This window comes from Dermacentor silvarum, chromosome 1 (genome assembly GCF_013339745.2).
Source record: "Dermacentor silvarum isolate Dsil-2018 chromosome 1, BIME_Dsil_1.4, whole genome shotgun sequence".
NCBI classification, from domain to species: Eukaryota; Metazoa; Arthropoda; class Arachnida; order Ixodida; family Ixodidae; genus Dermacentor; species Dermacentor silvarum.
The window spans coordinates 251987522-252059610 of record NC_051154.1 but is presented as its reverse complement, the minus strand read 5'-3'; the positions used below and the strand labels follow the sequence as shown (position 1 = coordinate 252059610).

The 72089-nt window shown below is 46.9% G+C and overlaps 2 protein-coding genes and 1 non-coding gene across 3 annotated transcripts; all 3 read right to left on the bottom strand.

The window, feature by feature from the left end:
- Nucleotides 1–48807: 48807 nt before the first annotated feature.
- Nucleotides 48808–48990, bottom strand: LOC119437847 (U2 spliceosomal RNA). Its single transcript, XR_005189556.1, has one exon. It is a non-coding gene; the product is annotated as a U2 spliceosomal RNA (small nuclear RNA).
- Nucleotides 48991–53958: 4968 nt separating this feature from the next.
- On the bottom strand, nt 53959–55822 carry LOC125939735 (uncharacterized). Its single transcript, XM_049660247.1, has 2 exons — nt 55630–55822; nt 53959–55264 (listed from the first exon to the last, which is right to left on the bottom strand). The coding sequence occupies exons 1-2, from the start codon at nt 55747–55749 to the stop codon at nt 54722–54724; spliced, it is 663 nt and encodes a 220-aa protein (XP_049516204.1). The 5' UTR covers nt 55750–55822; the 3' UTR covers nt 53959–54721.
- A 109-nt stretch (nt 55823–55931) lies between these two features.
- Nucleotides 55932–59400, bottom strand: LOC119439223 (uncharacterized). Its single transcript, XM_049660759.1, has 4 exons — nt 58944–59400; nt 58489–58774; nt 56695–57066; nt 55932–56341 (listed from the first exon to the last, which is right to left on the bottom strand). The coding sequence occupies exons 1-3, from the start codon at nt 59398–59400 to the stop codon at nt 57015–57017; spliced, it is 795 nt and encodes a 264-aa protein (XP_049516716.1). The 3' UTR covers nt 55932–56341; nt 56695–57014.
- Between the last annotated feature and the right edge of the window lie 12689 nt (nt 59401–72089).

Genomic DNA, 72089 nt, shown 5'->3' with positions numbered 1-72089 from the left:
TATATATATATATATACAGGGTGTTTAAGCGAACACTTTCAAAAATTCTTAAAGGTTGCCTGTGGCAGATAGCACAATTCTAATTAGTGAGATGGTCTACTCGAAGAGGCGGACATTCTTGCACAAGAAATTCAAATGCATATTCGACTAATCAACAAAAATTGACTAATTGAGTTATTACCTAATGGACCATATTGCAATTTACAAATTGTAGCCGTCGAGTTTGCAGGTCGGATCGACTTGGAACGAATTCTCCGGATGACACTTGTTTCGAGATATTAATTCCCGAACTTTGCGGAGAAATGCATTGGCGTTCCAGTTAGTTTCTTAAAAAAACGTCGCTTTATGCATTGACGCACAAAATTAACTGGAACGCCAATGCATTTCTCCGCAAAGTTCGGTGATAAATATCTCGAAACTGGTGTCACCCCGAGTGCTAATTCCAAGTGGATCGGCCTTGCGAACTCCACGACTACAATTTGTAAATTGCAATATGGGCCATCAGGTAATTAGTTAAAACTTAATTAATGAATTTTTGTTGATTAGTCGAATATGCATTTCAATGTTTTGTGGAAGTAATGTCCGCCTCTTCTAATAGACCAGCTCATTAACTAGAATTGGGCTATTTGCCACAGACAAAACTTCAATAAATTTTGAAATTGTTCGCTGAAACACCCTATATATATATATATATATATATATATATATATATATATTTGCAAGGAAGAATAATGACACTGGGAAGTGCCATCGCCATATCGCGTGTCTCGGAGCCAGAAGGAGATCGGGACGCTATTGAAAGCGCTGTCGCCATCGCGTGTCGCGCGGCCTGTTCGCCGATCTTGCTGAGCTATCGTTGCTGCCGCTGTGTTTCTGGCTGCCGCTTGACGAGACCAATAAACCTCGTCACAATACCCTTCACCGATCGATATATACTGTCACGTTTAATGGACAGGCGACTTGTAAGAGAGGCCGTCAAATTCTGAGTCGTCAAATGGGCAGCGCAGCACCGACAAAAGACCAAGGCGCTAGCGCGTGAACTATGGACCGTCCTCGTCTTCTACCGGGAGCAAGTGGCAAAAGCGCGTTGCAATATGATATAGGAGATGAACGCATCCTGAGGTGCTGCGTCGATAAATGCGGAATTTTGACATTATGGCCTTCACAGCACCATACTGCTGCGTGATTTAAAGATACCAGATTGTGTGACAAATTGACTGTACTCTGTGTGACGTATAATGTATTAGTGGGACGTTGACACTGTGTAACACTATGCAGTGCATTCGCAGACTGTGTGACAGCGCCCACAGAAACAGTTATGTATTGTGTATGTGTGTGTGTGTTTCTTTTCTTTTCGTATTCTATTTGTCATAGATCGCATCCCTTTCCCCCTCCCCCGGTACAAGGTAGCCAACCGGAGATAATCTCTGATTAACCTCCCTGCCTTTCTTTTGACTTTCTCTCTCTTGACGTTATGGAATCATCTTGTGTAAGGGGACAAAAACAACGTCCGGCAGACATGTTCTTGAACGTGCTTGCATAAATATCCTTCGATAAACGCTGTGTTCGATGGTGCAAAGCTTTAACAATTTTGATTTATTCTTTATTCGCATGTAACGCTTTGCGTAATTCTTGGTTCGAATAGTTTGAGGAATCGTACATTGTGGCCATTGATTCAGTCACAACCGCTGGGGCAAATCGGTTCGGACAGGTTATTTAGTGGTCTACCGTATAGCGGTTATGCACCGTTCCGCCGTTCTGCTTCAGTTCAGGTTCATATTCAAGATGGCACTAAACACTTGTGCACGGCAATAATAAGCGGTTGAGCTCCGCTCGCGGTTACACAGCCTGCTTTTGTGATAAGACAGATTGTTGGCTGGTACACGAATGGCTCCGTCTAGTGGTGTGAAACGTTTCGGTATTTTCTCTGGCTGGCGAATTGCCGCCGCGCAGAGGTAAGACCGTTTTTTCATGGAATCAACAACGCTTTGAGTATACTGCCTAATATGAGAATGGAAGTTGCTTTTTAAGGACTTGCTGGCGTTCTAACGATCCATACATACATCGACCTGTCTGTTGACGTACTATAGTACCCGGGGTCGCCCCAAAAGAGGCAAAGGGCAAGTACAAAAGTTTTATGGCCACAAAGCGATGAGAATCACTGGATATTTATTAGCCCTGGTTGAGAGCCTTATACCTTATAAAAGTTAAGTTCATTATTTGTTTAAACTAAGTTTACTTAGCTTATTAGGTACCGGAGAAAACAATTCTAACCAATATGGGTTAGTCGTTCTTTTGAATGATGCATCACATTCTTTTTTTGACCGTCTGATACTGAGGCATTGCCTTTCGCCCGCGTAATCTTGATGAATTCTGCTTTGCACATCGATGTCTTCATAGCGCGCTTCAAGCAGCTTTGGGACCTATAATATTAACTGCACTTCGCATTTCTTGTTTCACGCTTTGCGCCACAATAGAAACTCGGAGGAGGTGGAGGAAGAGGAGGCGGAGGAAAAACTTTATTTTCGTCAGATGTTAGATTTCTTTGAATTACTGGGTTCTTTCTTCTGCCAGGCGGCTACGAAAAAATATTGTGACGGGACGTGAAATAGATGAAAAGAGAAGCACGGTATATAAACAGGTTATTTACAGAGATGTTCAAGATGGCTGAACATGCGCAACGTCCCGGCGATCGTCGTCTTCTTCATTAATCCAAGGAGGTGGCTCGAAACTTCTAACCTCCCCGGTGGGCGGAGCGCCGTCTCGGTGCAGACCGTAATTAGATGAGGAGGCGGCGTAAAAGTACGGTTTCAACCGGGATACGTGCACGACGTCACGAGATAACAGGGTAGATGGTGAAGAACTGTCCAGTGGGGTGATCTCATAGGTCACGTCTCTAAGTTGCCGTAAAACCTTGTAAGGTCAGGTGTAACGGGACAAAAGATTTTCGGTAAGATCGACGCGACGAGATGGAGTCCAGAGAAGTACAAGAGATCCCGGAGAAAACGCAGAGGTGTCGGTGGCTGCGGTTAAAGTCCCTAGATATTTTTTTTTGCTTTCTTTAAGTAGCGACAAGCTTTGAATTACCGCCCACGAATCTCATTGGTCGGCGCTCATTCCGGCGGCCATGTTCTTCCTACCGCAGTTCACCCGCATTCACTTGCACGCTGCTGCGAACAGCGTAGATTGCAGCGGTCGTTGAAGATCGCATGCTATCTAGGAAGATAATGGCGGCCCACGGAGTAGATGTCGCTACTTAAAAAAGAGCAGGAAATCTAGGGACTTTAGCTGCGGTCATAATGGTCCTTTTGGCATAATTGCGAGTCGGATAGCCGCTCATGAGCGATCTGACGTGCCAGATGGGCTCGCGCGGCAGCATCGCGGGCATCCTCCGTGCTATGTTGTACAACAGCAGGTAGTAGGGTGTCGAAAGGCAATGCAGGGTGGTGGCCAAACAGGAGGTAAAATGGCGAACAACCGGCGGTGTCGTGACGCGATAAGTTGTACGCGAACGTGACGTATGGCAAAGCGCTCTCCCAATGATCATCAGTCACGTGCATCGCCTACATATCGGTTAAGGTGGGGTTCAGCCTCTAGGTGAGCCCGTTGGTCTGCGGGTGCTTTCGAAAAGGCGGAAAGTTTTCATTTTTCCGGAGGGGGCTGGGGCCCGATTAGCTTTCCTAAACGTATACCCATATATATATATATATATATATATATATATATATATATATATATATATTATAATCATCATCATTTTGTCGGGTTGGTATTCGTGGGCTGTCTCGCACTGTGTAACAATACAAAAGCTCTGCCTTCGTCTCGGGCGTCGTCTCACAATATATATATATATATATACCCTCTGCTTACAATTTTCTATTTCTAGCTTTATGGCGAAAGCCATTAAATCGACTGTTCAGGCAAATTGTCGCGGTTGTCGTCGCCGTGATGTTGCGCATTAAATCCAAAAGTCATATACATGAGCGACCCATACCCTCTGGGTGCGGGAAAAATCACGTAACAGTGAGCAGAAAAGGTTGGCGGCTTGATGGGCATTATTTCCCACGCGCTCAATATTCGGGTTAGTTGTAGGTCACGTAATCATACGCGAATGGGAAGGAGAGCACGAGTCTTCTCCTCTAGCCCTGCCGTAGCTGTGAATGACTGTGCGCGGCTGACGCTTATGCGGCCCGGGTGCCCTATCTAATTCTTGGTAACCATTGGTGGGTGCAATGATAAAGGGCGAGCAAGGATGGCTGCTAACTTCATGCGCGCTGTCTTCCTTGCAGGGCTGTCTTTCTGCGCCCCTAATGTTGCAGAGTTAAGAGACACAGGGCATCGCAGATCACTCACAGAGGCCGTCAGTAGTGAACATAAAAATAGGCAGATTGTGATGATGAATCTAATTTTCAGAGTTGCGGTGAATCGCGCGGCTGTACGAACCGTTCGCCTCCGCTGCAGGCGTTCTTCACAATGCTTGCGTTGTGAAAGCGAGTGCTCGAGGTCATCCAGTGAGGTATTTACAGGTTTACATGGTCCGTGCTTAGTATGTCCACTATGTCCACTATGCTTACTATTTTACTTTTAGGTGAATGTTTACTACAATTTATATGGCCACTATAACTCACGTGGGGGCCACACTTCTGTGTCGCGGTTTTGACGAGCCTTTCATGGGACAGGGCTATTTGACCTCATTTTCCAACTACGAGTATGAAATCCGCCGTAAACCTCCGCGATCGCCTCCTCTCGACATCCAGTAGCGACGCGCGAAAGTACGCTGCGCTCGACAATTCGCTGTTGAGCCCGATCAGAATCAGCGCACGGAACGCGATTGCTCCTCGGTTGGATGTCTTTTTTTTAATATTGGCTGTCAAGTTATGGGTGCGGCCCTTACACGGGTGCGATCCTTACACGGATTTACACGGTAAGAATCTTCCTTCGTGTAATTGTCTTCTACTTCGCTATCACTAATACTGCTTCGCCTTCCCGGCCAAACTGCACTATTTAATTTTTTTAGTACTTTGAGTCCGAGTATAAGCGCTGCTGCGCATGACATCTAGACTTTTATTTATTCTGATTTTGAGTGAATCCGGCTTGGCATAATTTCGGACACAGAGTGACTTCTATATACAAGGTGTTTCAGCGAACAGTTTCCAAAATTTTTAAAGGTGGCCTGTGGCAGATAGTACAATTCTAGTTCATGAGCTCGTCTACTCGAAGATGCGGGCATTACTTGCACAAAAAACTGAAATGCATAATAGACAAATTAACAAAATTAACCAATTACATTTTTAGCTAATTACCTTATGGCCCATGTTGTAATTTAGAAATTCTAGCCGTGGTGTGCGGATCCACTTTGAACTAAACCTCAGGCTGACACCAGTGTCGAGATATTAATTCTCTAACTTTGCGGAGAAATACATTGGCGTGCCAGTCACTTTCTCAACAAAACGTCGTTTTATGCATCAAAGCACAAAAGTATGAAAAGAACAAATTATGGGATTTTACGTGCCAAAACCACGATCTGATTATGAGGCACACCGTAGTGGAGGACTCTGGAATAATTTAGACCACTTGGGGTTCTTTAACGTGCACATAAATCTAAGTATACGGGTGTTCTAGCAAATGCAGCCGCCATGGCAGGGATTTGATCCCGCGACCTCATGCTCAGCAGTCCCACACCATAGCTACTAAACAACCATGGCGGGTAAGCGCAAGAGTAACTGGAACGCCAATGCATTTCTCCGCAATGTTCGGGAATTAATATCTCAAAACTGGTGCCATCCTGAGAATTAATACCTTGTGCATCCGCCTTGCGAATTCCACGGCTATAATTTGTAAATTGCAACACGGGTCATAAGTTAAATGTTAAAAACCTAATTGGTGATTTTTTAATTAGTCGATTATGCATTTCAATTTTTTGTGCAAGTAATGTCCACCTCTTCGAGTAGACCAGCTCATGAACTAGAATTGTGCTATCTGCCACAGGCAACCTTTAAAAATTTTTTGAATGTGTTTGCTGAAACACACCGTATTTATGGCCTCTGCATGCAAGAGGCGATGTTTCCATCCCTAATGCGTAAATGTTGTAAATAATTAGAAGAGCTTTTTTTCTTTTATTTTATCGCCAGTCGTTAGCATTGCCTACTGGAAAGAGAATCAATATTGAGACACATATCACTTACGTGCTTTTCACACGCCGTTGATAGAAGAATCTGCCGAAGGGGTCACTGAAGTCTGCAGGTTTTTTTTCAGGGTCAAAAAAGCACGCAAAGTAATTTGAAGTGAGGTAGTGAGGTGAACATACATCAACATATTCATTTTCTAGGTGTAGGCTATCCATTTAGTTGGCTACCTCGTTCTCTTTAAAAAATATAATAAACTTTGTCCTTTGTATATATTTAAATATATTGTGTCTTCCTCAGTGGAATTTTTTTTTATGTTAAAGTGAGAAAACACGGATGAGGTAGCCGCCGCTGGTGCTTCTAATGCGCTTGTCCTCCTATTGTCAGGATTTGCCGATGTAAAGCGAAAGTATAAATTAGAAGCCGTGCACGTCCGTGCAAACAATGGTGCCGTAAGCTTTTAGCCACAACAAAAGTGAAAATGTGGAGGCGCCGGAAAGGAATCCTCACATTATATGTGGGTAACAGAACTCCGGTAATGAAATTTTAGGGGCGGGGCGTTGGCTACGGATCTCCGGGGGGGGGGGGGGGGGCTGAGCCCCCCCCCCCTCCCCCCCGGGAAAATTCCGGAGAGCCCCCCCCCTGTAGTCGGCGCCTATGTACTGCATACCACCCGAAACATAAACGAAGCAGGGGTGCGATCGCGCAAACAGCTCGCTTTTCCGTTCCTTCGCCTGCCCTCTCTGGATTGATCAGAATTGTGATTGCGTCAGCGCCGTCAGAGACAGCGGGGCGGTACCGCAGATTTACCACTTTGTGACGTAGCAGTCAAACGGAACGTGTGGAAAGCGAACTGTTTGCGCGATCGCAGTCCTGGGCTGCGATCGCGCCAGGTAATCGACAACTTTGGACTAGAAGTAGCGGCCTCGGTCTGTGAGCAGTTGCCTATGCAGTGCTCCCACTCCTGCGCAAGATGCGCCAGATTGCGCCATACAAGATTTCCTGCGCCATCCTGATAAAAATACACGATTTTGCACCGAAGTTCACCAAAATTAGCGACTGCGCATTACGTGTGTGGCCGCAGTGGCCCGCAGACGTGCATAGTGCGCAAGACTAAAGCGGCTTCATAAATCGATCTTCACGTTATCTATTGACCCTTTTCGCGGAGTAGTACGCGCCATACGTTGCCTCAGCGAATGCGCACGAATACGAAACGAATACGAATTCTGCCCTGCTACTGTGCCATCAGCTGTCGGAAATGCAACTGGGTGTTCGCTAATGCACTGCGCCCAATTTGTGCTGCAAAATGTGTAACGATAAAGGGAAGACGTGTGCGGTAGTTTGCTGCAAAAATAGTGATTCACATATTAAGAAATGGAATCAACCTGTGTCGCCGCTGCTACATAAGGACTGCCTGTGTTGCCGCCCTTCGCGATGCACGGCTTTCCTCGAGGATAAAAAAAAAAATAATTCATCCGCCAGTGCTGTATAGCTAACCTCCAAAGAAAGGACTTCTACGGAACGTCGGCACCTAAGAGTGAGTACCGCTCGTTATAAAAGGAAGTAGTGCCACTTATTGGCATAGTAAGTTTCTCGCACGCTATGTACACACATCCATCCCTACTCGCACGCAAACTTACGCCCACCCTATCGCCAACGTATCAATAATAAGTGAATGGGCGCACACTTGAATCAATGTGCCGAAGCATGAGTGACGGCTACTACACCGACAAGACACGAATGTTGCAAGCTGAATGTTTCGTGACGGTCCACAGAGTAAGCGAGGGACTAGCGATAATACGTCTTTGCAACAAGCTACCGCAAAGTACAGAAAATTTACCTTCCAAGCTTTGTGCGCAGCAAGAACAAATCTATCGCAGCAGAGCACACCCGCGAGCGATTAGGCTGAAAATAAACAATCAGATAATGGCCGCACCGAGGATTAACCGAGGAACTTTACAGAGCCAGAAACATAACAAGCGCTGCTGCTTCAAAATGTTTGCCAAATAAAGAACGAAGAGCACACTAATCCCGATTTAATTCATAAGCGAAAGGTTTGGACAGCTTGGAATACATTTCTAGCCCCGCTTTTAGTACAAGCACCGTATACGCTGCTCGCGCCATTTGGACAAGGCGTAATGTGCTCTGAAAACAGTGAAGAACTTACATGTCTTCTAAAGCTGTGGCCAAAGCTTCGTGTCGTGCGCACAGTCACCGTCTACGATATGCGTCGAAACGGAGGTTTGCTGCGCCGCACCGGCGTCACGCGCTTGCATTGTAAACGCGGAGGAGGCAGATGAGGCAAGGAATGGACGCGTCACCACGTGATCAAACATGACAGCGCCCACGGTAGCGCCGCGAAAAAGGTCAGTATGTCGGCGACCGATAATTCGGGCTCGATGGGGACGGCCTAAAAGTCCAAATAATTCGGAGTTGGAAATATCCCAATTCGCCAGAAAAGAACTGAATTTATTTCGTCAGTGGCTAAAAAAGACATTATTCTCGGTTGACCACTTTCGGGGATACGTAAACTTTGGCGGGATTTCGCGTCACTAGCGTCAGCGTCGGCAGACTTGGTAGCATAGAGTTAATATAACTTATGCTTGGTAGTGTGCCAGGAGCGCTACCATCCATCGACGTGTCAAGTGCTAGTCGCGCGAAATGTCGCGAAAGTGAAAGTATCCCGGGAAGGGATCGTTCAAAATAAAGCTGAAGTTTGTCAACGCGCTCCTGCGCGCACGTACGCTTTCCTACGATCTGGTCAGTCCGTATCTCTACCATTGTTATTATCGCCACAAATAGACGAAAGTAGAATTAATGCATGCACCGAATCTTTAACCTTTGTCTACAGGACCATGATTTTGTAGCGATGCCTTTTCCGCTGCCACTCCTTGCGCTTCGTCACTCGTATGAGAGCGGCGCTCCGCCTGCTTTATATGCATGGTATCAGCCGGCAGAGAACGGTGGACGATAAGGGCGACATATAAAATCGAGCGGAATGCATCGCTACAAAATTGCCGCGGAAGACTCGACCGCGCTATCATAGCCGAATGACGGCGGGTTTTTTTTTTTTTGAAACAGTCACTGTCCTCGTCGGCGGAGACATCGAGGGCGTAGTCGGTGCCGCTTAAACTTAAGTCGCCGCGACCGTGTCGCTAGTTAACACGGGAATGAATAAACGCTGGACGCGCGCGGAGCCAACCCGAATGCACTCCTAAATGGCTTGCCGGAGTTCACTTGCCCGACGGTTTGGGAGCGGTCGCTGCTGGATTAACTAGACTTCGCTTGTTTCGGTTTCCAGGAGGTGTCGGCAACATGGCCGACCACCATGCTGCGGCGATGCCAGTGACGTATCAACGCCAAAATATTGCTATTCCCGCTCAACTTGGCGGTGAAATTAGCACGCAGTCGTGCAGGCGGAGTCCGAATTATATGGAATGGCGTACCTAAGGTGTCCGAAATTTCGGTCGTACTTATACTTTAAATTTATGGGCCAGTCATGGTGCCTCAAAGTAGTCCGAATAATCGAGCTTGTTTGAATTGCCGGTGTCGAAATAATCGGTAGACGCCAGTTATGAATCAGCCAGTTAGTGAACAGAGGCTTCAGCTTTACGAGGAAAAACAGACCATTGAAAAGTACCTAGTGTTGTCTGAAGCAATGACTGAGCATTACGAGGTGCTCATCAAGGCTGGCCTGGCTCAGAAAAGCATTGATGACATTGAGTCTGGCCAGGTGTTTCTGACTGATGCTATAGAGCCTTGCTGAAAACACACAAAGTGTTAGCTGTCAATGAAAAAATCATACGATGTAAAAGGTAACATCTGAGCAGCTTCACTCAACTTGAAATAAACTAATTACAGCACACTGTGTGAACAGGTTTGTTGTCTTCATTTAAATTAAAGGGAAACTCGTGTATTTAGAGGAAGAGCAACATTGTTTTACAGCAAGCAAATACTTTCTGGAATAACGCTTGTCAATTTTAAGTTTTTGAAATAGCTTAGGACGTGTCAAGCAGCTGGCAATTATTAGCTACAAAATGCTCCGAAATCTGTATCTGGATGCTCTAAACTGCTCCAAAGTTAAGATTTTGATACTCCAAAAGTTTCTCCAAGTCTCAGCTTGTCAATGGCACCACTGCTATTGGCACCATTATGAAGGATGGCGTCATGAAGGAGGAAATCGGCGACATCATTGGCGCAACTAGTTGGCAAAGCTCGCGTGATGACATACCGCGTAACTGCGGTATGTCATCAAGTCGGTCGCAACTGCGACCCACTTGTTCCCAGAAGCAGACGTAGGGAATTGACCGAGGAGGTCAAGACCGATGCGGTATAATGGCTCCTTGAGTATGTCAATAGGCTGCAGAAGGCCTACAGGCAAAGCCGAGGGCCATTTCCGTCACTGGCAAAGGTCACACACAGCAACGTAGCGGCGAACAGATTGGTACAGACCAGGCCAGAAAAACCGGCACCGCACGCGGTCGTATGTGCGGGATACGCCAATATGGCCAACTGTTGAGGCATCGTGGAGTCCTTTGAGAACAGTAGCGTTCAGCGCGTATGTTGGCCAGATCTGCAATAGCGGTGACGAAGTCGCCAGTATTACGCTCGGCGGTGTCGGGAGGGTCGACAGGGTAGCGTGATAAACAGTCAGTATCTTGGTGCATCCGGCCAGACTTGTACAGAACGTGAAAGGTGTACTCCTGTAGCCGTAACGCCCAGCGACCAAGCCTTCTTGTAGGACCAAGCCTTCCTTCAGTGACGAGAGCCAGCAAAGGTCATGGTGCTCCGTGACGACAGAAAACGTGCGGCCGTATAAGTAACTAAACAAGTAACTTAGCGCAATAAAAAACGCAGACTCAAGAAAGGGAGACAAAGACAAGCTTTTGTCTCCCTTTCTTGAGTTTGCGTTTTTTATTGCGCTAAGTTACTTGTTTAGTTAAGAAAACCAACAAGCCCAACAATTACCTATTCCAGAACGTATAAGGGCGGAATTTTGGCACAGCCCAGACTAAAGCGAGGCATTCGCGCTCAGTGATAGAAAAATTCCACTCCGACGACGACAGAAGGCGGCAACGACACGGTCCTCGTCGTTCTGGCGTTGGGCGACGACTGCACCTGTGCCGTGGCCACTAGCGTCGGTGCGAACTTCTGTAGGGGCTTATAATGCACGAAAATGGGCGGTGGTGAAGTAAGTAAACTGACCAAGGTGGTGAATGCGGTAGCTTCTTCATGACCCCAAGAAAAAGAGCTGTCCTTCTTGAGTAGGCCAGTAAGCGGCCGGGCAATGTCGGCAAATTTCCTGACAAAGCGGCGGAAGTAAGAGCACAAGCCGACAAAGCTCCAGACATGTCTGACTGAGCGAGTAAAATAGAACAGAAGTTGGGTGACCGGCGATGGTGATGCGGGCGATGCATATTCCAAGGACGGTGGGAGTTCCCCCATCGGCCACTCTTACAACGCGGGATACAGCAGGTATGACCACCTTCTTTAGGCGACGCCGATGACCAGAACTCATGATAGGAATAAGCCCGGTGTGGACAAGTGCAGAGGTCGTCACGCCATCAACGTCAACGTCTAACATACATCGTCGAGTCGCCAGAGTAACTAGAGGGTTTTGGGGCGGAGTCGTGGATGCAGCGTTACCTCCGGGTGCTGCACCGTCTATAGTTTTCCGGAGGAAAATAGCCTCGGTAATAACGCGACGTCGCGCGGCGAGGTGGCGGGGAGCGGGAGGACGGACGGCGGGACGGTTACGAACGCGACTGGTGAACTCTAGGGGATGGCGAGCGGCTGGACCATGTCGTGGCAGCGTCAGGATTTTAGGGGTGTGCCGCAGATAGTTGCTTAAAAGAGCTGCGATCAAGGCCGCGTGTATGGCCAAAAGATGGAGTATACGTTGCGGGAACGACCAGCTGTTGTTACAGTAGCGAGCAACGTGTCCGACACGGCGGCAGTTAAACAGATAGGCCGATCGTCTTCAGTTCGCCAATTAGCACGGTTCCGAGATCGTGGAGCGAACCTTGGATAATGAGGGAACGATGTCGGGGCCCCAGAAGTAGACGTAGGACTGACCACGGCGCAAGCAGCGTGAACCCCGAGATTCGCGAGTTCGTTTCTCACGATGGATTGGACGAGTGAAACCGCTGGTGCGCTCGAGTCGCCGGCGTTAGAGCTGGTAAAGAGGCTTGCTGGAGCCATTGCTTCGATTTCGCGGCGGACAATCCCCTTCAATTCGGCCGAAGGCGGTGAAAGGTGAGATTACGGCTGCTCTTCACACGAAGACGTAGCAGCGGTGTTGGGAAGCCGGGAGAATGCACGGTCGTTCAATACGGCGGCTCTTGGCCTGCTGGAAGCGCTGGCACTCCTCGATCATGGCATCGACGGTAGCACAATTTCTGCACATGAGCAAGTTGAACGCGTCGTCCGCTATCCCCTTCAGGACGTGGCCAACTTTGTGAGATTCTGGCATGTCACTGCAGGGACTCCGGAACGTTTTTGGAGGGGGGGGGGGGCAAGTATTGTCGTCTTTGTATGTTGTGTTTATTATTTTTTTCTCAGTGTTTGTCAATTCTTGTTTATATACATTACATTTTATTATTTTAATAATGATTATGATTTTAACGATATCAATTAATAATGTTTTAATTTATTTTAGCCGTATTAAATTTCACATATTTGCATCCTCGCTTACTCTGCATTGGTAGACATGCACTTTAAAAATGGTTGGAAATTTCAGAATCACTGAAAACCTGCGCAGACCGCGCTAATGACAAAACGGGTTGAAAGCCGCGGAAAATCATTTTTAATATTTCTTCATTCCCTCCCGCAATGAAGCAAATGTGAACTGACACAGGTACACAAATGTGATACAAGTAGGCAAGAAAGTAGGCACTAGGTACAAAGCTATTATCGCAGATTGACGAGCTTCATGGCTGGCAGGACAAGAGGGCGATGGGCAGGAGAGGTTGTCAAAGGAGGCTGAAGGTCGCTGTTCGTTCTGCCGTTCTAGACACGAACTCTTTCATAACGGAATGCAAGTGCAGTTCCGGGGCTCTCTTCTTGTGCACGTGGAGGAGGAAAAGGTGTGTCAGCCTCCTCTGCGTCATTCGATTGCACAAAAATTGCACTCGCCTCAGAGCACTGAAAGATCGCTCTTCTGAAGCAGCTGACGCAGGTACAGAAAACACGAGTTCCAGGTACGGAGAACCTCGTCCATCATCTTACGCACATCTGCAGACTTCCCCTGTAGAATTTGTAAAATGCGTTCACTTGCAGCCGGACCCTCGTCACGCAGGAGCGTTGGGAGAAGCACGAGTTGAGCTGAAAGCCTGCTGATGTCAAAATCTACAGCGTGTGCTCCTAAAAGCCCATTTAGGTCGTTTGCCGCGAAGTTTCAACCTTCAGATACGTCAGTCAAAATGCACTCAAGGCTAATCAGCTGCTCCTTGCCAGGCTGTTCAAATCGCCGTCGGATCTCGCTGGTAATACGATCGATAGCGGCAAAATACTTTTTTCTCTGTGACGACTTGCCGTGAAGCGCTGCAGGCTCCTCAGGCTTGTATGTGAATTGAAGCCTTCTGGGCGGCTGCGACACTTAACTCTGTTGCTCTTGAGTTCGTCCGCTGCCATAGGACGTCAAACGAGGCGTCAGACTGTAGCCTCGACAAGCGGTCGCAAAGAGCCTCTGCTGATTCTTTTGCTCCTGCAGCGCGGTAAACTGGGCGTTGAAGCATCCTCGCCAATTCCTCGCATGGGACAAGCAGCGCTACAGAAAGGTTGATACCCAATAAAGTTTCGAACGTCTTTAATACTTTCTCATATCATTTTATGGCTGTCTTGCTGTTGCCACTGAGAGGACTTTGAACAAAGGATATACTATTGTACCTGACTGATAGTAGTAGTAGTAGTAACAACTTTATCCTTTTTACAAGGATAGGGGCAGCGGGGTAGAGGGGGGAAGGGGTCTACTCGAGGTAGTCCTCCGCTCCCCTCTCAGCCCACCCCAGGATGGCCTCCTGAACGTCGGGCCTGGAGCTGCGCAAGGCAGCCCCCCACTGCTCCTCACTAGTAATTAAATAGGTTTCCGTTCAGTATAGCGTTACCGAATGCTGGCTGTCGTGGAGCCAAGATTGGGGCAGGTAGGCTTGGTCAATGATCGTGGTTAATTTTTTTACGAGTTCTTCAAGCGCTTGGTAGGTACCCTGGTGTTCGATTATTTCAGGTTCGTATTCTAAATTAATAAAACACTATAACAGTTACTAGTCAGCGCTTGTCCTCTTTGAATCATCCCCCTTGTTTTCTTTTTTCTCTCTGCGTGCTTGTCAGGAGTAAACCATTACTATAATGCCCAATTTATTTTGTAAGCCGGAACATGGTGTAGTTTTTAGTTCGTTTCCAGAAAATACGTTTGTCTGTGGAAATTTAAGCATTTACGAAGTTCTTGCAAAAAAAAAAGTTCAGCAGACGATCACCCTGATTGACGAAAAAAAAACTAAGGAAAGAGCGGGCATTTTACACCATTTCTAAACTGAAAAACGTACGAAACTGCAGCGAGCGAAACTGCAGCGAAACTGCAGGCTGACGATGGGTGACAAGGTTTTTTCTGCCTGCGTGATAAGTCATTTGAGACGTTGTTGCTCTTGTTGCTCTAGAAGAGCAACAACGCACTCAACATGGCACTAAAAACATCCGGCAAATGCCTAGCAATTACAGTTCACGAAAAGTTAGGAATGTAGAAGTTGTCAGGTAAATGAGTACCAGAGCCCTTAAGGTCAAGTGAGGAGCGATGTCTAACAATGTTCATTTAGGAGTATTTCAAATGAATTTGCAATTTATTTCTTGAAAAACTGGTGATTTCAGAAAATACATGGTGACATCGCATAATCTGCTAACCAAACAGCAGTCGCTACGCTATTTACAATCTGGTTATCCAGTAACAAAGGTAACCAGCCACACGACGGCGATGATGATGCGTATCTTCTAGTCGGCGCTCCCCTTCATCTCTTCGGTCTGGAAAACAGGAACGGGGCGTATGCCTTTCAGTGACCTCACACTACAATAGATAAACGAGGCAAGAGTGGTTGCTTTTCCTATAGAAGGCCGAGATCTCACGAAATCAGATTGAGATTCATTGTGTCCATAGTTTCGTCACTACGCTGTTTGCCATGGAATGGAATGGAATCAAAAAACTTTATTGAGGTCCTTCGGAACGTGCACTAACATGTAGTGGGCCACTCCCACGTCGATACAGAAAGTCCTAGCCTCTCCCCGGGCCCGTTGGACTGCCCATAGTTGTGCTTCAAAATCCGGACTGCCTAGAGCAGCCTTCCACTTGGACGACGTAACGTCTTCGTCACCCCGTAACGCGGGCCACCGCCAGAGCATGTGTTCTAAGTTGGCAAAGTCTGAGTAAAGCGCGCAAGTGTTTGACGTTTGAATTTCGAGATAGATCCTGTGTAAGAGTGCGGGGCTAGGGTATGCCCCGACCTGCAAGAGTCTGAGTGTCAATGCTTGAGGCCTGTTCAGTTTACTGTGCGGCGGCGGAAACTTCCGCCGCCCCAGATAAAAGTACTTAGTGAGTTCGTTGTACGAGGCAGGGGAATCCCTGTTGTCCGGAACCTCATCGCCGCGCCATCCGGTAGCAACGCGGTCGACGACTCCTCGCGCAGCTCTGTGGGCCAGGGGCGTACCCAGAGGGGGGGGATCAGCAACCTCAGCACCGCGCCATCCGGTAGCTACGCGGTCGACGACTCCTCGCGCAGCTCTGTGGGCCAGGGGCGTACCCAGAGGGGGGGGATCAGCAACCTCAGCACCGCGCCATCCGGTAGCTACGCGGTCGACGACTCCTCGCGCAGCTCTGTGGGCCAGGGGGCGTACCCAGAGGGGGGGGATCAGCAACCTCAGCACCGCGCCATCCGGTAGCTACGCGGTCGACGACTCCTCGCGCAGCTCTGTGGGCCAGGGGCGTACCCAGAGGGGGGGGGATCAGCAACCTCAGCACCGCGCCATCCGGTAGCTACGCGGTCGACGACTCCTCGCGCAGCTCTGTGGGCCAGGGGCGTACCCAGAGGGGGGGGGGATCAGCAACCTCAGCACCGCGCCATCCGGTAGCTACGCGGTCGACGACTCCTCGCGCAGCTCTGTGGGCCAGGGGCGTACCCAGAGGGGGGGGATCAGCAACCTCATCGCCACGCCATCCGGTAGCTACGCGATCGACGACTCCTCGCGCAGCTCTGTGGGCCAGGGGCGTACCCAGAGGGGGGGATCAGCAATCTCAGCGCCGCGCCATCCGGTAGCTACGCGATCGACGACTCCTCGCGCAGCTCTGTGGGCCAGGGGCGTACCCAGAGGGGGGGGGATCAGCAACCTCAGCACCGCGCCATCCGGTAGCTACGCGGTCGACGACTCCTTCGCGCAGCTCTGTGGGCCAGGGGCGTACCCAGAGGGGGGGGGGATCAGCAACCTCAGCACCGCGCCATCCGGTAGCTACGCGGTCGACGACTCCTCGCGCAGCTCTGTGGGCCAGGGGCGTACCCAGAGGGGGGGGGATCAGCAATCTCAGCGCCGCGCCATCCGGTAGCTACGCGATCGACGACTCCTCGCGCAGCTCTGTGGGCCAGGGGCGTACCCAGAGGGGGGGGGATCAGCAACCTCAGCACCGCGCCATCCGGTAGCTACGCGATCGACGACTCCTCGCGCAGCTCTGTGGGCCAGGGGCGTACCCTTGGGGGGGGGATCAGCAATCTCAGCGCCGCGCCATCCGGTAGCTACGCGATCGACGACTCCTCGCGCAGCTCTGTGGGCCAGGGGCGTACCAAGAGGGGGGGGGGGGATCAGCAACCTCAGCACCGCGCCATCCGGTAGCTACGCGGTCGACGACTCCTCGCGCAGCTCTGTGGGCCAGGGGCGTACCCAGAGGGGGGGGGGATCAGCAACCTCAGCACCGCGCCATCCGGTAGCTACGCGGTCGACGACTCCTCGCGCAGCTCTGTGGGCCAGGGGCGTACCCAGAGGGGGGGGGGGATCAGCAACCTCATCGCCGCGCCATCCGGTAGCTACGCGATCGACGACTCCTCGCGCAGCTCTGTGGGCCAGGGGCGTACCCAGAGGGGGGGGGGATCAGCAACCTCATCGCCGCGCCATCCGGTAGCTACGCGATCGACGACTCCTCGCGCAGCTCTGTGGGCCAGGGGCGTACCCAGAGGGGGGTGGATCAGCAATCTCAGCGCCGCGCCATCCGGTAGCTACGCGATCGACGACTCCTCGCGCAGCTCTGTGGGCCAGGGGCGTACCCAGGGGGGGAGGGATCAGCCCCCTGGGTACGACCGCGTAGCTACCGGATGGCACGGCGCTGAGGTTCCGGCATCAGCCCCCCTCGAAATTTTTTCGTGCCGGCATGCACCGCCTACCAAAACTACCTCCGACGCCGGGAATCATTCTGGATTCTGTCTACAATGTCTTTCACGCTCGAAAAGGCATTTCGGCACAAACATTGCGAACTCCGGCTGGATTTCGTGGCAACATCCTTGCACCTGGAGTCACATAACGCAAGGAGCCCAATCCGAGCACAAACTTTCATCGGCTTTTCGATAGCGAGCGGGGGCGTTGCGGCATCTCGCAGCGGTCGCGGAATATACGGAGCGCATGGATTTCAATTACGAAACTTTATGGGTATAAAGTTCTCATAAACTTTTGACGCGAAAGGTGCGCTGACATTTCCAAAGGCATGCTTTAAAAGATTTTCAATTCTAGAACTCTATGGGGTTAATGTTCTTATAAACTTGGGCCAACATGCGCGCACGAAAACGCTCGTGTCCAAGCCGTTCCAGAAATGAAAGCACGCGCTCGCAATCTTCCACACACACGAAAATACTAAATATCACCATGACTGTGAGCTGGCAGCTGATAACTTTTTCCAAACATTTTCAGGAGGCGTGCCCAATGTGATCGATCAGCTGAACCAGGGCAGACAAAGTAAAATACGAGAAAACAGAAGAAAGTAAATGGCCTATTATTGAGGAAATTCTTTTTGCGGGCGACAAGGTTTGGCTCTCCGTGGCCACAGGGACAGTGGCCCTATGGATATAAACGAAGCCCCGCTGAAAATACTGGTATTTTCAGGGCGCTTCTTCGCATGCGAGCTGATTGCGGAGATATATATCTCAAGAACTATTTGGAAAGTTGTCCCAGTAATGCCTCGTATTTAAGCCCAGATGTACAAAACCAAATTATAGAAATTTGTGGTGAAATTGTCAAAGAAAGGCTAGATGCAAAAGCAAACGCTGCAGGCTCCATACTTGCTGACGAAACGACGGATATTGCTGGAATCGAACAGCTTACTGTTTGTGCAAGGTACATAAACAAGGATTCCAACGACATCGAGGGAGTGTTTTAGGTTTTAGCACCGGAATAGATGCCCTCTCTCATTGCGACTGCAGGTTCTATGTAAATGTGTACAAACTGCTGCAGATTCTAGTCACCCTTCAAGTGACCACTGCCAGCGCAGAGAGAATATCTTTTAACAAGAGTTTACTAAAAACTACTTGCGCTCTACAATGTCTGTGGAACGCATGATTAGTACTGGCGCTTCTATACACCAACAGAGACGTCGGCATCAACGTGTCCGAAGTCATTGACGGCTTCGCTCAACTTCCCCACCGAGAGAAGTTTGTCCTTTAGATAGCGAAGCAGCAAAATCAATGCAAGTAAAAAGCTCTGTTCCTTCATGTCCATAAGCTCGTAGTTATGAAAACGTATGACTGTTCGTTAGCTTTTAAAACCGCAGAAATTTTAGCCGTTTAGTCTAGCAGTTAGCATCATGATCCAAATTATCATGCGAATACGAAAATTACGAGGACACCAATAACCAATTTTGACCGACCTTGCTCATTGAAAGCCCGGCCCACGCGGCGTTTGCCAAAAACACTCGCATATTGGGTAGTTCCACTTGCCGCGTCATCTGTGGCTTTCGTTTGTCCTTTTCTTTCCTTTTTAGCTACCTGCTCTTATTTCTTTTTTGAAACGAAGCAACACCCTCCTTTAATTTTAGGTGCAGAATAATTGTTGCCTCTGTGCAGGCAGTTAAATTACACATTTTCGTACTGATTTCAGCATTATTCCTCTATTATTCTACCCACATGGCGCTGTCGCGACCGCTGCATGGCCCAAGTACATATCACGATTTCTGCGATCATAGTTTTTGTTTTTGCCTAGATCATCTGTCTTTCTGTGCGCAAAGGTTACTATCTGTGACTGCACAACATGTTTATTTGTCTTATTTGACGCATTATATACAGTGAGGTTTGCTTAAATACGTAGATTTATTGGAGACTTAGACGTATATATAAATATCTTGTAGCGAGGTATTGTGTATACAAGCAGTGAACTTTGTTTCCAGCGACTATTTTTTTTTGCCCTTTAGCGAGTTGTATCTTTGCATTTGTAAATTCCATTTTATCTTCGCATTTCTAATGTATATTTTGCAGAACTCCTACTTTTTATTTGTACTCACTGTTGCGAGTACAATCTCGGTGTAATTACAATACACGACCGGTAACAACTGCTCCTGCGCAATCTATTGCAACGAGGGACAGCGTCATTGAGTTTTTTTCCTGGCCGTTGCATATGTGCAAAAATGCATAAGGTTCTTGAATGACAAAGGTTCATCAAAATATTTGTCCTCAACTTATTCATTTCATGGCCTTTACGTTTTTCATATCAGCTGCATGCACTGCTTTGCTGGTTTCGAACTGATCTAGTTCTAAAGTTCGTGTGATATTTGATATGAAAAAAAAACGCGGCAGCATTGATATCAGTTATTTCTGCCACAATTTTTGGGACATACGAATATATTCTTTTATGAAAAAATACATACATTACTTGACAGTGCGTAGCGTTCAATAATTCGTTTGCAGCATATAATATACAATGGCATTGGCAATGCAGTTATTATTCATGTATTTGATCACTCGACAAATTCTATAAGGAGGAGGCCGCGCTGCAACCTGAGCCCCCCCTCCCCGAACAACATTTCTGGCTACGCCACTGCTGTGAGCCGACTCGTTGAGGTTGGACGGGGCGCCCTCGATATGTCCCATGTGAGCGGGGAACCAGACGATGCCATGTCAAAAATATTCTTTTCCTCTTCCAGCGACATTGCGGTAGCTAGGTGTTAACAGTTAAGACTGCTTAGTGAAATAAATAAATAAATAAATAAATAAATAAATAAATAAATAAATAAATAAATAAATATATAAATAAATAAATAAATGTCCCACGGAACAGGCTTAATGTTTTTTTCGTCGGAGCGCATAAATCAGCTGAGTACATCAACTTAAACATGACATAGTCCATGATGCATCACCGTGTCCAAGATAATCGAAATCTAAAATTGGGAAGATAAGTATACCTTAGTAGAACCAGTCTCCTATTCGCTGTTACAGGCACTAAGTATATATGGGGTGCCAAATTTCCCTACAAAACGTCGGAACATCTAGTCGTAACAATGGTCACAACAGAAAATATGTACAGACCTTAGATCTGTAAATTACAAAGAGCGAGCGCGTGGCCGGAGTTACTAGACAGTTTTAGTTTAGCGTGGTTACCGGAATAGCGGGCGTACCGGAATAGCGGGATCAAAGTGCGCATGCGCAGAACGCTAACCGACCCATACCGTTTACCGTGCGCACGCTATTTCTCAGAGTTAACGTTACCGTGTTAGCGTGGTGCAACGTTGGCGTGGTGTACGTAGTGTACGTAAAACATGGCGGCGGTCCCGGCCGCCCGCTTCGAACTGAATTTGGCGTTGTTTTTGTAGAATTCACTTCGTTTGTACCAAATGACTGCGTAAACGGCTTTTGCTTAGTCTCATGCCGCTTCGCCGAGAGAGTGTTATGGCTAATCTCGAGGAATTTTCGAGATCGCTTCTCGTTTCGAACGCGCCTAAGCCTAACGAGAGAAATTTTTTTTGAGATTCGAGCGCCATCTCTCGCTAAAGTCGGGAGATAGGCGCGACGACGGCATATGGCCTCTGAGATGGGTGGAATTCGGAGGCTATGGTAGACAGCATGTGCTGCTTGTCTGTTTCGTTGCAGATCGACGGACATGTGAAGTAAAAATACAACGCGCTCCTGGCTTCCATTGCGCTGCCAGGCAATCGCACTTTCCGGACGCACACACACATAGAATTAGGTGCCCTGTGTATGCGAAGTTCAAAGCGTAATGGAATAGCCTCCCGCACGTAAACTACGCTATCACGCTATACTAAAACTCTCTTTCTGCAAAGTTCGTTTGCGGAACGGTAACGCTATTTCCCGTAACCCCGCTAATACGCTAACGCTAAACTAAAACTGTCTACTACCCGCGCTTTCTAGTGGCACGCTGGCGTTGTCAACGAGATTACCCGCCGCGCGCGTAATCTCACTGATAACGCCAGTGTGCCAGAAGAAGGCGCGGATGGTATCTCCGGCCACGCGCTCGCTCTTTGTAATTTACAGATCTAAGGTATGTACAACCTTAATTCATCGTGCCATCATGTGCCTCAACAAAGTTACATCATGTCATCGTACGTACGAATATTGCACAACTGCCGCATTAACACACATACTCATCACGATCTGTTCTGCGTAATTTATGGAGAACTTGTATTTAAACGCTTCGCATAACATTTATTTTGGCAGTGTGTGGGATCAGCATATATAATTTTTCATATTGGTTTAGATATACTACTTTAAATGGTTATCTAGTTCGTTCACATACTTTGGCAACCGTATCATGTGATATCAGTGATTCTGAAGGCATTTTGATGTCGAATTTGCTGAACGGAGAGATTGCGACGCGGAAGACTTTTCACTCAAGCTCGCTAACCTTGTTTGAGGTTATGCCACTGCTGCAGCAAAGTGGTTTTACGGTTACTGTATACACGTGTACTGTAGACTGTATCGGCCATAAAGTTTCCAAACATATAAATACTATGTACTGTATGGGGCCTGTTCAAACAGTGGCGCAAAGAACGACGACATGAAAGCGGGAGCTTCACTGAAGTGGAGAAAGAGGTGAGAATTGACCCACTGATGTGACCTGGACCGGGTGAGTTGGGTCTTCACCACAGGAATCTTCCTCTTTCTGGGGTTTTACGTGCCAAAACCAGTTCTGGTTATGAGGCACGCACCACAGGAATTGAGAGATTTACTGTGTTAAACCACTAGCCCAGCGTTACACGCTTCTACTGGTAATTTGCGCGAAGCACTGTTCATGGTTTGACTCCTCTACATTGGTTTAAAGCGACAGATTTAAGGGCCTCGTGTCGCAGAAAATCCGGTGTCGGCGGCCGGTTCCGTAACCGGCGTTTGCGTCCCGTGAGCGAAAATTTCCGTATATATTCTATACGGCACTAAAGTTTTTCTTCTATCACTAAAGTTGCTCATTCCTTGTCTTACATTCTTTACAAAGTTATACTTTGGGATTTTGAGAATGACAGCCCACAAACAAATGTCATGAAACAAAACACCGACAGCGCATGTCTTCTATGTTAAGTCTTCTCAGACTGAAATATTAAAAGTGCGAAACAATAACAGAATAACAGAAGTCACCTTTTGTATACACAGTAACAACAAGACCGACTTGCACTCCGTTATGGGCGCTTAAGGTAGGGCCTTCTGCATATTGATCATTGTAAGCAGCGCAAAAACAGACGAGGATGATTTAGCGAGAATACAGGACGAGCGCTGTCTGTGAACTGAAAGTTTATTCAGGATTATGCGTTAATATGAATATGAAAAACTTCGAACAAAGAAAAAAAAACATGAGCAAGAAAGATCAAGAACCATCAATGAAATCTGTTTCTTCTTTTAACAGCATCATTGTATCCTAGCTGATGCACTTGCCTTCGATCATAGGAGTATATTTTTCAATGCCTCGTGTTGCTTGTTTTGCTGGGAAGGGATAGTAAGCAATCACACTAGCGACAACGACTCGAAAGGTGAGACCCTGGTAAACTTTTAGAGGAATTCGTATGTTAACGTAAACGAACATTAATGCAGCGTCCCGTCTTCTCGGTGTATAGACGTTTTCACGAGGGCGCTCCCGACGGTCTGGCGTGGAGAGTATGTGTCAGTGTTGCCTGTTCGGTCTGGACTGTGAGCTTGCCTTGCGCTTGCATTGCGGAGTGGTAGCTTTCCTTCGATGTTTCCGTTTATTTTTGTCACGAATGACTTACGCTCGTAAATAATGGCATATATACTAATCAAAAGGCTGCAGGCCAGCACTGTGCAGTTTATGGGTGCACAAACAACCAGCGGAAAATAACGATTTTAGGGACTAAGTGTGTCCACAACACAGCACTCCGCGAGACCACTGCCGCGATGTGGTATGTTCACGCTTCGCCGGTTGCCTGCTTCACCTGAGGACTTGGCATTTCAGTCTAATGTGAACCAATGCACACATCAGTAAAATAACGCATTTTGGTAAACTCTTTTCGGCACATTTCCCAACAGGTTGCGAGAATTGTCAGCTGTTCGATGCAATATTTTCTCGTATTTAGTGGCAGAGGCTACATTTGTTATTCTTTCAAACACGACTTCATTCCAGTGCCTAATACGGGGGTCACACGGCTTACTTTTGATCGTGATCGAGCCCGATATGGGTCGAATTTCTTGGTCGCCATTGGATTCTTTGCTCAATCTGCGGAAGGGAGCCAATCGCGGTCGAACATTCCGATCCAGGTCGGTCTCGATCGCTAGCAAAAGTGGCCGTGTGACACCGGTATAAGACAAATTGGAGCATTCTGCGAGAGAACTAGTCGGTAAATACACTTCGCAACGATCTGGAAAAATCGTGTCCTATGGAAGATGTATGCAGACCCTGCGTCCACCAAAACATTGTCTCTGCGTTCACACACACCCTACGCGGCCCTGCCGATAAAGGTAATTAACTTCAATAGTGTGGTGCTGCATCGAGCTCACCCATCTTTGAGCGTTGTCTATGTGCTTGGGCAGCAAGAGAATGCAAAAACGAACTTGTCAACCTCATCAGTGCGGCCTAGCGCCAGTGTTAGAGTTCGGGAACCGTAATGCGCTAACTGTGCGTGGCGTAGAAATGCGCTAAATGAGCCCGCGCAAGTAAGAACGTAAAAAAACGGTATTCGCATGGGTACGCGGACATCATGCTTGAAAGAATAACAGTAACAAAAAAAATTCGCACAGTCGATCAAGTGAAATACTTACGTGCGTGCAGCGACTGCTTCGCTGACCACTAAGCGCTTTTCAGTCACGGTCAGTAGTGGTCTACAGTCATATGCATATGTATTTATTCGACAATTGTTAAGACTCGACATTATTTTATTATGAACCTAGCACAGTGAGACGGTGTAAGGGAAACAAGAGAAAGAGCAGAGATGGCCCTAACGCTGCAATATTAATGGCTTATTTCGCTTCAAAGATAGTGCATACGAACAATTCTTGCCGTACGCGATATCTTCAATACAAACTTCGCGCACGATCTACGTTAAGGTTCACCGTGAGCGAAGCTTGTTCCAAATTCAGACATTCGAAAGAAAAGCCATCGCAGGTCAACAAACGTAAAATATATGTAAACAAATGTATCTTTATAACAAGTCCGTGTTATAATCCCTATTGGGATTGACAGTATGTATAAATAAATAAATACTAAAAATAAAAATCTAGCACCTGGGCTGTATCAGTCGCGCTGGAATCTGTGATCACTGCCGCGCGTCGGTCGCCACGCTTTATGCTTTGACATTTGGTTATAAGCACCCTTCACCGCACCAGATCCAATAAATTTTGCATGATTGAGCTCTTCACTTGCGTCGGAAGCGTATGGAGTAACCACCGCATATCTACCAACCACTGACACGCGTCGTCGGGCTGCTGGCGCCTGGTTCTATAAGCATTGCCCGACAGCTACGTACGCGCCTGCTTTCGCTAAATGAGGCAACCCTCAATCGCGACACGTAATGGTGATCAGATTCAATTCGACGATACGGTCATATGTGCCCAGCAATAACAATGAAATATACCGCTGATTAGCACGCCAGGTCTCGACGAAGCAGACGCGGCTGCCGCCGCTACCGACGAAGAAACACCACATCCACTGGCTGGGCTTGCTCTTGCCATGACACACTACACTGAGCGCTCACGCGAGCACGTGAAACATGTAACAAGTCAAGCGGCACAAGACAAGCGAAGCGGAGAAACAATCGAAATAATGCGCGGCGAAGATCACACAACCGAAGTGCGGCCGGCCTGCTCTCAGCAAGGCGCACAGTCCAAAATGGCGGCGACGCTAGACGTCGCTCGTGTCGGCCAATGGCGCTGCTCAAACGTCGGTTTGTGAAAAGGTCTATACTCGGCTACAGGTTAATGGCAGGTTGTACACAACCTCCGAGTCACAGTTAATGCACCTATTGACGTGGTTGATTGACCAACCTCAAACGATTACGCATGCTAGTGTTTTCAACCCATTCTCTACACCTACACAATACCTGTCATGTATTTTTCCCACAGAAAAATATAATATCGATGTCGTGGCACCCTGCAATTTTCTCTAAAAGGCGCGAGATTCAATGGACGCGCGGAATAATCGGGAACGTTTTGCGCGCGCTAGACGAAGACGCACAAGGCCCGCGGGTCAGACACTTCTCCGGCCAATTTCTTGTTCGGCTTTTCTGAAGCAGCGGCAAGGATCATCACAGAGAAGCCAGCTGACTTCAGGCGATCAATTACAGATGTTCCTGTGCAGCATGGATGCAGGACTTCGACTGTAGTGAACTGAAGTCCCTGACCGCTTTCCCTAACTCACTTTAGCACATTGACCATACTTTGGGTGGTTGTAGTTGGCGATGAAGTTAGAAGGGCCTTGGAAGACATGATGGAATAACAGTCGATTTAATCAAAGATAGAGGAGATATCATGCTTGCGGTCCTTTATACGAATGCCTCACTATTTCAAGTGTACCAGAGAGCTGGAAGAACGCCAACATTATACTAATCCATAAGAAGGGAGACGTTAAAGAATTGAATAATTATCGACCCATTAGCTTGCTTTCAGTATTGTATAACGTATTTACAAAGATAACTTCCAATAGAATTCAGGGCAACACTTGACTTCAGCCAACTAAGAGAACAGGCTGGCTTCGGGAAGGGATATTCTACGATGGATCATATCCATGTCATAAATCAGCTAATCGAGAAATCTGCGGAGCTACAATTAACCTCTCTACATGGCTTTCATAGATTATGAAAAGGCATTTGATTCAGTAGAGATACCAGCAGTCATAGAGGCATTGCGTAATCAGGGAGTACAGGAGGCATACGTGAATATCTTAGCAAACATCTACAAGGATTCTACAGCTACCTTGGTTCTCCACAAGAAAAGCAGAAAGTTACCTATCAAGAAAGGGGTCAGGCAAGGAGACACAATCTTTTAAATGCTATTCGCTGCATGCTTAGAACAAGTATTCAAGCTCTTAGACCGGGATTAAGGCTTAGGAGTGAGAATCAATGGCGAATATCTCAGCAACTTCCGGTTTGTAGATGACATTGTCCTTTTCGGAAACAATGGGGACGAATTGCAATGAATGGTTGAAGACCTTAACTGAGAAAGTGAAAGAGTGGGGTTGAAGATTAATGTGCAGAAAATAAAGATAGTGTTCAATAGCCTGGCAAGGGAACAAGAATTCAGAACCGCCAGTCAGCCTCTAAGGTATGTAAAGGAGTACGTTTGTCTAAGTCAATTACTCACTGATCATGAGAAGTAAATTTCCAGAAGAATAAAATTGGGTTGCAGTGCATACGGCAGACATTGCCAAGTCCTGACTGGGACCGTACCGTGCACTGTCGTTGAAAAGAAAAGTGTACAATCACTGCATTTTACCGGTGCTAACATATGGGGCAGAAACTTGGAGGCTAAGAAAGGAACTCGAGAACAAGTTAAGGACCGCACGAAGAGCGATGGAACGATCAATGTTACGCCTAACATTAGGAGACGGGATGAGAGCGCTGTGGATGAGAGAACAAACGGGGATAGCCGATATTCTAGTTGACATTAAGAAAAAAAAAATGGAGCTGGGCCGGCCGTGTAATGCGTAAGATGGATAAGCGGTGCGGCATTAGAGTTACAGAATGGATACCAAGAGAAGGGAAGCGCACTCGAGGACGGAAGAAAACTAAGTAGGGTGATGAGGTTAGAAAATTTGCAAGCGCAAGTTGGAATCAGCTAGCGCAAGACAGGAGTAATTGGAGATCTCAGGGAGGAGGCCTTCGTCCTGCAGTGGACATAAATATAGGCTGATGATGATGATGACTTGGCACAGGCTGCAAATATTAAAGGAAATATCGACATACGGGATACTTATGTCGTCAGACCATCAAAACCTGCTGTGGTGGCGTAGTAGCCATGGCGTTGCAATGGTAAGCCCGAGAGGCACAGGATCAAATTCAGGCCGCGCCGCATTTCGACGGGGCGAAGTGCAAAAACGCCCGTGTATCATGCATTAGGTGCACGTTAAGGACCACAAGGTGGTCAAAATTAATCTTGACTCTCCCACTACGGCATGCCTGATAATCGTATCGCGGGTTTGACACGTAAAGCCCCAGAACTTCATCTCAAGTAAACCACCAATGTTGCGCTCGGCACGGCCCACTTTGCTTAGAAAGAGATCATATAGTAGAAGAGTCACCCTACTCTCCCAAAACACTATAGATCGGTTTAGGGTGCAGCTTTGTCCCAAAACTATATAAAACCTTCATTTGACTTGGTTGTGTTTCCTTTCTTCAAAACTCTTCGCTGGCTATACTTTCCTGTCAAGAATGCTGCGCATGCCGTTCATGACCTGCAAGTGCCGGGCGCGCAGCATAAAAGAAAGGAGAAACACGCAAGGTAGATAGCGAGACTTGTCGGACAAACATGCGCCCCATAGAGTTTAAAGCGTATTTGCAGTGCAGACCCTAAACACACAAAATAATTGAACATACACGTCATTTTGCGAGGCTACGACGACAGAATCAAATATTAAAACGTAGAAAAAATACTTTGGACATACTGCACGACTCTATGCATGAAGGTGGTCTTATCTTTAAAATAAGGTATAGTTTCCGTCCCATACTGCAATAAGAACTCATGCTGTAAACTATAAAACAGATCCCGAATGTCAGCACTAGATCACTTGTAATACGCTCATGATTACTATCGCTATGAGACCAAAGAATTTGTTCCGAGTTACTAACAAGGAAACGATCCACAATTTCTAAAGCACTCACATGCCTCTGCATGTAATCTGAAACAACGTATGGCCATGAATCGCGCTCAGACACTGTTGCCCCGGAAAGGTACTAAGGGTTACTGTGTCTTCGCATTGAAAAAATCATAAGCTCAAGGCTCTCGGAATTCTTCACAGCGGAGTGCAGGCGCTCGCGTTTAAGGCACATCAACATTGCCTGCTTCTTTACAAAGGCATTCTTGCGGTTGACAGGCTTAATAATTTTTCGAACTGCAGTCAAGGGCTTTTCAGCATATAGTCCCTCATGTATGAACACAAACGAACCCTCTTTGCCTGCCACATCGAGACTCTCTATCGGAAGTGTTGATGTGCATCAGCGAAAAATCTGCTGCACCACGTGTATGCAGAGAGACAAGACAGGTCAGTCCTTTTTGAAAAGAGAGTCGGTACGTGTGTCATGCAGCGCAGAACGAAAAAAAAGATGCACGAAGCACAATTTTGCCAGAGAAGCCATAGCCTCAAGCACACGAGCGCGCCGTGGGCACGACGCATGATAAGGCTGGAGGCAGACGTCAGCGATACAAAAAGTGCCGCGTAGCGTCTCGTCGAAGCGGACAAGATGCGTTCGCAGTGTATAAATAAGGGGAACACTCGCTCCATCCTTGTTGGAAAGTAGCCATCATGCAGCTGAAGGTTCTGGTACTGTTGGCAGGCGTCATTGCACTTGCTTGTGGTAAGATGACATTTCTTCTGGTGTTTTTGAGTGTTTCTTAAGCTGCCTCTGTATTCTTTTAAATTCATATTTCAGCCTTGTCTTTTAATGGTTGTTGTTGCTGAGGCTCACGCTAATTTTTTCACTAAATGTCAAGATTAGTGTGAATGACTGACAAATAGTTAATGAAGTAGCGCGAATTGTGAATTACCCTTGATGTAGCTTCCTCCTTTGTGATTTTGCAACCGCAACGCGTAACTGGAATGTACTAATGTAAATGCACTGATAAAACTACATCTGGGCTCCTCACATATTCTCAGAAAAAGAGCTTGCAATGTATGTGCAATAAAAGAAAAAAGAACTAGTGGGATTGGCGATGAGGACGCGAAAATCCTCATCTCAAGCAGCGGCTGACAGTGCGTTCCAGTGTGCGGCTCTCACTTTGCTGGCACTCTAGTGTCAAGTGCGAGCTGAAACGAAGTCAATAGCCTGCGCAGGTGTGCAGAAATATACCAGCGCCAACCACGACGAGTAATCTGCCGCGAAGCAGCGCTGTCTGTACACTTATCAGAGGAAAAAACTGGAAGTCTGAATCCATGGCTCCCGACTCAGACTTCTCTCATTCAAGCCTGTGGACCTTAGTCTCTTTGGACCCCTGAGCTGTAGGCCATTGTAAGCAATAGAAGGAACTAAATAATTGAACAAACGTCATCACCAAAAGTTCGATGAGCCGTTGCGGGCCTCGGTAAATTCGGGGGACATTGGTGGTCAATGGCTCGCCCGGAGCCCAGATAGCAACTGTTTTTCATTTCCATGCACACGCGACCTCGACGGGGATTTTCGTGTTCCTTCTCTTCGCGTACGATTCACTATGAAATACGCGAAGAGAGCGTCGTCTTCTCTCGCGGGTGACATCAAGCAAGTTTCGTTGGCGATGGTATAGCTAAAGAGAGGCAGTGCCTGCAACCAAGGCAGTCATTGCGGTCGCGCTCCAAAGAAGTTTTGACGAATGTGGCAGAGCAAGGACTAATGACGAAAAAAAAAAGGTATGCGGATTCCATGCGCTGCGGCAGTCGGGGGACGGGAAGCTTCTTTGATGTAAATGCTAGTGTTATTGCTAGTTATGAAATTCTAAATTCATACATATACTTTGTTACGTTATGCAAATGCAATGTTGACGTGGTGGATGTGACGACGTTGCTTGTGTTGACGTAATGAACTAATTTGACTTCTTTACTCCTTGAACAATATGAAAGATCGTCACTGCTTCACGCTCGTTGATTAATTGCACCTCCCAACAGATACTTTGATAAATGTCTTTTAGGGTCACATCTAACTATATGAATGGCATTCGTGGCGTATGAGCCTGCGTCCCTACACAAGTGTTTCCTCTCCAAACTCGGCGATACATTGACGCGAAACCGGGCAAATGAGGTAAAGAAGCTAGGAGAGTCGATAACCATGGCTAGTTAGTTTAGATTCATGTTTGTTCAGTTTACATTCATGTGTGTTCATGCATGGATCATTCATTCGTTGTGTGTGTTCGCGCTCTGACCCGCCGGGGTGGCTCAGTCAGCTAAGGCGTTCCGCTGCTGAGCACGAGGTCGCGGGATCGAATCCCGGCCCCGGCGGCCGCATTTCTATGGAGGCGAAATGCAAAAACGCCCGTGCGCTTGCGTTGTAGTGCATGTTAAAGACCCCAGGTGGTCAAAATTAATACGGATCCCTCCACTACGGCGTGCCTCATAATCAGAACTGGTTTTGGCACGTAAAACTCCAGAAAGAAGAAGCACAAACCAACCATGAAAGAAGCTAGGTTCACATGCTGCAGCTGAGTGACTATTACAGTCACCCAGCTGTGGCATGTCAACCTAGCTTTTAGCTGACGCTGATAACAGAGTTATCAGCATCAGCCTTCCCCGGCATTCAATTGTGGGTGTTTAAAGGACCGAACCTGCATTATAGGCTGTGAGAGCCTCCTTAATGGACCGTTCCTGCTTAATTTTGACCAGATATATAGTGTCCGTTCTTTCACCTGTGATTACTTCTAGATGAGCCCGCGTTAGTTGAAGGTCCCGGACAGAAGCCGAGGTTTTCGTAATCTCTGCTGTACGTTAAAGAGTTATGAGCTCGGGTTTCCGGCTGCCTCTGTAAAGTAACGTAACGTCACGTAACATCACGCTCAGATGCCTAGGCAACGTAAAATAATAATGAAAAAAAAATATCACCATTACTTTGAACCCCATGGTTGTGATACGGGCGCTCTACCAGAACTTCATAGCCACACTCAATTGCCCCCCGTCCCGTTTCGAAAAAAAAAAGATTGCATCATAATTAACTTTATTCTCCTTGTTTACAAAATTATCTTTACGGGTCAGCAAAGTCAGCATGACCAATTATCCCTTCTTTCGTGATTGAAACAAAGCCCGTGAAGTACTGTTAAATGAACAAGTGATGCTGGACTTCTTGTGTGTACGAGCGGCCTCAAGGAGGGTGTGCAGATGAGTGCTAGTCAATTCCATGGCTGCAGAGATTTCGAACACCCCGCTGTAAGATGCCTCAATGCGCGGCGCGCCTGGACCCCCCTTCCGCGCATACCTGAAACGTACACACACACAGATGCACCCGTTAGTCGAAGGTCCCGGACAAAAGCCGAGATTTTCGTAGTCCCTGCTGTACGTTCCGTTGTCGAGGCTTTGGGATAACTGTGCGTCTGATGTATCTAATCTGACACGTGGCGCTGCTTAGCAATGTCATTGACTCGGGGCCATGCAGTCTGCGCGAATTCTGTAAAAAAATAATTCATTCTTTCGGTACATTCCCATCGTAATGCGGTCACGGTAGCCGGTATTTTATCTCGAGACCCTGTCGGTGTTCAAGGGTGAGTTTATGCCGCTGTCTGTTTTGCTTCCTTTTCCAAAGCACAAACGACGCCCCAGTCCTGCGGGGAGAACGAGATATGGAAGGAGTGCGTGAGCAGCAGCTGCGCTGAAGGCACTTGCGAAAAGCCCGTCCCGGGACCCGCGTGCACTGCTGACTGCAGATATGGCTGCTACTGCGCCGACAGCTTCTACCGCCACCAAGGGCGTTGCATCTCTCTGGAGGAGTGCCCCGGTCACTAGGTATCTGAATCGACGAGTGCTGACAACATCCTATTGCGCGAACAGCCGCCTTTCTTCAACTTCTTTTTCATGCCCACATGAAGTAGTACGTTCACTCTGCTTGGGAATTCCCGTTCTCTGTGGTGGAGCGTGAGGATATCTCGAGAGCAGAGACAAAATATGAATCGAACAGCTAATGTGGCCTGTTGCGGCTTTGGGAGGTGAGAGACTGTGTTTTGAAGATGGCGAAAGAGAAGCGAAAAACTTTATTCGCCACTTTCCTAGGCGGTGGCGGCGCTACGCGGTTTGTTCGTGAACCAGGGACGCGATGATGGGCCTTGGTAAAACGGGCGACGACTTCGTTTTCAGGCACAGAAAGCAGCGTGGGGAACATGCCTATTGACGTCTTTGCAAGGTAGGAGAAGGGAGGGATATTTAGAGAAAGCAGATATTGATTTGCGCATTAAATCATCGAAAAAGAAGAGAGTTCTCAATGGCATAGTGAGAGAGAAAAAGCCGCACGTGGTTGCTAGACGCTGCGTGGCTCGTTGCATCCCGAAAGGTCCGCGTTCAAGGTACCCGTCGCATTATTCTGGGTCTCTAGCGCTTGGAAACCACCTTTTATATAATCCACGAACTTTACATCTCCGGCAGTCACTGCATCTCTATATTTTTCTCGAGTTTCGTTTGCTGATTGAGCTCCTTTTGTCCTCCCTGTCTATTATTTTCTTTTTCCTTGCGTTGCTTTAATACCGAAAGCGTAGAATTAATTGAAAAAGAGGTAATATATCTCAAAAATTACTATAGTGGCCATCCGATGGTTTATTTACTGCTGACCGACTTCTTGTCCGAGTCTTTCGCTGTTTCGTGATCAAGGGAACCCAATAAAAGCAGAGTTGCCTTCACAATTTCTCTTCTTGTTCAGTCGCAAAGTGCAAAACACAATTATTTGACTACTTTGCTTACACAAGCGCCATCTACACTTCGCCCTTTTCATCTTCCCTTCGTAGCTCGGAATACCACACATGCCGAATTCGACAGCCTTCGACCAGTACTGAAGTGAACTAAACTCTAGGCTGTGGAGTACAGTGCAAGAAAGAGACATAGAGAAACGCATAATGGAGAACTGTTTTCACATTACTGAGCCGTATGCGAATCATTTCATGCTTTGTCAGAAACTCCCATCAATGGTTTCGTGCTAGCAACGCGACAGGCTGCTGTATTTGCAGCATTTACAATTTGATGCACTTTGAGTGCTTCATGTGGGTGCAATATATGTACCGAAGATTTCTTCAGTATGACAAAATCTTATCGCTTCCCTGCTTACGTAATAACATACATCGGGTGTGTGTGTGGGGGGGGGGGGACTCCAGCGCATGGAACTGCACTCTTCTAACGCACACGTTCCACCAGCGTCGCGATCGTCTCAATGACCGCCATAGGTTAGATACACAGCCGCACCACCTATGGGGAACCAGCGCTCAAGTTTTGAACGGACACGCAACGCCCCCCCCCCCCCCCCCTCCTTGCGGGCATCGCGCGCATTGCTTAGTCATGCAAATAGAAGGAAATGACCAGTGGCGGTATACGGCAGAGGACGCGCAGAAGCCGCGAAAAACAGTTTGGAGCCTGTCGTTATTGCTATGTGGTTAATAACAGCAACCAGGAAATCCGTAATAGGGCCCTATCATCCCAATATGTTCTTTTTTTGTCAGAATGCTACGATCATTGGTTCAGGTAGGCTAGGCGAGCCGGGTCAGCGCAGTTGCAGCATCTTCGTGCCACGGTGGCGCGCCGTTTTAATTATTTCGACAGCTTCTCAGACGAAATGGCCACGTGAATTTATTGAAAGTGCAATTGGGAATAACTGGGAACGTATTTGGAATAGAAGAATATAAAGCCGCAATTTTCTCGAGAATCATAAGAGCAATGTCAGTACCATCCCGGGCTTGTGTTTGCTAACATGTATTAGGCCCTCAAGAAAAGCGTCGTCATGTTTATTACGATCTTCTCTATAGCACGTGCAATCGAGATATATTTCATTTCCTTCTTCGTCAGGCCGCAGGCGCCAACTACCGAAAGCGGGGGCGCCTTAAATTGCATTTCAGTTCCTCCGTGCACGACAGTTCTCTTCCACCTTATGCGGATGCGAGGTGATGGTCTTGAGTGCGACGAATACGTCGTGTCCTTGGCTCTGGAGGCACGGTTATGCTTGCCCCCGGCTGCTGCTGTTCTTCCGGGCTTGGCAAAGAGACACTGGGCACCGGTTCCGCAATCTCGGGTTGATTGTCATTCAATGCCATGTCAATTGTGCACGGTGCCGGTAGCGTGTTGCTGCGGTCACCTTGTTTCTCACCGATTAGGGACGCGTTGCTTCTGGCAGGTTCCATGACACCAGCTTTGAAATTTGGAGAAGTTCTGTTTCATTCCTGACACCAGGAATGAAATGGGCAAGTTTATAGCATTTCATTAAGCGCTTCACGAGAGGTTTGCCTTCACATAGATTCCAAGAAGTGCGTGTCATCCGCATAATTTTTACAGCGAAGCTGTATGTTTTTATGGTATGTCGTCTTCGTAGGCAAACACTCGGGATGCGCGCGCCGCTTGCCCTGCAGGGTTCCTTGCAGCACCAGCAGATGGCGCTCGCCTCCGCGCATCCATAGCAGCGGCGGCGCCCACCGTGCGGCGGAAAGAAAACAAAAGAACCAGAAAGCTCGCCTTCGCGCATAGGGTTCCCCACAAGCGTTTCCCCGTTAACCTTACGGTTGCATGAGCTGCAGTTGCCGGGAAGTGGCAGCTATAGCATACGAGCAGGGAGTATATAGCGTAACTACACTTTGGTATGTAAAAGAAGAACCCGCCTAGCAACTGATTTGTGTTGTGACAGTGCTATGGGAAGGCCACATGTAGTGAGGACTCCTGAGGAGCAGCGTGCATACGAGGCGCGGCGCAAGAGGGGTTAAGTGCATTTCTCTTCTCACTGGTCCACTCTTTGTAGGTGCACGGAGTAGCGGCGCAAACCAAGTCGCAAGCCGTTGAAACGTCTTAGGCTAATAATTAGGTAAAGTGCATGTAAATGTCGCCACGTGAATAATTTCGAGCTACGTCGCAAGGGGTAATTGTTCTAGTTGTGGTTTACAGCTTCGCTGTCCAACCACTTTCATAGCGTGGATTTGAGACCACTTTTTTGTCCTCTGTTTTCTTTTGCGCCTTACCAACTGCAGCTGTTGCACCAATGCCTTAAAGTTGCAACTTGGCACTTTGCACGTCACCCAAACCTGCGGTATCTCATGGAATACATGATAGGTCTTGTGACTGTGAGGAACTTTCGAGGTATCATTGTCAAATGCGAAAACGAGAAAACGTGCACGCATAGGCTATATGCACTATCGGCGTCAAATGAAACGCGAACAGCGGAGCGCGTGGCCGAAGCATAACTGAAGGTATAGTGGGCACCGTCCAGTCATCACCATTGACAGGCGCGTACATCCGGTTTGACCGCACTGCGTGGTTATGCTCTCCCCTTTGCGTTTCTGTTCTGGTTCTCTTTTAGTTCAAAGCAAGAAGAGATACTGGCGCAGTTATGATGATGGCGCGAAGCGTACCACGCGCACCGCTGTTCGCGTTTCACTTGAAACCGATAGCACTTACGGTTTCAGCACACTGCGCAATAATACTCGCCCTATGTTCCGATATTTTAGTATTCTTCGATTTTTATTTTCTCTCTTTGAACTAAAACAGAACTAGAACAGAAACGAAATGAGGCAGCATCACCTCGCAGTGCGGTCAAGCCGGATGTGCGCGCCTGTCAATGGTGAGGACAGGACGGCGCGCACTATACCTTCAGTTATGCTTCGGCCACGCGCTCCTCTGTTCGCGTTTTATTTGACGCCGATAGTACGGGCGGTGACATAAATGTTAGGAGCGCAGTAATCGAAGGTAGTCCGAGATTTCGCTCCTTGTTGAGCCGGGAGATATTTGCGACGTTCCTTCTCAAAGGCAATGCGCAAAAATAATAAAGCATGAAGCATTCACAGTGACATTTTACTTGCTTCTCACTCCTTTCTGTAATGTTGTGGTCCCCCCTCCCTTTTCTTTACCTCCCTCTTAGTTGTGCACATTCTTAAAATTTTATTGCTGCATAAAAAATGACAGGTATCAATAAATGAAATTGGGGTGCAATGATGCAATACGCGCAATCGCTTATAGTAACCTTTGTCATCCGATGAACAGAAACAATACAGCTATTTCAACACTTCATAGGTACTGTGTCAGTGGTATTGTATGGGGGCATGGCGAGTTCAGTTTAAAATTCAGAAATGCGGCAGGTTTAACAGAAATAAGTTTTGCTATTGTTAGAAGTGCTGATTTGTGAGAGACCAACGTTATTCTGGGCGGATCATCTCCTGTGTTTAGTGAAGGGGCTTGGAGAAACGTTTAATACACGATCGATATAGTAGCGTGGTTAGGCGTTGTGCATACACTAAATTATCCAATATGCCTCAGAGTTTGTGGTCTAGTGAAGTTGTACTTTCGAGTGTGGTTTAGACGAGTTACGGGTAAAATATTTCTCAGTAGCCTGCGCACGTGAATTTTATGTATCGTTGACGAATTTCATCGGTTGGTAATAAGAGTTCAGTAACTTCAGATTATTTTTTATAATTATAATAAAGGCCGTTTGTCCCTTACGTGGAAGACAAGTGTATAATAGCTGACGCACTTTTTGTTTTATTGAAATGGATTTAGTCACCTGTAAAACGGTGACTTCTTTTCACATAATCATAATAATAACAATAACATAAAAAAACATATTGTGGAATAACAAATAACGGCACTATTAGGAAAAACCAGAGCAGAGTTAGAGAAGAAAGTAAATGAAGTCCACATAAATTCCTAGAGACAGTGAATGCGCAGATACAAAAGGCCGAGGACAGGTTTCACCACACACTGTACTGAGTCCGTACACATGCGCGTATATTGAGTTGCGAATATGTACGCGAGGTTGCGACTTGGTCCAAGATGAACATTTGTACAGATGTAAGAAAATTCACAGATGGCATAATACGCACATAGTTAATCAGGACTACGACACGTACAGGAGCCTTGGAACGACTATGCTCTCAGCGTATAGGGGCACACCATAAATTCCTCAACTCGCACAAGGTACCAGAAACAAATCGTCTGCATTAATTGCATATAGTGAAACTTGTGAAGGTGAGCGATGCGAGTTCTGGCCTTTCACATTACGCTCATTGTTCTCTTCGCAGGCACCAGAGGTCAACAATCGCGGGCGACGGTGGATGTTAAGGAGCAAAGGAAGCAAAGAGGACTACGAGAAGAAATAGTATGCCGAAGCCTCTAGAACTGCAATTGGCTATTGATAAACGAAAAATGTTTTTCTTTTCGAAATAAATTGAGCCTTCAAATAAATAAATGGAAATGGAGTATTTACTTTTACATTACAGACAATCAATGAAACACTGGGGAAAGTTCTGGGCTTAAATATCCAGTACCTGTGGGGGGGGGTGAGATAAAAACAGGCGCTGCAGCGTTAAATTCACCTTGAGTTTACGCTAAGCTTAAGAAACGGGAGGACTATTGGCGCAAAACATTAGCAGCCGTGCTCTATGGTGCTGCCTTGCCCTTGGAATCAAGTCTACTTGGCCTGTATGAGAGAGTTTGTGGTGATGATGAAGGTGGCATCCGCTTCATAGATACTGTGGTAGTGCTTGATGAACGTCGGCTACGGGGAGTGGCGTCGGCGCCGTTTCTTACTATATAGACAGTTTCTCGGTGAAATGAGTGATCCCTCAGTGTCTGCTTCGAGATGACCATTTAATTCTTAATGCGGGAGCGTTCCTTGGATGAGACATTGTGGGACCCGAGACGGAGCACTAACAGAGCAGTGGCCTTGAAGGCGTCAGGGCAGCGCGGATCAGTGCAGCGGGAGCATGCGGTCGTATTTATGCACAGACTGGTCACATGTTTTAGCTCCATGTATTTTCGGTGCTGGAGCGGTCTTGACATGGAAAAACAAACTACGCGTCCAAAATGACCCACACTGAGATACGACAGAAGCTATTGGCTGTTTAAGACGTAACTTTCCGACAATGAGTTGCCGACAAAAGAAGCTTGTATACATGTGCATTAAGAGCTCCATATGTTGCTAGATTTTCAAGTCTTTCAAAATTAGCATCCTAATAGCCTTGTCGATGCCGTAAGTAACACTAGTGGTGACCTCTTTGACCCACGCAACATTGGAGCAGACTTGCCTACCAGTGAGGTCTGAAATCTTGAACAAGGTGCGTAACGCGGCCGCGTGTTAGACTTCTATGGCCAGGCCATTCTCCCATGTGTTGTCTTTAATACCCTTCAAAGTAAGCTGAAATGGTCTAGCTTTGTTCTTACCCACAGATGCTAGGCAGATCTTAAAGCATCAACATGGGAAAAAGGATGTACGCGGCAGCTATACGCTTATGTCACTGCGTTGTCTTCTAAAACTTTATTTCTCAGTTAAATTACTGAATTGCGCGTAAAACAAGCCAAAGAAAATTACAGAAATTTTGAGAATTGGCTGTGCTGTTAATTTCAAGTTGGCCCTAAATTTCACATTGGCCCACCCCTCTCTATGCATTTTCTATGGATCCCAATGTATTCCTATGGGCAAGTTGTCACGCTTTTCGCGCTAACATAATTGCCCGAGTACTCGCCGAGGTATGCTTACGCATTAAAGACAGAAATGACAAAGTATTCTGGATCGTCCACGGCTCAATTGTATAGATGAAACGGCTATCGGAATTCGTGCGGAAATTAGGCTTTTATAAGTTGGCCAAACAAGCCCACGGGCCCGTCGATAATACATTGAGCTTATGGCTGTGAATGGCACTCGCCAACACTCCCAGATCATGCACAAATTCCGGAGAAAGTGTGTGGAAGGACGATTGCCATGGAACCGCAAATGGGTGATGCGGAACAGGTGACGTGCACATTCATTTACTCTTTCCTTATTAATGTGATTAGCATTCTTGCTTATATACTTGAATCTATCTATCTATCTAATTCTATCTATCTATCTATCTACGCCGACCCAGTGGCCCAAGGACACTAATAATTTGGGCCACTATGCATGTGCTCGTGGTCGTCGATGCCGTCGTGGCTGTTGCGTCGTCGTCCTTCCAGCTTTGTCATCTGACTCTCGTCATGCCGTCGCCGTCACGCTATGGTCGTCACACAGGCTTCGTGCTACAGACGTCGTAACGCTATTGTCGTAATACACTCGTCGTCATCCAATTGCCCTCATGTCGTCGTAGCCACGCTGTCGTCGGTATACCATCGTCATCGTTTAAGAATCGTCATCTCATTGTTGTGCAGCTGCCGTCGTCGTCATACCTAGCCTTTGTCGTTCCATCGACGTCATTCGTTCTTCGTCATTCCATCGGCGTCACTGCGTTGGCGCCGTACAGTCGTTTTCATGCCGCCATGCTCACAGTGGGTGATCTGGGCGAGCGAGTGCCACTGCAAAGTGGGACGATACCGGAGTGTGTCGCACATAGTCGAAGCAACGGAATTCTCAGAATGACCATGATCGGTGTTAAACAAACGTGACTTCAAAATATGGTGGGTCGCTACATTGCTCGAATGCTAATCGCATTGTTCTCGCAAGTCATCGGGAGATGGGCTCTACCGTAATCTCTTGCTTCATTAAAACTAGATTTCAAGTGCATGGGTTGTTATGGAAGGTTTACGGGGAATTGGTAAAACCAATTCTGTTGTAAGGAGGTTTGACTGTACTTGCGTCCAATGCCTTCGCAGCTTTTCACATTTTTTTTGATATAATGCGGATGAGTGGGAACATAAAATAGTGATCGCGGGAAGTTGCTATTGAAGCTGAACACTGGGAAAACACGGAGTGGTACAAATAAAAAGATTATTTCTCGCAGCTTTTTAGTCTTCGGAAGGAGCGAGGGCGCGTACCTTCTGCGGTGGTCTACCAGAGCCAGAGTTCGTCATAAGTTGCTGTGGCAGAACCTCGACGTGGGTGCTAAGCGTTTATTTATTTATTTATTTATTTATTTATTTATTTATTTATTTATTTATTTATTTATTCAAGTTACACCTAAAGGATCTTTCCTTGTTTTTTTTTTGTTTCTTTCAGGGTTATCAATGGGCTTCTCGTGGTAAGAGTGGTGTTTTCGGTATTGTTGAAGGGTAATCTACTGGTACAGAAGAAATCATTTTCCCCTGTAGTGTCCCTTTAAGCTTCGTCTCCCAATGGCGTTTTGTTTGCGTAACGATCACGATAGCAATCGTAAAACTTTTATTTTGTGTTTATTTCAATACTCTGAATTCCACGTAGTGCGTTGCCGAGAGGAGTGGGATTCTATACAATTCGTAAAAATCGCGGTTTTGAAGGATGATGGAACAGCCGGTCGCTGTCCTTGAAAAGAATGAATAAGCGTGCAGGTTCGAACGCGAACTTGGGACGTGGAATGCAGATGTATTCATCTGTATCACGGTCGGGGCACTTGCTGCACGTGATGGTTATTTGGCCGGACGTGCTGCTGAAATTTACCGCGCTTGTCTTCACAGCTGCTATATTCGTGCTAAACAGTGCCATGCATGTTTCTCGGAATAACGAAAGTGTTGGCCCACTTGTTAAACTACTGCCTATTTACATGTGGTCGGATGCATGCTATTATGATGGTAATAAGATCAAGCTTAGGTGTCAGCTTCCTGTAGCCATCGAAACATTTACGCGCTATTGCTTGTTCGCAGGCGGTCGTATTGTTCGCTTTTAATAATGGGGAACCTTTGTCTTTGTGGGCTGCTAAATTTGTGTCACGCGCCCGCCGTCACTGATTAACCGTGTCGCTGAAGCTTCGTCTGCTGGTTTGAGTTTTATTTGCCTAACCGCGATCACGAGAGCAATCGTAAAACAACCTAAGGTTGGAATAAGTAAACGTTTGTTGGCATTCCTATCACGATCGGAGCACTTGCTGCGTGTAATGGTTGGTCGGCCGCGAATTCCCACGCGTTTCTTTTAGGCAGGTATATTGCTCGTGCCAAAAAATGCTGTACCACGGTGCGTTTCTGGGAATAACGAAACTTTTGGGCGATTTCTTCTGAAACTGCTGCTTATTTACACGTCGGGTGCATGCTATAGTATGATGGTGAGGTCAAGCTTACGTCTCATCTCAGCTTTCTGTAACGATCGAAACGTTTACGCCACTTATTAGACCATTGCTCGTTCGCACGTTGTCGTATTTTTCGTAATGGAGAACGTTTGTCTCTGTTGACTGTTAAATGTCTGGCACGTGCCCTCGGTGATTAACCGTGTTGCTGAAGCTCCGTCTGCCGTTTGCATTTTCTTTGCGTAACCATGATTGCAAGAGCAATCGTAAAACCGCGTAAGGCTCCAATAACGGAATCTTTGTAGCCATTTGTATCTCAGTGGCAACACTTCTCACTCATGGCGGTTGTCCAACCGCGCTGTTTCAGTTTTCTATCCTCTCGCATTTGCTATCATTGGGGCCATCAGACATGCGTGCGCGACATGCTGTACAAGACGAAATTCACACCACACTGTCACTTTCGAACTACGAAACTGTTGCATCCCCGATACTGTCATTACATTTTTTGTGAAGCTATAGTCGACGTTCGACTGATTTTTAAAATTATTATTACTTCGATAGCAATTATAGGGACACTCCAGGCAAAATTCAGCTGATGCGGCGTACGCAGAGTACGTGCACCGCCGTGGGTTGTGGCTTCAGTAAAGCCCGCGTAGATTTACTGTCCAAGGTCGCGTAAACTTAGCTCTGCAAGATCTGGCAACGCGTAGCTCTAGCAGCAATGACGCGATCGCTTGTCGCTGCAGCCTCGCTTCATCACGCCAGCGTTCCGACAGCGAGTTCCCCTGCCATCGAGTGAGATGTGCTCATGTTTGCCTTTGCTCACGACACCAATGTTGTTAATTTAATAAGTAAGAGCAGGTTTAATTTACACTGGCGATACCACGTGAGCTGCTTAATTTACTTATTATAGCTCTCTGGCAATTTGTTATATCGCAATCACTGCTTCGCGTTTCGGCCGAAACTGCGACACTTTTACTGTTGTCAGCTCGTTTGACAACGCCATGCAGATGTAGAGATGTTTGGTGAATTCCCTTTATCCTTGCGCAGAGTTGAGGTGATGACAACTTTTCTGTTGACTGTTAGCTCAGCTTGTTTGTATAAACCCACAAGCAAGCAAAGATTGCTATCAGAAACTGCTGTTAGAAATGCAGGTTCTTAACATGCACATGGTGGACAGTAATTTTTGCACATATTTCTAACACGTGTTTCTTGCATACTTTAGAGCCCCGCTGAGTGCCTTCCATCAGCCTGGTCCACTGAAGCAGGCCGCAGAAAACCTCCGCGAACTTTCCTAGTACCTGTGATCTGAACAGTTCATTTTCGTGCCTGCGACCCTGAAATGAGCCTGCCGCATGACAAGTAAATTGTGTAGCCGCCAACGTACTCGCGATCTCTTCTGTTCTGCATCTGCAACCAGGGATGAAAGGCGGCGCCCAGCCAGTGGTAACTTCCTTAGGTGCCTATGTACTTGTGAACTCTGGGTTAATTTGTGTGTCTGTGACTGTTCATGCAAGTCTACAGAAATAGCCGTACTAAATTTCGTAGTACCTCTTAGCTCCAGTGCATTTTGTGTCCGAGACCGCGGAAGCCAGCCTGCAGCAAGTCTTAGTAAATTGTGTAGTCGCCAACGTACCTGTTACCTCTTCAGAAGTATTTGGCTGCGACCACGGTAGTGTATTCAGGTTCTGTTAACGTGCTTAGAGGCCTTTGAGCCTGTGAATTCCTAAGGTGAATTTTTGTCTGTGACCACTCAAGCACAGCAAGTATCTTGTAACTTCTAGCGTCTGTGAACTCAGTTTGGTTTTGTGCTGAAGCAAGCGTTTAGTAACTGCTTTTGTACATGTGTAGTGTTTGTGTCTGTAACTGCTGAAATAATAGTAATTTTATAACACCCCAATGCACCTCAATTTTTTTGTATTCTTTACTGTGTGCGACCATTGAAGCAAGCTTGCCGAAAGCCTGGAGCAACTTCCTTGATGACTAAGACACCGGTGAACTTTTCAGCAAATTTTGCATGTAGGTGCGTGAGAACGCTGAAGTGAGCCAGCCTGCCGTGGCCTCCTACTAACGATTCCTTTGTGCCCCCTCCCACCTTTACAGAGGGCTTCTAAAGTTCTTTTACTGGCTGAAGTGCATCTGTAAAATAATTGCTCGACTGGAATTGTCTCATCACTACTCGAAAGTGTCAATGTTTGCTTTGGTGACCTTTACCAGAATTTGTCATCAATGCAGAGCGCATTTGCACTATAAATGGGTGACCATATAGCAAGCTGTCTGTTTCTATCACCGCTGAACAAGTCTCAAGTAACTTCGTTAACGCTTAATGTAGCTGTGACATCTTTCGCATTGTTTGTGATCGTGTGTGTAGCTACTAAAAAAAGCCAGCAGATCCCACGCCGTGTGAGAATCGATGTTATACGAAGCAGTGTGCGGGGAGCTTACCTAGTTAACGAAATGACCACGAGAGCACCAAGAAGTAGGCGGCTGTTTCATGACCTAGATGACACGCATGTAATGATATATTATGAGTCCTCAGGAGTCCCTTTCGCTATGCCTAAGAGACCTTAAGGCAAAAAGCCTTACTCATGCTGATGGCTATGACTTCGACCATCAACCTTTAGCCTTTTCCTTCACTTAGTACCACATCCGAACCAATTCCATTGCTTTTTGAGTGTAAATATTTTTTCGCTGAGTCATTGTCATTTTTGCTGAGTCATGGGGCCGTATTCTGAAACGTTCCACTGCGGCGATATTTCGCCTAGGCGAAAGTCGCGTTCAATAAGTCAACCGGCTGCTTACCCGTGACGGCAGCATGCACTACCAACACGCGCTCTCAAACGCTTCGCAAAACACACGAGAAGGCGCACCGTGTGAGTGCAGGGCGGCTCGGGTGTGTTGTTTTCGAATGTATCGGCCGCAGTACGACACAGGCGTGTTCGTTTATTCAATACATGTCGGAAGCACGCACTGACACCGTGACGTCAAAATGACGTACACCGGAACTACTAGGTGGCGCGACTTCTTTTCCGGTTTTGCTCAACGAGCCAATCAGCGCGCGCCTGAAAGCGAAAAAAGAAATTTCGCCCAAATGGAACGTTTCAGAATACGGCCCATGGTCATGACTATGACTTCTACCATCATCCTTTAGTGTTTCCTTCACTTAGTACCCACGTCCGAACCCATTCAGTTGCTTTTGAGTGTTATTTTTTTCGCTGAGTCATTGTCATTTTTGCTCAGTAATGGTCATGACTATCATCCTTTAGTGTCCTTTCCTCAGTTCTGCTCTGACTATGAAATGGGTAGGCCGCGTGTTGTACGGTCTGAAGAAGAACAGCGTGCCTACCAAGAACTACGGCGTGAACAGAAAATGGAATGGGCGCGCCGGCGGCGGTGGAAGGAGACCACCGACGATGAGCGGGCCGCGGACGCCAAGCGTAAGCGCGTGCTGCCCGCCAAGACCGCAAGGCGAAAAGAAACGCGAACCGTCCATGTGGCCCCGATCCCGGAAACTTGGAACGTTTCACCGGAGCAACGGTCAATGACCACATACACACCTTTGCTGGTCATCCACCTTCACAGAGTGGAATGACCCTAAATTGTTTTTCATTTTGTAGCTGTGGGACAAAATAGGCTTGATTTCCAGGATGATGCAATAAGAAATATCCATATTTAAACATCCATTGGACGTCCCAATATTCCATAAGGACGTTCATGGTACGTTTCTAGGATCGCCAATTCGCGTGCATGGGACGATCCCATGGGCATCCAAAAGTGATGCACAGGATTTTTACGTATGTCCTACGGACATTCTAATGTCCTGTTTCGGACATGTGGTCGACATCTGTAGGGGGTGTTTCTGTCCAATGGGGTGTTTCTGTCGTACGTGGCGCGTGGAGCTCGCAAGGGGAGTGCAAAGTCACCTTTCTCTCAAATCCTCTTTTTTCAACAGAGTCCATGTTTCTCAATCTTTTCTGGACGCTTTATTTAGTAATAAAGCGGTTTCCCACACGTGGCTGCTATTGGTAGCTGCGGTCGGCTACGTAGCGTCGATACCGCGGCCGCCGGGGGGTGCCGCCACGAGTCCACTGACTAAGTGCACTGCGGCTCGCTGAGAACAACCGCGTTTGGCTTACGTTTAGTGCATCGTAAGCACCAAAATCGGAAGTCGTGGCGTCTACGTTAACATCCAAAATTAAATTTGCGCCACGATGACATTTTGGAGGCGGAGCGTTGGGGCCACGCCGCCCCATTCCGCCGTAGCCTTCGCAGTGCAAGGCATTGAAGAAGGAAGGAGAACACAGCAGAGGCATTGTTTGATTGCCAATAGCTGCGCTTCTGCTGAACTCATTGAAGTACTTTTTACGGCGAAGTATTTCTGAAATAGCATATTTTCACTTCAAATGCCTTTCTTCACTTCGATAAAAGGTAGTTCAGGGTCCCTTTAAAGATAGGGATACCTTTGCTATTTTGCAGTCATTTGGAACGGAAGCAGTTGCTAATGATGGAGAAAAAGTGCAAAGAACAGTGGCTATACTTGGGGATATACTCTTGACTATTTCATTTCGTACCAACGTGATCCGAAACATTGAACATTTTGAGTTTGTTTTACAACGATAAAATTGCCACGTCAATGAAGGCCATTTCTGGCCCTATGAATATTACTAAAAAGTTTATCCTAAGGCATGAGGTGATGTCTTCGTTAGAAAAAGCTGATAGAAAAGTATCGATAGAAAGTTGTGGGAACTCCGCTTGATATACAATCTACATCACCACCTGGGGTAATTATGTCCCCAATATCATTCAGGTTATTGAAGTGCCAGAATTTGCGAAATTTATTAGTAACCACCCATGAAAGACCGTGGTAAAAAAAAGAAAAAGAGAAATCATAGTTGGGGTGGTTGGAGTAATAACTTATAATCTTTACCGCATATGTTGTAATGGTACCACGAATCGAAAAGTTAGCGCTTGTTTGGTTGCCTGTACAATCCTTATTGCTTATTGTTAACACGCCGTAGTTGATGATTAAACTATGGCACATTTTCGTGTTTTTAGTGGTTAATACATGTATGAACTCATAATACGAGTAGGTTCGTTGGAACGTGTTTAAGTAAATTCCAGTTTTATTTAACACTGCGCTTTAAATGCCCAGACAGAAAACGATTAGCAAGACGAGAAAGTTGAGAGTTCACTGCTGTAAAAATCACCTGGCGATACCGTTGTATTTGTTTAGAAATATTTTGGCGCGTGTTTAGTGGCCTACTCAAGTTACCAGTTAATAGCATGATAGGATAGACCAGGAAAGTGGGTTACGTTTGAAATAATCCCCGGATAATTTGTTAGTGCCAAATCGAGTAGGTTTGCACTTAGTGGTGAGCATCGTGTGTGCTGGCTGATGAGGGGTGTTCAATAATGATTTCCCCTGACCCATTTCCTTTGGACGGAGAGCAACGGAACTTTGCAGATTTATTAGTCCTTCTCTACATAGGTGCCACCCAGGGACACACACTTCTCCCATCTTTTTATGCAACTGTAAACACCTCGCTTGTAGAAGTCGACAGGTTGCCCCAAAAGCCATGTTGTGACCTCAGAAATCAGAGTCTCATCATCTGGAAAATGCTTGCCCTTCAAATATGACTTCATTGTTGGAAAGAGGTGGAAGTCAGATGGTGCGAGGTCGGGTGAATAAGGGGGATGCGGTAGAATTTCAAAGCCGCAGCAGCGTGCTTCCATCTGGCCAACATGTGAGTTGTGAACTGGGGCATTGTCTTGCAGAAGGCGGACACCTTTGGTGACCATGCCACGTCTCTTGCTTTTGATGGCCTCCCGCAATTTACGCAGCAGTGAAGCATAGTATGCCCCAGTAATCGTGGCACCCTTTGCTAGGAAATGCATCAAGACCACTCCGTGCTGGTTCCAAAAGACTGTGAGCATGACCTTGCCCGCCGAGGGCTGGGTGCGTGCCTTCTTTGGAGGCGGTGAGTCCAAGTGCTTCCATTGCATCGACTGGCCTTTATTGTCCGGATCATAGTGATAGACCCAGCTTTCATCCTGTGTAATCAGTCTGTTGAAAAAGTCCTCCTGGTTTCCATGGCACATGATCAAATGAGCCTGGGAGCATTCGACTCGTTCCTGCTTTGGGAAAGGTGTAAGCAGCCGGGCAACCCAGCGAGCGGATACCTTACGCATATGAAGATGGTTCTGAATGATTTTTTCCACAGACCCCACACTAATCTTGACATTTTGGGCTAGGTCTCGAACGGTTACGCGGTGATTTTCCAAAACGGCGGCCTCCACTTGCTGGATGGTGTGTTCATCGATAGCAGAGTGGGGTCGCCCTGCAATCGGAGCCGTTTCCACCGAAGTCCGACTGCATTAGAATTGACGATGCCAGTTCTTCACTACATCATATGATGGGGAATCCTCCACATAAACCTCTTTTCTCTCATCAAACGTCTTCCTTGGAGTGCAGCCTTTCAAGTACAGGAACTTGATGACTGCTCTGTATTCCACTGCATCCATTAATTATCACACCTCACACCACTTCAGCACCTGTAAAACAAAGACCGTTATTAGTTCAGAGTTGCATATTGGCACGTGACCTATAGTGACTTATGTCATTAGACATGCACAGTTTCAGCATGCTGCCATGAATAGAAGTGAGGCAGGGGAAATTATTATTGAACGCCACTGTGGAATAATGGAAAAGTCTAGACATCTTTGAAGAATTGTATGCGCCTCGGTGTGGTCTGACGGAACAGATTGCATGCGCCAGCATATTTCTGGAAAGTTCAGTTCTCCAAAAGTCAGTAAAATAGGGCTTGAATATTGCATGGTCACAACACTTTTAGCAATTAAATTCATTCGCATATCGGAGGGCGGTAAACTACGCACACAGTTATATGAATAGCGCCGAACTTGAGTGACGAGTGGGCAAAACAACAAATTTCATTTTTATGGCGATAAAGACGCCACAACCATTTCTATGTATCCTATCGCAGCGAAAAAAAAACACTCGCACCAATAATCTTGGATAGTGCTATCCGATACTTTTTCGTTGCAACCACGTTTCAGTCAGTGTCACGATGGATGCAGAGCATGAATCGACAAGTGAAGACAAGGCAACAGATTTAGGCAGAACTCTTTAATATTTGTGTACAAAACGGTAACTGCACAGTTATCAGAAATTTTATTGGGACAGTGAAGTGACGTTGCCAGGTATGAGGCAGTGCACAAGACTGAAGAAACCAAGGGCGAATTTCATGGTACGATTTGGAATAGGTACAGGACCATTGGCATTTGGATACAACACATAACCCCGATCATTCACAAAAAAGCTTATTAAAAACAAGGCGCACTTTGTCCCCTTCCTTCTTCATCGTCTTAAAGAACTGCCAGAGCCTTTGGGGTTTATCGTGTACGACTTCCGAATAGTCTCGTTCAATACCGACACTTGTATTACAAAGAACCATTAATTATATGGCTAGTTTTCAGTGGATCCATGTCCGTAGAACAAACATCCCGAAGATAGTGCAATACAGGGCCGACCCGCGGCGGAGGTGAAGCAGGCTTCAAGCATTCCGCCAACTTGCAAAAATAAGTTTAATATCTTGGGTACAAATACAACCCATGTCAGATATTGAGCTGATAAGAACAGATACTACACTTTGACCCGCGTCGGCCATGTCTACGTTCACGCCATACTCGTGTACGCCATCCCGCGTATTCGAACTAGTGCCTACCAATCTGAGTGTCTTTTGTCTCCTGACGTCATGCTCTACGTAGGCTCCTTTCCTCAGTTCTGCTCTGACTGTGAAATGGGTAGGCCGCGTGTTGTACGGTCTGAAAAAGTATAGCGTGCCTACCAAGAACGACGGCGTGAACAGAAAATGGAATGGGCGCGGCGGCGGCGGAAGGAGACCACCGACGATGAGCGAGCCGCGGACGCCAAGCGTAAGCGCGTGCTGCCCGCCAAGACCGCAAGGCGAAAAGAAACGCGAACCGTCCATGTGGCCCCGATCCCGGAAACTTGGAACGTTTCACCGGAGCAACGGTCAATGACCACATACACAGCTTCGCTGGTCATCCACCTTCACAGAGTGGAATGACCCTGAGTTGTTTTTCATTTTGTAGCTCTGGGACAAAATAGGCTTTACTTCTTTACAATTATAAAATTTCGCTATAATCGGTTGTTTCTTTCCAGTAGCAAAATCACCCAGTCGATATGCTCTAGCAATTTTCGTTACACCCTAGTCGAGTTAACTTTTGCAAAACTCTGGGACCGTACGCTCGGAAGACTCCCAGTTTCATGATTTATCATTGTCGCCAATGTCATCGAACAAAACGTTGGATGTTCGTGATCGATATTCCAAATCATGGATTTTGTCCTGTATTACGGATATGTTTTCCATGTGTGGTGGTGCCCTCCAGTGTATTCACTGAATAGATTTTTGACTTCAAGGTGTCAACTCGACTTAGCATTTCGGTAAAGTTTACATATTTGGGTAGGGAAGAAAAGTGCGTAGTTAGCGACGAAACGTTCGCATTTATTTCAAGAATTCGTTCGATCAATGATTCACGCATTTTCGAAGTGGCAACGTTGCAGTTTGAAGATGATTGTCTCAAACGACTTAGCTAGCCTCAACTTTACCTTCGAGATGTCATTCTCATTTAGTCAAAGACTGCTGGCCATTTAACACTTCAATATGAAAACAAAGCACCTTATTCACAGCCTCTGAAAGGTTACAGTTTGGAGCTTCAGTCCTTCGGACCCCAGTAAACGAAAATTTTAGCTTTTCATCTTGAGGTTTGGTCATATGACTTGAATTGGCCTCTACATCTCCGCGTAGCAATAAAAGACGTCAGCGACCACATGAACACATTTCGAAGAATTACAACTTATCCAGTCATATTGTCCACTGACCAGTTGCTATGCATCTGGTCAGGGTAAGAAATCCTTATCTCTTTATCTACCCCTCTGCCATCCCTATGTGCAAAACAGCAAACCGAATTTTCGGTTCTTTTAACCTTCTCGCCTTTCTCTTTTCTTCTGTCTCTCTCTCTCTCCGACAAATGGTGTCAGCAAATGAAATGTGAACGTACGGGCAAGTTCGGCGCCAACTTCTACACGCGTGTAGGCACATGAAGCATGACATGATGGATTGCGTGCGATATGTTAGTTTTGCTCGGAGAACGCCTTTGATGAGCGCCGGGGGTTGTGGATGCCGTTTATTATTTTTAGATGGCGTCTCCTCCTCGAAGGTGATTATGCGCATCGCGAAAAATGTGGTGCACAACGTGCATGCAGAGAGGCAAGGCAGGAAAGTCTTGTATGACAGTCAGAACGTACTACACAGCGCACAAGAAAGAAAGAAAAAAGAAAAGTCCCAGTTTCGCTCCAAAGGTGAAGCATCGATTGCGATGAAAATTAGTAGACAGCTGTACGAATTAAGGAGAGTAGCTTTATCAGCCGTATAAACTTGTAAACATTCTCTTACTAACTGAGATAACAAGCATGGTGTCACGCGCGCACAAGGAAACATGAACACACCTCACTCGATGACCGCGGGAACTCGCTGTCATAACGCTGGGGTAAGGAAGCGTGGGAGCAGCAGCGAGCGAATTGACATTCGTGCTGCCTTTCGCTTCAACGCGAACACGGCGGCGAATACGCCGCGCACATCGCAGATCGCTTTCAAGATAGGGCGCGCGCGGCCGCGCCATACGCAGCAGCCACTGGTGTAGAACGCGCCTCGTGGAAGCAAGCAAGATGCGACTGCAGTGAATAAGAGTGGAGAACACTCGCTCGGCTGAAGGTTCTGGTACTGTTGGCACACATCATTGGCACTTGCGCGCGGCAAAACTCGTGTTTTTTCAGTATTTCTTAGTCTGCCAAGATATATTATAGTGGAGCTGTTATACGCTAGGTTCTGTCGGTTTCTGTGCGTAGGCAAAAAAGATGGTGGCCACGGTGATAAAAACAGTCATAAAAGCGTATCGCCGGGTATGCCCCAGCTGCATTTAATCGCGAGAAGTGTCAAAACGTATTGTGATAAAAAGGACATCGTAATAAAAAAAAAATAGCGTAGCTTGCACTGGATGCGCAATGCTAAAGAAACAGCGGAGCTGATGGACACCTAGCTAGTCCTGGCTTTTGGGCTATCCTAAGCACTACCAGAGTCCTTCCATGCTTTTCTGGTCACGAAACTGCCGCCTCAGTTTCATATAGAGCCAGCGCCCGCCGCTAGAGGCGCAACCGTGCATGGGAGGGCATGCGAACGCCGCTACCGCTGGTTTGTGTGTGGGGCAGCCTCGGTATTCTAGCTTTCTCAACTTCCACAACCGTCGGTTTATTTTCACGTAACTATTTTTAACATTCCACATGCTTAAATAACTGCCTGATTGCGTCTTCTGCCATGATATGAGCGCCCGGGACGAAAAAAAAGCCGCTCATAACATGGAGCTTGCGGTGGTCTCGGACCAAAAAAAAAAAAAAAAAATCAATTCTGGGATTTTGAGCCAGAACCGCGATACGATTATGAGGCACGTCGTAGTGGGGGACTGAGGATTAATTTTGACCACCTTGGATCCTTTAAAATGCACCTAAATGTAAATAAACAGGTGTTTTGCATTTCGCCCCCACGGGGGCGAAATGCGTCCGCTGTGCACGGCCGGGCGGTCTCGGTCCATATTTCTGCGTCATCGCCGTTCGCCTCAACGCTTCGGTAGGCTCCGCTGTTTAATATTTGCCTGAAATTAGACACCACGCATTCGCACAAAGCACCAGTGGTCCCACTTATCACCAGATGCAAACATGTGGGCTGTTGCACCCCCGCTCACCCGTAAGTAAGCGCCAACTCTCCGTTGCGCATAGCGCCAGATTGTTCACCGAGCACAGCTGTTCACTTTCTGTTAAACTGTGGGCAGTATCTTATCCGGAGATCAAAAGTGTGAAATTGTTATTGCAAAAGGCTGCTTCTGTAGAATACTTAATGACAATGAAAAGGAAATTGAGGTGCTCCGTGCGCTTCAGATTTCTCTGCAAAACGATGCCATTTCTGAATGAGATTTAGGTAGGATAAATGCAAGACAAAATTCACTACTAAATGTCTTCGGTGCGGCTTTTAGCAACGGATTAAGGCGAACGTGAAGTGTTAGGACCTGCACAGTTTAGACTAGCTGTATTGTAATTAGGCAATTGCCTTAGCAAGCAGTCTTTTAGAAGCGTCAGTAAGCCCAGCACTTATTCAAGCTGCTCGTGGTTTCGACGCAGAAACGATGAGACTAGGTATTTTGGTTCTTAATGCACAACTATTTACAGGATGTTAAAATGTTGTAATCACCGGTCTTGATATTCTTATCATGGTCGAAAAATTAAAAGAAACTGCTTTATAATTCGATTAAGAAAAGAAATAAAACGTGTTGGTGCAAAAACAACATACAAGCATGATCATTTATTTATCATGTAAAATAAGTGGAGCGAAATACAAACAGCACAAAAGAGGTGTCCGGTCATGAATGTTCCACCATTCACAATGCAAGAAGTTGTTAAAAGCACTGATATAATAAGCATAAAGATATAATAATCTGATATAGTAAGCATAAATAAAAAAACATGAAACGTGAGAGATATGTATTAAGGGGTAGGAAACAAACACCAGCAAACGAATGGCAATAAATGCACAATGCATAAGATTGTTTCTATAAACAAGAAAGTGTAAAGCATAGGCATTTTATAACACATGGCAAAACAACTCTCAAACGAAGACAAGTAGCCACATCACAAATACAGCAATTTAAAAAGAATGGCTGGTTAGAGATACCACCATTCCACTTCTTCAGCTGTTACTTAAACACGCACAGACAACTTGCTCAACAAATAATAATGCAAATATAGCTAACAACAGTGTGCTAATAACCTCCTTACTTATAGCTGCTTATATACTATATATATATATATCGATTCTAGGAATGCAAGAGGAGAGATGTTGGTAGAATTCGCAGAAAGGAATAGGCTCCGAATAATGAACACATTCTTCAGGAAGCGCCGCAACAGGAAGTGGACCTGGAAAAGCCCTAATGGAGAAACAAGGAATGAAATAGATTTCATACTCTCTGCCGATCCAAGCATAGTGCAGAATGTAGAAGTGTTAGATAAGGTAAAGTGCAGTGACCATAGGTTAGTGAGGTCTAGGATTTCTCTCAATTTGAAGAGAGAAAGAGTGAAATTAGTCAGGAGGAAACAGGCCAACCTAGACGCAGAAAGGGTAAAAGCAGACCAATTCAGGCTGGTGCTCGCAAACAAATATGCAGCTTTAGAACAAGAAGATGAAGATAACATAGAGGTAATGAATGAAACCATACTAGGCTGATCTCAGAAGCAGCAATTGAAGTGGGAGGTAAGGCACCAAGGCAACCAGTAGGTAAGCTCTCCCAAGTAACAAAGGACCTAATATAGAAACGACAAAACATGAAAGTGTCCAACTCAAGAGATCAGACAGAATTCGCTGAACTGTCAAAACTGATCAACAAGAAGAAATAAGGGATATTCGAAATTATAACGTGGGAAAGATTGAGGAAGCCGTAAAATATGGACGCAGCAAGAAATCGGTAAGAAGAAAGCTTGGCATAAGACAAGGCAAGATGTATGCACTGAAAGATAAGAATGGTAATATCATCAGCAATTTAGATGACATAGTAAAAGCAGCGGAAGAATTTATACTGACCTGTACAGTTCCCAAAACAGTCAAGGTACTTTCGTTCGAAATAGTGATCAACCGGATATAGACGATATTCTAGTTGACATTAAGCGAAAGAAATGGAGCTGGGCAGGCCATGTAATGCGTAGGATGGATAACCGGTGGACCATTAGGGTTACAGAATGGATACCAAGAGAAGGGAAGCGCAGTCGAGGACGGCAGAAAACCAGATGGGGTGATGAAGTTAGAAAATTCGCAGGCGCAAGTTGGAATACGCTAGCGCAAGACAGGGGTAATTGGAGATCGCAGGGAGAGGCCTTCGTCCTGCACTGGACATAAATATAGGCTGATGATGATGATATACTTAAAAGTACATGCAATTGAAGAATTGTAGCCCATCAATAGCCTAAAGGACAATGGAAAATAAAACAATGCATATTATTCTGTTGTTAACACTTGCATTTAAAGGAATTCTAGTGTTATACATTTCATAGATTGTCGCGGTGAAGGCGCTATTGTTGTGATGTGAACTACGCTACACTAGCATAACACAAATTGAGGTTGCAACAAAGCATGAAACAAATGTGTTTTATCATCAATGCCCTCATCAGACCTTGCAACACCCTTGTTCTCCTTCATCAGCATTGCAATTTTTTGTAAGTGGTCGCCTTTACACGATAATCGTGATTCCTACTGCGCCCCCTTCACTGGTACCCCTTCAACTGGTTGGTTTCCTACCACCCCCTGCTGGACATGAAGCTCGTCCCTTTGCTTGCATCTGCTTGTTTTTTTCTCTTGTGAAAAAATGCAAGCGGGTCTTAAGAAAAAAAAACTGAACTACTTCTGCAGTTGTGCTTACGAAGTGCGATTTGCAGCCAACAGCAGCTGTAGCAGTACGACTGTCCATCAAAACATTCTCCACAATATTCATGTTCACATCAGAACAGGCAGTTTTGTCAACTGTGTACACTTCCAAATGATCTTCCACAATTTGGAGGAGAGCGACTAGCTGGCTGGAGGGCACTTGTAGACTACCTCTGGATTTGGCAAGAATCAGGCCAGTTGCCGCTCGTTCCAAACTTCTCATTGTTCCAACACAGCTCGAGCAGCTCAATGAAGAAAACTTCTTTGCGACATAGCCAGCAAGATAATCCATTATGTATTCTTTTGGAGACTGCTGATGGCGCAGAACTGAAGCCTCCTCCGCGGTTTCTGCAGGTTCCAAGAGGACTTCATCCAGAAGAATAGCCAAAGAGTCAGCCTGAAATGCAAATACCATATTGTTGGTATGCTCAACAGCCCGCACACAATGCTGGAATTTACTGGATGCCTTGTATTGTTATACAGCTTTACGATGACAACCACAACTAAGCTTTATCAAAAATCGGCATGGATTTTCTAAATCAACAGCTGCAAAATCGTCCATTCTTGATGCTGCGTGCATTGCACAGTGCCCTGCCATATATGCGATACCCATACAGCTTAATGTGGCCAGAAATGAAGGGACTTGCACATCATTCTATGCAAAACAAGAACTATGACATGTACATTTAGTTAAGGAACTATAAAGGTCTGCTCGATTTCATTCTGTTCAGTAAGCATTGCTCCAAATATATTGTTGCTCACATGACAGGCAGTAGGCTTTTCTTTGTTGAACACATCTTGCAGCTTGAGGAGCAGTTGCGGAGCATCTCCAGCTACTGAGGATCGCTTGGGCGGCTGCACGAGATTCTTCACAGAAAGCATCCTATATATAAATAGGAATTGCTGGACCGTTGGCTGTCCTCCATCTCCAGCAACATGTCTGACAATGCCAAAAAATCTCCGAAAGAAAAAAAAATGCTTTGTTATTTACCTAGTTGCATGCAGGAAGATGCACTCGTTTACCTCTAATGGGTCCTGTCTAAACTTTCCCACCAATACATAGCGAAAACCTGCTTGAAGAAGGTTCTCAACAAGGGATATAGTACTGAACAGGGTTACTCTTAGAGCCTCGCATGTCGGCTTGCTCAAAAAGCAAATCTGCCTCTGCTTCGGCAGACTTTCTATGTAACTGCAGCAGCTGTCGAGCCATGTGACGCTTTCTTTCAGTGTCTGTAAAGTAATAAAGTCTTTAGCAAGAAATCAGAGGCATGTGTAAGGCCAAAAGCATAATTCTTACAGCAACATGTTCAGCTTCGTTGTACTGCACATGCTCAGGCCTCCGAGAGTTCAAGCAGTCAAATAATTTGTTCATCCTCCTGGTGAATTCACATGTTGCTGCAGACCCATGGAGCTTTTTGCATGCTTCCTGCTCACTGTAGAATTCCATGGCTGTAGCTGTGGATTCACTGAACAACTAGAAATAAGCATTTTTTGTCACATTTCTTTGTGGGTAACGTGCAAAAGCAATTTTTTATGTCCTAATAGTACCTGAACATAAAGTACCTTCTTCTTCTTCTTCTTTCTGGGGTTTTACGTGCCAAAACCAGTTCTGATTATGAGGCACGCCGTAGTGGAGGGCTCCGGATTAATTTTGACCACCTGGGGTTCTTTAACGTGCACTACAACGCAAGCACACGGGCGTTTTTGCATTTCGCCTCCATCGAAATGCGGCCGCCGCGGCCGGGATTCGATCCCGCGATCTCGAGCTCAGCAGCGCAACGCCTTAGCTGACTGAGCTACCGCGGCGGGTAACATAAAGTACCTTACCTGAACAGCAAGTTTGACGCTCATTTTCTGGAAAGCATTTGGGTATATATGTGCCTTTGTGAGCTTTGGCACAGCACGCAGTCCAGATTGCTGCTCTTCGTATTCCAGGAGTTCCGCATAATGATGATGATATACTTCCTGGCCTTGTGGCAGCTGTAGGAAAAAGGAAAAATTACTTCTGATAAAACCTGACGAGCGTGTATCTAACAGGAACGAAAATTATTTCACTTACCAAAAACTTCCCGACTTTCTGCAGGTTGTTCCTAATACACTTAAATATGTGCGGTGGATCAATGACAGTATAAATCATCCTAGAGGGGTCACATGGGTGCTGAAATGACACTCGTTTGTCTCTGATGTCGCCACGAATGCCTGCATAGAAATGTGTGAGACTAATAAAATTAAATCTTCCTGGCTGGCCTCCAGCACAAGTCGTATGTTGTTAAATTCTTACCTAGGGACCTCAAGGCTGACCGATTGGTTGTCGAATTATCACATGTCACTGCATCAATAACCGCTCCAGAATTTGACAAGTGTACAATACACTGCAGTAGAAGCTTTGCAAGTACTGAGCCAGGGGTGGCGCTCGATGCGCAGAAAGTTCCAACAGTTTGTGACCATCCATGCAAAAAGGGTCGAAACAGGAAGAACAACACGTGATCACCATTTTTTTCATGGTCTCCTGGCCTGGTGTGTTCCCCAAAGTCAACTTTTCCAATGATTTTCATGTCAGACTCTCTGACGTGCAGGCTTTTCCTGACACTCATTTCATCGAACATGAGCACACCTGAGAAAAAAAAATTGTAATTTGAATCATTTCAGAAAGGCACAGGTACAACATGCACTTTGGGAGATGCGCTTTCCAACCTCGTCGTTCTTTTTCAGGGGAAGTCAGCAGCTTTTCCTTCAGTATAGTAAATACGTGCGCATCAAAGCCAAAATCAGCTTTCAAGTTCTTCATGTAGCCGTACAGTGTGCGTGGGTTCGGCAGGGGCAGAAAGTTATTTTCTTGAAGATATGTGTACACAGACGTCGACTTAACCTTCAAGAGAAGGCAGTCATACAGCCAGTCTTTCTTATACCTGCTGAGGAATGGGTGCAAATTTCATTCATGACATGCTCAAGCATGCTACCAAGCATAAAAACACACTGCTGTGAACCAAGGCTATCTGTATGCCAAGAGGTGATGTGAACATGCATAATGCATTGTGCATATCATGGAAACCATGTCAACGTGCAGGCAAACATTCTCTAAAATAGAGCAGACCACTATAAATAACACATCTGTGATGCATTGTCAATATGGAACACCGAATAATCAAGCAAATATGTGTGCATGCATTCCCAAGTTCTAACCAAAATGTATAATAGTCCCCAGTGCATAATAACAATCATTCAGTATCTGTTAATAAACATGCTCTAAAGAATAACATTAAGGTGCTGAGAAAGATGGAAACAGCAAGATCACAGTGCTATGATGGTGTGAATAAGCCGCTCCCAGCAGTCAAGAATTCTACATCATTTACCATAGACAAAAATTGTTGCTACATGGTTCAATACTGTGGATTCAATGCAGAATGGGTGGAATCAAGCACAAAAATGAGTCATTTCTGAGTGATCTTGTGCATCGATTTGCATTTGAAAGCGACCAACATTCGTTCAAAACACATCAAATACGTAGCTTCCACTGTCATATGATAGACATGGACGTTCCTCTATGTTCCTAAAATTAGCACACGAAGACCCCACCGCCTTCACGTATACTATATATGTGATGCAGTGCTTCGAACTTACCGCACAGCTCGAGCAGACTTGGCGCTCGCCTTCATCACACACTGATCAATAATCAATTTCTCGCGATCTGAAAGGCTTTGAAGGTTCTGCTGTTGCCGTTTGTACTTGGCAGACTGCACTCGCAATTTGGCAAGTTTTCCTTGGCATTGTTGAAGCTGCTGTTTCGCGGCTCGAAGCTGGCACCTCAACGTCTGCACTTCAGCACAGCTGGTACAGCCAACCACGCGGTCTGTTTGAGAAGCCTTGTCTGTGTGGTGGTCTTCGACCGGGTCACTAAGCGCCAAGTCTGTAAAAAAAAAGAAAGAAAGAAAAATGAAGTTATGTAGCTTGAAATTTTGCAGGCTCTACCGATGCCCGTTGAACTGACGGCAAGAAGTCAGCAATTTGTGGGTGCAATCACAAAGCAAAAATGTAAGCCACACCCGATGGCGCGGACGTAAACAGGACTAACATACCGTCATTCGCTGATGCAGCATCAGTCCAGTCTGAACACGGCGTTGGCGATGATCGGCGCACTTCAACCGTACCCGACGACTCACGTGGTCGTTTGCGTGAGGGTCGAACTGTCGATGAGCGGGACCGAGGTTTGGGCTTCGTGAGGTACGCTGGAAGGCCTTCAAAAATCCTTGGAACGGCGTTAGTCTTCAGCGTCGGCTGCTCTCGCTCCAGGGACACGGCGTCGCCGTTGATGTTGAAATTGTACGCAGTGACGATGTCGGAGGCGTCGAAATGTTTCGCGCACACACGCGTATACTTCGATTCGAAGTTAAAACCGCCACCTTCCTGCCGCGGTATGGCCCGCTTCCATTTCTCGCGCTGTTCCTTGTCAATAGGCAAATGGAACAACGACACCTTTTCGGTCGTGCCCTTGTAGCCGGAACGGCAACCCGGCACGCAACACGTGTTCGGCATCGTTGTCCCACCCCGCCACTTCAACTAAACAGTCCAGCACTCGAAAAATAGCGCAGCACATGCACAGAACGCACCCGATCACTCAGCTCGCCTCGCACAGCGCAAGCGTTTCGGTACGCGAACGATGCCCTCCGGTGCGCAGTGGCGCCGCGTCGCGGCAGCTTTGGGCAGCGTATGAACCTCTCCCATAGCGTGACGGCGGAGTTTCGTGACCAGAAAACATGGAAGGACTCTGCCACTACCAAGTCCTCCCCAGCATTTTCTGGAATTTATCGCGAAGTGCGGCCTCTTCTTCGGGAGTACGAACTATCTTTGGGCGTCCCATGGCTTCGACTGATCGAGCGCCGCCGTGCACACGCTTACATAGCTGTTGCCTAGGTCAGCGCCTGCGCAGATCCAATCGTTATCACGGCGCGTGCGCAGATCTCGGCGCGGCGGCGAAAACCGCGCGCAGTCTCTCCGATCTGCTGCCGAACCGCTGCCGAGGCCACCCGCATTTTCCCGGCGCGAACGCGGGAAACGCGTTCGCTCTCGGCGCATGCGCAGTACACAGGCGGTATAGGTTGCGCCAGGTGTTCTAGCAGCTGCGGCGTCGCTGGTTGCCTTAGCTACGGCGCGGCTGGCTTTCTGTGAAACACCATACTTTTGTAGCGTTAGCTACACTGGCCTAGCCAAGCCCGTTTCGCGCGGCACATCAAGAGCCGTGCTGCGCATGCGCAAGGATCAGTGATGTCACATGGCTTGCGCACCGGAGCCACCGGAGCCGGCACCACAGAACACCCATACAAACTTAGAGAAGGGAAACTGTACCTTCCACAGTGCAACGGAAATAAGCGTAGCGGTGGCGTTGTGAACTAAAGTATGCGACCGAGAGATGGCGGTGGCAGAATCGAAACTAACATCATCATTACGTAGTGAGCAATATGGCCGCTACGGTAGCGGTTCGTAGGGCTGGTCGCGCTGCTCGCTCGCTGGTTTTGGACGTTTTGTTACCGCTTTCGGGGCGGTATTCGTGTGTACTGTACTATAACATGACTACAGATATCTGTATATGTCGCCAGGTGACCGAGAGGCCTCAACTGGCAATAAAACACTTCAAACAAGTAAGCTTACATTGTTTATTGTCAATGGTGAATGAGGCAGTACATGCTCACAATTTTCGTACAGCTCAGGTGGACTTAATGTTGTCCGTCACCGAGTTTACAACATACAGAAACACAAATAACCATCTATTTAATGGAACGCAAAGCTGAAATCGAGCGAAGTTTTCTCATCGTGTTCGGCGTGCCGTAAAGCAGGGCGAACGAAGGTTCAGACAGTGATATGTATGCTGAGCTGCCCTCGTACTTGTATTGCGTACAGTGCTGCTTGACGTTTTACATTCTCTGCGTTCGACGATTTCAGCTAGAGTAAAGAAAGGAACATAAAAAAATGCTCGGCAAAAATGTACTGTCAGCAAGATGAGCTCGAGCTGCAATGTCCCATTGCTCTCGTAGCACGAAGTGTAGGGGGGGGGGGGGGGCGTTATGCTAAATTTTACACCACATATTTTGTGCTCTGGATATTCTTCTGCTGCACATTTAGTGCTCAGGTGAGGTTTCCCGTGCTCGTCCACTGTTGATTAGCTGAATGTTAAGCTGAACTTATTCTGCGAGTACATTTCAAAATCTTTTTGGGAGCACACGGCGCTCAGGTTTGTCATCTGCTGTTTGAAGAGAAACAATATTTGTTTTTAGTGATTTCTCAAGTTTGTGAAGTGTGAAATAGGCTGGCCGGTTGTGTGAGCTTGCCTTTTCTAGATATCTCTTATGGTGCAGTACTAGCCTAGTTATTGATTTCATGCAAACTGTATATGAGCCTCTTGTAGTAAACAAATGTAAAATAATGCGTATTTCCAGATCTAATTCTAATCCTAGCACTTGCCATGTTAACGTTCCCTTAGATTTTGTCATGCCATATAAATATATCGGTGTAAACATTACAAATAACTTAAATTGGACCATTAATATAGAGTGCATCATTAGCAATGCTAATAACATGCTCGGGTACTTATGGCGCAACTTTTCCAAAGCACTGTCTACTTTAGAACTACAGCTTTACAAGACTAATTCGCTCGAAACTTGAATATGCATCTGCAATACGGGATGCCAGTCGCGTTAATCTTATTACTTCACTTGAACTAGTACACAGTAACTCTACTCGTTTCATTATTTCTAATTATAACCGTACCGCAAGTATAACTTCAATGTAAACTAGTCTAGCACTCATTCCACTAGCTAATCGCCGCAGAGTCGGCCATCTTTTGCTATTTCATAAAATTTTTTATCGCACCACACTTCATGACGACTTCATACTGCGGCCTCAGTGCATTTCAAATTGCGTCGATCATCGCAGTAAGGTAGGGATTGATTCATGTAACACGAAGTCTTTCTTTCATGCCCCGTACATCTCAGAAATGTAACCACCAAGTATCGTAGCCATCACAGATAACAAACTTTTTGCAAAACATTAGCTAACATTGTATAATCAGGAGAATCATTATGTTACAAGAACTCACTGCACTTGTTTGTTTTACTCTACTACTTTGTAACCACTCCCCTCTTTAATGCCAGGTGGCCCTGAGGGTACTTTAAACAAAAAATAAAATGAAGAGTGACTGCCAGAGTTTCAGTCAACATGAAGTGTCATTTCCTTAAAATTGCATTAGGCGCTTTTGATCATTTTAAAATTCTTTGCATTTTCATGTAACAAAGTATCGTTGTGAGGGAGCATGTGATACTTCATGGTACTAATGCCCGTCAAATTGATTTGCACAGAGCAGATGACAGAGTTTGTGCATTAGCAAGTAGGAGCTTGCTACATTGTTTCTGTTCTGGTCGTCACGGCTATAATGACTGGAAAAGAAACAAGTTGGGACTCAACATGTTACTTCCCCGATTGTCATAAAACGCCCTTAAAAGCAACTAAGCTTGTATGTCAAATTTCTCATTCCCGCTCGGTACGATACAGAACTGTAGACTGCTGCTTTCCTAACAGGGCTCACACCTCTCTATCTGGTAAACTTCCAAACATTTCATAGTGAGGCACGTAGTTCAAGAGGACCTGTTGTCATTATGGTGACAGTTGAGCATCTTGTGGCTTAGCGTGGGCAGCTTGCAGACCAATAATCTCTCTTTTGTCCGTCTTCCTGAAAAGAGAAATGACAAAGCCATGACACACATGCAAGCAAAAAATGGTGAAACAAAAGTTTGTCCCATAATGAATAAATCACGGTTCTAGTTGAAGTGTTCAAATACATACCCTGTGATGATGCTGGCCCTTGATGTTACTTCCAGTGGTGACACATTCACGGTTGACTTGTACGTTCAGAGACAATAGAGTCCAAAGGGATGAGTCCAAATATGAGCAGCGTCTTGGAGGCTGGAATCGAAAGAAAAAAGAGCCTCAATTACTATGGTGGAAGTGTGCCTGAGTTTGTGATTCATGTATGACAGAGAACAATGCACGAAACGCTCCATGACAGAAAAACACACACACACACACACCAACACTGTTTTGAGTGTGCATTTCTTTCAGTGGTGTCCTTGTGTGGGCTGTGCTTAGTCAAGCCTCGATTAGATGACAATTGTTTCTGCCAGATACTAGTAATAAACACAGTCATTTTATTATGTCTCAAATGCAGTTAATCTAACTGTATCACCGGAAGTACACTTGTCACTAATGTGCAGTGAACTTATCGCGGTGTATCATTTATGCAGAAACAGCCAAAACTTTATTATCTATGCCGTACTCATGTTAGCAATTTTAGCAACTTGGCAAAATAGCAAGAGCCTCGTTTGAATTGCTTTGGAAGGGCAATAACTTTATAATTATTACTATTTTCTACTTTTAAGAAATGACGACAGGAATCTGCTTTATCCGCCTCGCACGCAAAGAAATTCAAAGTTGAAAATGCGAAGCACTGCTTTTTTACTCACCGGCGCACAAGCCCAGGGGCTGCAAGGTTAATCCGCTTTCGTGGGTAGTCTTCAAGCAGACTGTGCTCGGTTCCAGCGATGAATTTTCGTGCTGGCCAGCACTTTCTTTTTCGAGCAACACGTCATTACGCGGCCAGACGCGGCAGATCACAAACGGCGGAAGCCGTGCATGCAGCCGTTATGCTAGTGAAACGCCGCCAGCTGATAAAGTTTACCGTCTTTAAACAACTTCGCTTGGTGGCAGCTATCGAATTTTATACGCATAAACTGGCTGAGATATTACTGATAACTAATTAAAACGAACCTGCGTGATGCTGCTCAACATAAACGACCACCCCGCTCGCAAATACTACCGCCGTACAATTTGAATCGATAAACGGCACGGACTGCAATCGATACCAGTGGGCTGCTGCTGATCACACGTGAGTGAGGCCTCAAAACCTTTATTCAAGTAACAAAGCAAGGAATTTAATAACAGAAGTCAAATAAAAACAATACACTACTTATTTTGTAAACAAATGACACCGTAACTGTGTTTGTCGGTTATTATATGTACATTAATAGATCAAATACTGAGCCCCGTTGAGCGCCCCTAGCAGAAAAAACACAAACTAAAGTATGCGACCAAATTACAGTAGCTCCACTTGCGCGCTTATGCTGGAACGCGCCGCGGTTGATTTTTCGCCCTCTGTGGCCATTTGGTGAACTCGAGAGTTTCCGGGGCCTGCCGGCACCTCTCGCGCACTCCGCCGCCGCCGCGCGCGACTCACCGCCGCCTGTCTGCGCATTCCAGAGTGACGTCGTAGCCGTGGTAGACGCACTGGCGCCGGCGCGCGCTCGCTGTGCAGTCGCCGTCTGACACTGCGCTGGAGCCGCTGCGCTTCTGACTGGCGTTTGTGTGTGTCATTGGAGCAGCAGTAAGCATGACAATCAAGCTAATCCTTGACAATCTAGACAACCAGGAAAGCTAAGAAATCAGCTGAACCTTTGCTAACGCTACGTATATCCTGGCATAGCCGAGCTAAGCCACTGCAACATTTTTTACGGTGAGCTTAAACAGTTTAGCTGTTAAAAAGAAAACCGGAGTAGACACTGTTTAGTATGGGTTGCGGTTTGACGTCACGGGCTCTACTTGCAAACCACGTAACCTTATCTCAGTTCCCTTCCACCCGTGCAATGGGTAGGCCGCGCGCGGTGAGGACTGCGGAAGAACAGCGCGACTACGAACAACACTGTCGTGAACAGAAGCGATAATGTCCGCGGCAACGGCGGGCGGCACGTAATACGGACGAAGATCGTGCCGCAAACGCAAGCGTATGCACCTTTGGTTGGATCACCCCTACCGCCTCCACTCCCATCGTAATTGTGGGTGATTTCAACATAGACGTGTCTCGGTCAGACGGGTAGTGGTTCGTGGCGTTTCTCTTGGAAAGGTTCGGCATTCAATGTTACACAAACATTAGTTTGCCCACGACACGTCTTCGGTCGTGTATAGGCCTCACATACAGCTTCGCTGGTCATCCACCTTCACAGAGTGGAATGGCTTTGAATTTTTTTTTCACACTTTTATTTCATATTAGATTTTAACTGCGCTATGAACAGGGACAAAGGAGGACGAAAAAGACAACACGTGCGCAGACAACACGTGCGCATTTCAGCCTTGTCTTTCTGTCAGTATTGTTTTGAGACTTTAGTTTTTCCGTTGTTGTCTAGTTTTTCAGTTATTTGCTCAGACGTACTGTGGCATAGAAGGACTAAGTCGCGCAAAAACGAGGGCAAAGAGAAAGCATGGCGCCCCGTCCTTTCGATGAGTGTTCTTTATCGTCGTTTTCTCGCACCTTAATCGCTGTTGTCAGCTTGCCGCTCCCCCCAGCCTGGAAGATGTTGTCAGAATAGCCATCACTGCCAGCAGAAATGATGGTGTCATTAGTGTCAGCGCAGGTTTCGGCACCGTTCCACTTTCTAGAGGTTGCGGCTGCAGACGCTTCGAAAGGAAGCGCGGGGCTTCATTTCCAAATAAAACAGGCTGATATTGGTTTTTGCAGAGAAATGAGGAAAAGAGTCGAAACAAATCCCGCATCTTTGGTGGAGCTCTGTGCGGTCCACTGCTGGCCTAGATCTTTGCCCAAGGTGGCAGGTTGACTTGGGGGTTCGTACCAAGTGAGTCGATATAGCGGTGTGCTGGTATTCATAACAACCCAGCTGGGCATCCATAAGAACCCATATTTTGATGGAGTATGTTTGGGTTGGGATAACCCAGAAGAAGTGCTTTTGTTGCGTAATTACTTGCGCTACGACAAGCACGTCTGCTCGCGCCACGAAAGGAACTGCGGGGCGGGGGCATAGGCTATAACTGTGTGACAATGCAAGAAGCGGCTTGCCGAATCTGCATCAAGGTTTGCCTGTGGAAACCATGTGGCATTGCGGGAATCGTCACAAAGTGCTCAGTCACTCTGATTTAACAGCTACCCTCGCTGTCGGCGAGCGTAGGGATCTACGCGATGTTAGGCCAAAGCTTCCGGTGTACTTATTGAGAAAACACTGCGGTATCTATCGTTTACAGAAAACTGAAAGCGTTGGCTGCACGGTCATATTGTCTGTTTGCGCAGACTTACGTTCGAGAGTTTCATCTAACCTTGAGACATAATGTGTGTATGCAGCTCGCTGTTTTGTTCGGCGCTCCGTAATATAGTGGCTGCGACTATGCATCACTTTAACCAGTTGTTATCAGAAAGCTGTGAAATGTTTAAGAACATGAAGATAATTCAGTTCAGTTTATTTTACTTGAACAGTGTTTCTGAGTTCTTCGAAAATGGTGTAGCCAAGGTATTTTCTACCCACGCCTCCTCACACCAACTCTCCCATAACAGAACAGAACCGAAGAGGAGAGCTTTAAAGAAACGACAGCGTGCTTGCTCTGGAAGTAGCTGCATGAACTCCGGGGAGACTTTTATTGAAACTAAAAATAACTCGCCCACGTTTTGCTTCAAGACGCGCCAGCCTTATATCGATAAACGCTGTCGTCCGAAAAGGCTGCCGCTCTCTTCAGGCACTTGACAGCTTCGTACAAGTAGGCGTGTTCCACAACCTTTTTTGTTCGTGTGTTTCATCTAGATAGTACATGTTGCTGCAAGTGTCTACAGGAGCATCCTTATCGTCGCAAGAGTTCTGTGGAGGATCATGGTGTACGTTGCATTTGTAGCCAATCGCTTATCGCTCATAAGAGCTCTGAGACGACAGACGCGGTTAAGGAACGGACGTCGAGCGTCGCGTATGGTGGAAGCGCCGTCTGCAGGAGCCGACTATAAAACATCGGCGTCGTCGCGTATAACTTGATATGTAACAGACGTTGCGTTCAAAGCTGCATCCGTCTTTACCTTCGCAATAAGCCTTTTTGTTTCGCGCTGCCCGCCTCAAAAATCGATGTTAAGTTCAGTGAAAACTGTCACCATGAAGACGTCTCTCGTGGCAGCTTTTCTGTGCTGCGCCGCACTGACGTTGGCTACTGATGGTAGGTGGAAAACCTCTTGATTGCTTTTGGTATACCTGTTTAAGGAATCAATGCCTACATGCAGAACTTTCGGCTTTTTACGTTAAACTCACTTTCCCCCGATTTGTGCACAGGAGTTATAACAACAGGGTCTTACCCGATTACTCCCGGTGGAGGAGAGTTCCAGAGAAGTTAGAAAGTTGTTGGTTGCTGGCAGCTATGCACAACTAAAGCGTTAGATGGTCCCCATGACCACCTTGATTACAAAAATTCTTCAGTCACTCATTGACGCACCCGCTTCCATGACTGTTTTCGGTCTGTTTTTTGCTTTATTGTGAGCTAATGTTTACACCAATCGACGCATAAAGTCACACGGAATCCGTGGATATCAGCATTTTCACGGTGGGTGGACGTTTTCACTGTTTTCAAGACTTTTCTGTGTTGACCACATCGTGTGCGAGTTAAGCCTAAGGGCTAACCTGCATTGGGGCGGCGGCGGCCGCCGTCCATCTCCGCCAAGTAAACTCCGGCCAAAGGCGAACAGCATGTCCATGCAAATACAAGTCTCTGTGGAGGGGGAGGACATCCCCCCCGAGGAATTTGAGTCTGCCGGTTGGTCTACGACCAGCAATCGACGCAAGTCAAGGGCTAAGGCTACTTCTGAGTACGTAGAGGCGAGTACGCCCACGGATAATGGGAAGGCATCGCCTCGCCGATCGCCTACAACGGTAAAGAAGGGGTCATCGAAGCCTCCAGGCTACCGCAGATGCCCAGGGATCACTACCGAGTCGTCGTGAGGCCTAGGAACGTGCTCGTCATGAACAACGTAAGCCAAATCAAGTTCGCTCAAGCCTTGGCCAAGGCGGCAGCGCTCAGCGAAGAAGACGTCGCCGAAGACGTAGTTTGTCCCAATGTAATACAAAACATCGCAGTCATCAGCACTCCGGTGGAAAGAAAAGCCATTGCCTACTCCAAAATCAGCAACATCTTCCTCGGAATCACCAACTACAAGGTGAGCGCCTACACGGCCGCTCCAGACGACACCTGCAAACGGGTGATCAGAGGTGTCGACGTGGACATCAGTCCCGCCCAACTCCAGTCACTCATCGTTCATGGAAGGAATCCCACGGTGCTCCAGGCCAAGCGGATCAAGAACTCCACGACGATTGTGATATTGCTCGACGCTCTCACAGTTCCCAACTACGTCATTTGCGGCACGAGCATGTTTCGATGCACCCTGTTACATCTGCGGATGGGTCGGCCATCGCGCCGACGTTTGCCCTAACCAGGAGAAGGCAGTATGTAGAGGCTGCGGTAAATCATTCCCATCGGAGGGTCACGATTGCAAGCCCGTTTGCAAGCTATGCGGAGGGCCTCATCACACAGCGGACAAGAAATGCCAGCAACGTTTCCAAGTACCGTACATGGTTCGTCACAGGAGAAGAGAAAGGCAGAGAATGGCAATATCTGCCGCCACATTCGGCACGTCACCAGACTATGACGAAATTGAAGACTTCCCACCGCTGGCGAGGACTGGCGAAGCTTCGCTGCAGCACCAGAAGAGTCGCTCCCGCTCGAGGGGCGCTCCAGGATCCAGGGGACGCTCGAGATCCGGAGGAAGATCCCACTCCAGGGCCCCCGTCGTCCGCATCGCCGAGCGAAACGAAAGCCGAGGGACGTGGGCTTCCAAAGTCACAACAGTCAAGACACAACAGCAGCAGCCACAGGTAATGAGGGGCACAAACCCAGAGCAAATCAGGGACGCGTTAGTCGCGCAAGTTCAAAAAGAAAATGCTAGTCTGCGCAGCATGGTGGAACAACTCAGGGCAGAAATTGCGGAACTGAGGAAAGAGAGGGAGACATGTTCCCTCACTCCGCCCGCGCCTTCTCCACTTCCACCCCCAGCAGTCGTTGCTGACGAGGTTACTAACGCGGAGGTTCCTATGGATGCCCAGTCAGACACTAGAGCCACTAAAAAGTGGGCACTTGACAAGCAGGCAAGGAGCGAGGAAGCTGATTTCTGCACTCACTTCAAGGACAGTCTAGCCGAAGTCAAAGACGTGCTCAAGCAATTAACTAAAGCGGTAGCGTCCCTTAACACTAGAATGGCCAAATTGAAGAAGGACGTGGTAAAGATCCAGACGGACAATGCAAAACCACAGATTAGGAGGTTAGTTAAGAGCAAGGTGACCTCCATGGCGACGCCTGGTAATAAATCGCAGGTTAAGGTAGTTGCCATTTCCGGCGATGGCGGCGAAACGTAACGTTGAAAATTTGTCGATCTGGCAGTGGAACTGCTGGGGTTTCCTTCAGAAAAGGGCGGTCCTTCAGCAGTTTTTCAGATCACAGGTCGATAAGCCACAGGTCATTCTATTGCAAGAGACACTCACGGATAGAGTCACCCTTCCAGGGTACACATCTCACGTTGTCAAGAGTGCGGAAGGCAGGGGCATCTGTACACTGGTAGCCAAAAAATACACATTCATAGAACACGATCTACACATGGGGCGCAGCACAATAGAACACTCCGTTGTCGAAATTATTCCAAGTGGTGGCCTTAGAAACAGTTTCTTTCTACTCCACATCTATAGTTCGCCGAGGGGTATACGCATCACCGATTCCATACAATTATTTCTAAAGCGGTCTCCATGGCAAGGAAAAAGAGGGCACCCATCGTGGTGGCCGGGGACTTTAATGCACCACATCATGCGTGGGGTTACCCTCGTACCGAGCCCAAGGGGGCCGACCTCTGGCAAATGGTTTCACATCTCAATCTTACGTTGGTCACGGATCCCGCTTTTCCTACCAGAACAGGCAATTCATGCTCGCGTGATTCCACTCCGGATCTCACTTTTGTGAGCTCCGAGGGGGAAGTTTCGTGGGTTAATCTCGGCATTGATTTGGGCAGTGATCACTGCATACTCAGCACGAGTATCCAATTACAAAGCAAAACCCCCAAAACGTTCACTTTCACGGATTGGGATCTTTTCGTAAAATCAGATAGGAGAGAGTTGGCGACGAAGGCCTGTCCGACTTTGACGGATGGCTATCCCAGGCCATCTGCGACGTCGAAACGGCCACCAAGTCCATCCAAACGAACCTTGTGGTAGACAAAATAGATAGCAAGTTAGCTCATCTCACAGAGGCCAAAGAGTCTCTACTTTCCAGGTGGAAAACCCAAAAACTTAATCGGAGGCTTCGCAAAGGCATGGCGGAATTGAACCGAGAGATTGCCGAATACTGCCAAACGCTAGAGAAACAACATTGGAACGAGGTTTGCAACATGGTGGACGGACAGATGAGAATTGGAGGGAAATGGAACCTCCTCAGGCATTTACTTCATGGGGACAAGTCCAAGTCAAATCAGAGTCGTGCGGTGGACAAGATTCTCCACGCAGAAAGAAATAAAGGTTCCAAAACGGAGATTGCGGACTCGTTGGCCAGGAGGTATTTGCCCTTGGCTGGAGAGCCCGCTACTCCTGCCAGAGATTATCCAAACTATGAGGGAATACCGGCAGCCGAGCTGGACAAACCCGTTCAAGAAGCAGAAGTACGAAATGCGTTGTTCAACGTGAACGGAAGGTCAACTCCAGGACCCGACGGAAGAACGAACAAAATGCTTCGCAATCTCGATGATAATTCGATAAAGATTATCACTGAGGAGGTGAACCGCATTTGGGAGTGGGATCTTCCCTGATAAATGGAAGATAGCCTCAGTAATTCTCATCCCGAAACCAGGCCGCAGCCCAGGGATAGAAAACTTACGGCCCATATCCCTCACATCCTGTCTAGGGAAGGTAGTTGAGCACGTGATCAATGACAGAATCTCTAAACACATCAAGGACGAGGGGTTGTTCCCCAATAACATGTTCGGCTTTAGACCACACCTGTCTACGCAGGACGTCATGCTGCTCATTAGGCACACCGTATTAGAACGGGATACTAGAGACATCAGGGCCGTTCTGGGGCTTGACCTCGAAAAAGCCTTTGACAACGTAACCCACCATCACATTCTGGACTCCATCTCACGCCTCAACCTCGGAGAGAAGTTTCACAGCTTTGTTAGATCCTTCCTTAAAGATTGGAAGGGCACCATCAAACTCGGCGATCTCAAATTAGAGCTTTACGAGCTTGGTACCGTTGGCACGCCACAGGGGTCGGTTGTTTCACCGCTTTTTTTCAATATTGCCATGTGCGAGCTCGCGACCGAGCTAGAACATCTAGGCGACATCCGAAGCGCCATTTACGCTGACGACATCACCGTATGGTGCACTGGAGGTTCGGACGGACAAGTCGAACGATCTCTACAGGAGTCAGTCGACTGCCTTGTTAGTCACATACAGAAAATGGGACTCAAACTCTCGAGGTCCAAATCTGAACTTCTCCTGTATCGCCCAACTAAAAGGGGTACAAAACCGAAAAATTGGAAGCCCTTAGACGAGATCAATATCAGACTACACACGGCAACTGGGCAAACGATCCCAAGAGTTGACTCTATCCGGGTTTTAGGCATGATTATCGAGGCCATCGGGCACAACGGTCGCACAATCAACAGACTAACCTCGCACGCGGAGGGAGTAATTAGACTAATTTCCAGGGTGTCCAATAATAGAGAAGGGCTCAAAGAAGACAACCTTCTCAGGATTTACCACGCGTTACTAATGAGTCATGTAAACTACGTTGCACCTATGCACAAATGGCAAGTTCACGAGAGAACCAAACTAAACATGCTCATTCGCAAGAGTATAAAGAGGGTCCTTGGCCTCCCGATGCTTACTAACACCGAGAGACTGATGAGTCTAGGTGTTCACAACACCCTAGAGGAAGTCATTGAAGCGCAGCAGACGGCGCAGCTTGCTATACTTTCGTCCATCATCGCGGGGCGAAAAATCCTTGAAGGCGTCAGCATCAATCCCATTTTTGCGATGGAACGCAACACGCAGCTGCCAAATCACACGAGATCTTACATTAAGGTTTCTCCACTGCCGAGGAACGTACACCTACAACACAATACAGGCAGAAGGTTGGCTAGGGCCTCTGCACTCCTGACACACGCACACGCGTCGGACGCATGTTTCGCCGATGCCGCTCAATACGAGCGTTCCGCTAGCAGCACCTCCCGTTTGCACCTCCGTTGACACCAAGGGCCGGGTACTTTCGGCCGCATCAATCATTACCTCGTCGCCCGGTAAGGCAGAACAGCTAGCCCTAGCATTAGCGCT

Coding starts and splice junctions, on each gene's coding strand:
- LOC119439223 (XM_049660759.1), bottom strand. CDS start 59,400: ATGCCGAACACGTGTTGCGTGCCGGGTTGCCGTTCCGGCTACAAGGGC. Junction 58,775..58,943: donor TGCTGCATCAGCGAATGACG/GTATGTTAGTCC, acceptor TTTTTTTTACAG/ACTTGGCGCTTAGTGACCCG. Junction 57,067..58,488: donor AAGTCTGCTCGAGCTGTGCG/GTAAGTTCGAAG, acceptor ATTTCTATGCAG/GCATTCGTGGCGACATCAGA.
- LOC125939735 (XM_049660247.1), bottom strand. CDS start 55,749: ATGCTTTCTGTGAAGAATCTCGTGCAGCCGCCCAAGCGATCCTCAGTA. Junction 55,265..55,629: donor AAAAGCCTACTGCCTGTCAT/GTGAGCAACAAT, acceptor TTTGCATTTCAG/GCTGACTCTTTGGCTATTCT.